At 44.2% G+C, this 72,089-nt stretch overlaps 1 protein-coding gene across 4 annotated transcripts; it reads left to right on the forward strand.

Moving 5' to 3' along the window:
* Positions 1 to 17,587: 17,587 nt before the first annotated feature.
* LOC147105137 (acidic mammalian chitinase-like) lies at positions 17,588 to 46,944 on the forward strand. 4 transcript variants are annotated; one of them, XM_086011233.1, is made up of 12 exons: positions 17,632 to 17,690; positions 25,817 to 25,911; positions 26,529 to 26,561; positions 27,135 to 27,336; positions 27,553 to 27,609; positions 29,703 to 29,868; positions 36,879 to 37,003; positions 38,525 to 38,648; positions 38,785 to 38,967; positions 40,637 to 40,753; positions 44,961 to 45,096; positions 46,186 to 46,944. In XM_086011233.1, the coding sequence occupies exons 2-12, from the start codon at positions 25,887 to 25,889 to the stop codon at positions 46,449 to 46,451; spliced, it is 1,434 nt and encodes a 477-aa protein (XP_085867359.1). In that variant the 5' UTR covers positions 17,632 to 17,690; positions 25,817 to 25,886; the 3' UTR covers positions 46,452 to 46,944. The 4 variants fall into 4 exon arrangements, with proteins under 4 accessions (XP_085867356.1, XP_085867355.1, XP_085867359.1 ...); XM_086011229.1 differs by lacking the exon at positions 25,817 to 25,911 and having other exon boundaries at positions 17,618 to 17,690; XM_086011231.1 differs by lacking the exons at positions 17,632 to 17,690; positions 25,817 to 25,911 and adding an exon at positions 24,322 to 24,472.
* The last annotated feature ends 25,145 nt before the right edge of the window (positions 46,945 to 72,089 follow it).

A 72,089-nucleotide genomic window follows, 5' to 3' on the forward strand; every position in this document is an offset into this window, starting at 1 on the left:
AGAGCTGGGCTTGGTTCCCCAGCCACGACGATCCAGCAACAGACTGGCAACAGGTACAGCGCAGACCCTTCCCGGACAGCGGCGGCTGGAGCCGACCGACGGCATAGAAAAAGCCGAGCAGCGTCGACGGAGTAAGAGAGAGGGTGAAGCGCACAGGGCGCAGCCGGGGGTTGAAAACCGAGCGGCGTCGAGGAAAAACAAAACAGAGGGAGAGGGTAAAGCAGCAGCCGGGTTCAGGACCGAGCGACGGCAACGGGAAAGGCACACAGGAGAACGCGCAGAGCACAGCCAGGGCTCAAGGGCTGAACAGCGTCCGCGGCGAGAAGAAGGGAGAGCGCGGGAGACGCCATTGAGCTGCGGAGAAGAAGGGAGAGTGCAGGAGACGCCATTTTAGAAGCCGCAGCGGAGAAGAAGGGCGAGTGCGGGAAGAAAGGGAAGCGCGGGAGACGCCTTTTAGTGCCAGCGGATGAGAGGGGAGAGCGCGGGAGACGCCATTTTAGACAGTTAAATCACACCCAGGGATGCCGAAGAGTGGCAGTATAAGAACATAAGAACATAAGAAATAGGAGCAGGAGTAGGCCAATCAGCCCCTCGAGCCTGCTCCACCATTCAATAAGATCATGGCTGATCTGATCCTAACCTCAAATCTTCTATCACTGTGCATCCACCCGAACCCATGTGATCTCCCGGGAGAGGCGAAAAACCAGATAAAGACCCAATGGCCAATTTGGGAGAAAAAAATCTGGGAAATTCCTCTCCGACCCATCTAGGCGATCGAAATTCTTCCTGGAGATCACTCTGTCCCTATATTTTCTACAGTACTTACCTTCTGTAAAGGCGATCTCCACCCCAGCCAGGAACAGGAATAAAACCATCTCCTGAAATCTAACACAGAATTAGAACACAGTAGGAGCAGAACCAGGCTACACGGCCCCTGGGCCTGCTCCGCTACCCACAGGGCCATGACCATTCCGAACCTAGACTCATGTCCAATTTCCTGCCCGCTCCCCGTAACCCTTAATTCCCTTTACTTCTAGGAAACTATCTATTTCTGTTATAAATTTATTTAATGATGTAGCTTCCACAGCTTTCTGGGGCAGCAAATTCCACAAACCTACCACCCTCTGAGTGAAGAAGTTTCTCCTCATCTCAGTTTTGAAAGAGCAGCCCCTTATTTTAAGATTATGCCCCCTAGTTCTAGTTTCACCCATCATTGGGAACATCCTCACCGCATCCACCCGATCAAGCCCCTTCACAATCTTATATGTTTCAATAAGATCGCCTCTCATTTTTCTGAACTCCAATGAGTAGAGTCCCAATCTACTCAACCTCTCCTCATATGACCACCCCCTCATCCCCGGGATTAACCGAGTGAACCTTCTTTGTACTGACTCGAGAGCAAGTATGTCTTTTCTTAAGTATGGACACCAAAACTGTATGCAGTATTCCAGGTGCGGTCTCACCAATACCTTGTACAACTGCAGCAATACCTCCCTGTTTTTATATTCCATCCCCCTAGCAATAAAAGCCAACGTTCCATTGGCCTTCTTGATCACTTGCTGCACCTGCATACTAACTTTTTGAGTTTCGTGCACCAGGACCCCCAGATCCCTTTGTACTACAGTACTTTCCAGTTTCCTGCCATTAAGATAATAACTTGCTCTACGATTTTTCCTGCCAAAGTGCATAACCTCACACTTTCCAGTATTGTATTCCATCTGCCAAATCTCTGCCCACTTACTTAGCCTGTCTATGTCCCTTTGCAGGTTTTTTATGTCCTCCTCACTCACTACTTTCCGCCCCATCTTAGTATCATCTGCAAACTTTGATATGTTACACTCGGTCCCCTCCTCCAAATCATTAATATAGATTGTAAAGAGTTGGGGACCCAGCACTGACCCCTGCGGAACACCACTAGTTACTGGTTGCCAATCTGAGAATGAACCATTTATCCCAACTCTCTGCTTTCTGTTAGAGAGCCAATCCTCCACCCACGCCAGAATATTACCCCCAATCCCGTGATTTTTTATCTTGAGCAATAATCTTTTGTGTGGCACCTTGTCAAATGCCTTTTGGAAGTCTAAATACACTACGGCCACTGGTTCCCCTTTATCCACCCTGTATGTTACTTCCTCAAAAAACTCCAGCAAATTTGTCAAACATGACTTCCCCTTCATGAAACCATGCTGAGTTTGTCCTATTAAATTATGTTTATCCAAATGTCCCATTACTGTCTCCTTAATAATGGACTCTAACATTTTACCAACCACAGATGTTAGGCTAACAGGTCTATAGTTTCCAGCCTTCTGCCTACTATCCTTTTTAAATAAGGGTGTTACATTAGCAGTTTTCCAATCTGCCGGGACCTTTGCTGAGTCCAGTGAGTTTGGGAAAATTATTACCAATGCATCCACAATCCCTACCGCTACTTCCCTCAAGACCCTAGGATGCAAGCCATCAGGTCCAGGGGATTTATCCGCCTTGAGTCCCATTATTTTGCCAAGTACCACTTCCTTAGTGATTTTAATCGTATTTAGTTCCTCCCCCGCTAGAGCCCCCTGTTTGTCCAGTGTTGGGATATTCTTAGTGTCCTCTACTGTAAAGACTGATACAAAATAATTGTTCAGTGTTTTTGCCATCTCCATGTTCCCCACCATTAATTTCCCGGTCTCATCCTCAAAGGGACCAACATTTACTTTAGCCACCTTTTTTCTTTTTATATAACTATAGAAACTTTTACTGTCTGTTTTTATATTTTTTGCTAATTTACTTTCATAATCTATCTTCCCTTTCTTAATCAATCTTTTTGTTATTTTTTGCTGTCTTTTAAAGACTTCCCAATCTTCCATCCTCCCACTAGATTTGGCTACCTTATATGCCCTTGTTTTTAGTCGGATACTATCCTTAATTACTTTACTTAGCCACGGATGGCTATCTTTTCTTGTACACCCTTTTTTCCTCAGTGGAATATATTTTTTTTGGAAGTTGTAAAATAACTCCTTAAATGTACACCACTGATCATGTACCGTCTTACTCTTTAATCTATTTTCCCAGTCCACTCTACTCAATTCCGCTCTCATACCTTCATAGTCTCCTTTATTCAAGCTCAGCACGCTTGTTTGAGATCCAACCTTCTCACCCTCTAATTGAATATGGAACTCAACCATGTTATGGTCACTCATTCCAAGGGGATCCTTTACTAGGACATTTTTAATTAATCCTGTCTCATTACACAGGACCAAATCTAAGGTTGCTTGCCCCCTGGTTGGTTCAGTTACATACTGCTCAAGAAACCCATCCCTAATACACTCAATGAACTCATCCTCAAGGCTGCTCTGCCCAATTTGCTTTGTCCAGTTAATATGATAATTAAAATCCCCCATAATTATAGCTGTTCCCTTATTACAAGCCTCAACTATTTCCTGATTAATACTCCGTCCAACAGAGTTGCAACTGTTCGGAGGCCTATAGACTACACCCACTAGTGTTTTTTTCCCCTTATTATTCCTTATCTCCACCCAAACTGTTTCACTATCCTGCTCCTTTGACCCAATATCATTTCTCTGTATTATAGTGATTCCTTCCTTTATTAACATAGCCACCCCACCTCCTCTCCCTTCCTGCCTGTCCTTCCTGATTGTTAAATAACCTGGTATGTTTAATTCCCAGTCATGGTCACCCTGCAGCCATGTTTCTGTAATGGCCACAAGATCATACCCATATGTCGTTATTTGTGCCATTAACTCATTCATTTTGTTACAAATGCTACGTGCATTCAGATAAAGAACTTTCAAATATGTTTTGTAACACTTAGTTCCTGTTTTTTCCCTTTTTAGTACTTTACTTTTTGCTCCATACCTTCTGTCCCTTCCTGACACATTCTGTTTTTTAATTCCCCCACTGCTACCTAAGTCTATGACCTTCTCTGTTGTCATTTCTATTATTTGCTCTCTAGAAACCTCCCCCCCACTAATTAGTTTAAAGCCCTCTCTACAGCCCTAGTTATATGATTCGCCAGGACTCTAGTCCCAGCACTGGCCAAGTGGAGTCCGTCCCAACGGAACAGCTCCCTCCTGTCCCAGTATTGGTGCCAGTGTCCCAAGAAGCAAAACCCATTTCTCCCACACCAGTCTTTGAGCCACGCATTTAAGTCTTTAATTTTATTTATCCTAGCCATATTCGCTCGTGGCTCAGGTAATAACCCAGAGATTATTACCCTTGAGGTTCTGTTTTTTAATTTGACCCCTAGCTGCTCATACTCCTTTAACAGAACCGTCTTCCTTGTCCTATCTACGTCGTTTGTACCAACATGGACCACGACAACTGGATCCTCCCCCTCCCACTCCAAGTTTCTTTCCAGCCCAGAAGAGATGTCCTTAACCCTCGCACCGGGCAGGCAACACAGCCTTCGGGACTCCCGCTCTTGACTGCAGAGAACCCTATCTATCCCCCTAATGATACTATCCCCTACCACTATAACATTTCTTTTTACTCCCTCCACTTGAATGGCCCCCTGTACCACGGTGCTGTGGCCAGGTTGCTCATCCTCCCTGCAGTCCCCGCTCCCGCCCTCACAGGGAGTAAGAACCTCGATCCTGCTGGACAAGAACAAGGGCTGCGTCTCCTTCAACACTACATCCTGGATCCCTGTACCTTCCTCACTCGTAGTCACACCGTCCTGTCCCTGACCACGGACTACATCTGCAGTAATTAACTTCATAGGTGTGACCATCTCCTGAAACATAGAGTCCAGGAACTTCTCCCCCTCCCTGATGTGTTGCAGTGTCCGAAGCTCAGTCTCAAGCTCCATAACATGGAACTTGAGTTCCTCTAGCAGCAAACACTTGTCGCAGATGTAATCACCGTGAGCCTCAATGGGGACCACCGGCTCCCACATCTCGCAACAGTAACACATCACCTGCTCCATTCTATATAGTCAATTAAATTTCTTATTATTAGTTATGAAGACCCTGCCCGGATATAGATGATAATGTCACACCACTATTCAAAGGACTTACCAACTTAAAGGTATAAAAGAGAAGAGAAGGAAGAAAACCAACCAACCAGCTGATCACCAACCTCCTCCTTGAATACTGTCTGTGGGGCCTGTTTGGTTGACTCATCTCGCTGCTCCGCCTCCGCAGTGTTGTCCAAGCCTGGGAGTGGGGAACAAAACAGAGCAAAAAACACACCCTCACCTCCCACTTACCCAAACTCTCCCACTTAGCAAAACTCCAGCTCCACTCAATGCACAAGGCACTCCATGCACTGCACTAGCCCCTCCCCTTTTATACCCGGATTCTACTTCTGGTTTAAACTGCCCAAGAGTTTAAAAAACCCTTAAAAAATTTAACTTACTTCAAATAATTGACTTCTTAACACACTAAAATTCACAAAATACACTTAAATGATTTTTCTCCCACTTAGCAAAACTCCAGCACCACTCAATGCACAAGGCACTCCGTGCACTGCACTAGCCCCTCCCCTTTTATACCCGGATTCTACTTCTGGTTTAAACTGCCCAAGAGTTTAAAAAACCCTTAAAAAATTAAACTTACTTCAAATAATTGACTTCTTAACACACTAAAATTCACAAAATACACTTAAATGATTTTTCTCCCACTTAGCAAAACTCCAGCACCACTCAATGCACAAGGCACTCCGTGCACTGCACTAGCCCCTCCCCTTTTATACCCGGATTCTACTTCCGGTTTAAACTGCCCAAGAGTTTAAAAAACCCTTAAAAAATTAAACTTACTTCAAATAATTGACTTCTTAACACACTAAAATTCACAAAATACACTTAAATGATTTTTCTCCCACTTAGCAAAACTCCAGCACCACTCAATGCACAAGGCACTCGTTCGACAATGAAGTCGAAGATTGGGCGACATATGTGGAACGCATTGAGGTGTACTGCAGGGCGAATGAAGTGCCAGATGCTAAGAAAGCACTGGTTTTGTTAAATTCCATGGGTGCAAAAACTTATGGCTTACTGCGAAACCTAATAACCCCAGAGAAGCCAGTGGATAAGAATTTTGAAAACATAGTGGAAATCCTACAGGACCACTTAAACCCCACACCGCTGCTGATAGCAGAAAGATTTAAGTTCCACAAAAGGAACCAGCATAAAGATGAAAGTAATGCTGAGTACTTAACGGAACTGCGCAAGCTATCGAAACACTGCCAGTTTGGAGTGGGACTCGCAGATACGTTAAGGGACAAGTTTGTGTGTGGGCTTCAAAGTGAAGGAACCCAGAAACGGCTTCTATCAGAAAAGGATCTTACACTGGACAAGGCTTTCAGCATGGCAGTGTCACACGAAGCAGCTGCACGGGGCACTGCAGAGATACAACGGAGACCGCAAGAATATGGCACCAATGAAATGTCATATGGAGCAGGGAAGTGTTATCGCTGCGGCAGAACAACACACGACCAGAAGGATTGTTGGTTCAAGGAGCAAGTGTGCAGACAGTGTGGAAAAGCAGGACTCATAGCAAGAGTCTGCAGGTCAGGGAAGAAAACCAGCAGCAAGAAATCTCCACAGGAGAAGTACAAAAAGGTACATAAGGTGATGGACAGTAGTTCAGACGAACAGAAAAGTGATACAGACTCTGGAAGCAAGGAGCTGGGTTGTCTGAAACTACATAAGGTAACCAAAATGGAGGATCACCAGACTATCTGGGTCACACTCAAGATAGACGGAGTACAAGTGAAAATGGAATTGGACACAGGATCAGCCCTAACAGTCATAAACCAAAGGGACTACAAGCGGCTATTTTCACATATACCCTTGAAAGCTTCAGAGATTGTCTTGAAGACGTACACGGGGCAAAAAGTCTACCCCAAAGGAAAAATAAGGGTGAAAGTGATATACAAAGGCCAGGAAATACCTAAAATGGACCTATATGTATTGCCAGATGGAGGACCACCACTACTAGGACGTGAATGGATCCGGAAGATACAATTAGATTGGCATTCCATACAGGCACTGAAGGTTGAGGCCAAAAAGGATGACGACGTCACGCCTGGACGATTGTCAAAAATGCTAACTGACGCACAAGAAGTGTTCCAGGAGGGACTCGGAACACTAAAAGGCATAACAGCAACGATTAAAATAGAGGAAAATGCAAGCCCAAAGTTTTTTAAGGCCAGACCGGTGCCTTATGCGATCCGACCAGCCGTCGAAGCAGAGCTGGAAGGGTTGGAACGTTCAGGAGTACTGCCCAAAGTAGACTGGAGCGAGTGGGCTACACCCATCGTTCCTGTAATGAAGAGGTCATTGAGTAATACGCCTGGGGAACCAAAGAAGGTCCGCATCTGTGGGGATTTTAAGGTGACTGTGAACCCAGTCCTTCACACGGTACAATATCCGCTTCCACGGATTGAAGATATTTTCGCCTCGCTATCTGGAGGTAAACGCTTCACCAAAATTGATCTGGCCCAGGCGTACTTGCAAATGGAGGTAGAAGAAGCCTCGAAACAATACCTCACGATCAACACTCATAAAGGTCTCTACCAATACAACCGGCTGGTGTTCGGGGTAGCATCAGCTCCGGTTATTTGGCAAAGGGCAATGGATCAAGTCCTGCAAGGGATTCCAGGGACCCAGTGTTATTTGGACGACATCCTGGTCACGGGCGAAAATGACAGTGATCACCTCGCCAACCTGGAGAAGGTGCTCACTAGATTAAAGGAGTATGGGCTACGAGCTAATCGCCACAAGTGCGAGTTTTTCCAGAAGCAGATCTCGTATTGTGGCCACGTTATTGATGAAGAGGGGTTACATAAGTCCCCTGAAAAGATTGAGGCAGTAGTCAAGGCTCCAGCACCGGAAAATGTGTCACAACTGAGGTCGTTCCTCGGGCTGGTGAACTACTACCATAAGTTCTTACCAAATTTGTCTACAGTATTACACCCACTGAACACCCTACTGCAAACGGGGGTACCATGGAAGTGGAATGACGAATGTAAATGAGCTTTCCAGAAGTGCAAAGAATTGATCACTTCAAAAGAGGTGTTGGCCCATTTCAACCCAGCACTATCAATTCGGTTGGCATGTGATGCATCAACCTATGGTATTGGAGCGGTGCTGTCGCACAAATTCCCAGACGGGTTGGAGAGGCCAGTAGCCTTTGCGTCTCGGTCACTAACCTCAGCCGAGCGCAACTACGCCCAGATTGACAGGGAGGCCCTCAGCCTAGTATGGGGAGTAAAAAAATTCAACCACTATCTGCATGGGCAGAAGTTCACCTTGCTGACTGACCACCAACCACTTGTCTCCATCTTTAATCCAAAGAAGGGCGTTCCGGTGATGACTGCACAACGGTTACAAAGATGGTCCCTTTTTCTAGGGGCGAACCAATATGAAATAGAATATAAAGGCATGAAACAGCATGGAAACGCTGATGGGCTATCACGCCTGCCACTGCCTACTGTGGAGGAAGCACCAGCAGTGGACCCTATCGAGATATTTTATTTGTCGATAATTGAACGATTGCCAGTAACTAACGCGGATATAGGGAAGGAGACCCGCAATGATCCGACACTGTCTCAGGTATATGATTTGACGGTGAGGGGATGGCCAACACATGGCGACTCACTGTTGCCAGCATTCTCATCCAGAAGAGAACAGCTGTCAGTATGCCAGGGGACAGTGATGTGTGGATCCCGAGTGGTAATTCCACCCAAGTTAAGGGAGAGAGTGCTCAATGAGCTTCACGGAGGTCATCTGGGAGGGGTGAAAATGAAAAGCCTTGCTAGGGCTTATGTGTGGTGGCCGGGGATTGATCAGCAAATCGAGGACCTAACAAAGAGCTGCTCAGGATGCCAGAAGGTCCAAAACGCACCACCACATGCCCCTCTACACCCATGGGAGTGGCCCTCCTCTCCATGGCAATGGGTGCATATTGATTTTGCTGGTCCATTCATGGACTCAATGTTCTTAATAGCAGTGGATGCTCACTCGAAATGGCCTGAGGTGATAAAAATGTCCTCAACCACTAGAGAAAACGATTGCAGTCCTACGGACCATATTTGCCAGGAACGGCTTGCCAGAGCAGATTTGCTCTGAGAATGGACCACAGTTTGTGTCCGAAGAGTTTCGGAAATTTATGAGAAGGAATGGGGTAAGGCATTATACATCCGCCCCGTATCATCCAGCCACAAATGGATTGGCTGAGAGGTTCATACAAACCTTTAAAAAGGTGATAAAGGCCATGTGCGATGATGAAATTCCACTACAGCATAAGGTGGACAATTTCCTGTTAGCCTACAGAAATGCGACACATGCAGATACCAACCAGACCCCGGCCATGATGTTCTTTAACCAAAGGTTGAGATCTCGTCTGGATTTGCTCAGACCAAATGTGTGAAGAAATGTTGAGGATAAACAATTCCAGCACATCAATGAGAAGCTGACAAGGAGCTTCAATGTAGGACAACCAGTCTTGGCCCGTGACTACCGAACAGAAAAATGGCAACCCGGAATGATATGCACACAGCAGGGGCCATTAATGTACACAGTGGATGTCGGGGAGAACATTGTGAGACGCCACGTCGACCAGATCTTAGCGTCACAGGAACGAGTCAACCCCATGTCTCACGTACCTGGGGATGAACCCGACATACCGATAGCATCTACCTCAGAAACAGTAGCAGCAGAAACTGATGAACTAACCGACGAAAGGGGGCCAGAATCGCCTCCGCACCAAGAACAAGAACCTCAGGAAAGGCGCTATCCAGAAAGGATCAGGAAGCCGCCCCAAAGACTGAATCTGTAAATGGACTATTTCAGTTTAATGTGCATGTTAAAATGTTAATTGTTATTTGAATATTATGGGTACTGCTAATCTAAAAGGGGAGGAATTGTAGTGTATGTACCTTTAAGAGAGAACTACTTTTACAGCTCCTGTATACTGTAGTACCAGCAGTGACCACACCTGTCTATAAGCCTTGAGCATGCCTCTATACTGTCAGTCTTTAGACTACCCTCCTCCAGTAAACACCTGTTGATTGTTAAGTTACAGCCTCCGTGTAGTTATTGGAAAACATCATACTTTAAGAATCACGGATTCAACAGGTTCAGTCCTCGTGGATCCAGCTTGTGTATAGACCTGTTAGGAGTTTCTCCTGCGTTCTTTGTTTTGTAACTGTTTCAGTACATTAGACCACATTTGTTTACTTACCAGTTTCAACCTCAGTATTTTCGTTAGGAGTGTGAAGGCTCCTACAATATAACATGACATTACACGCTGAGACTCATGGGGTCATTTTCTGGGCACTTGCTGACACTGAGGAACCTCACCCACTGGGAGCACATATCAAAATATCACGGGGTGCTGGGTCTGATTTTTCATTCAAACGAACAGAAAATCATGAGCTGCGAGTCAGTTCCTTGCCAATATGTGCTGCCGCTGAGTAAATTGTCCCACCACCAGCGCGTTCTCGGAACATTACTCCCACAAAGTCCAATATCATTCTGAAAGGCGGCTCCACACAAACTATCTTTTCTTTTTCAGCCGGGTTATTCCTGTTACTGTGACTGGGTAAGTCGGCGTATGTTTAATATCTCTGGCATTCCTAATTCAACTAATCGGAGGAGTTTGTCTAATTTCCACTTGAAAATATTCACAGGCTCGTCCTACAAGCCGGTTTGTTATTTTCTGAACTGGGCCCAGTGCAGACCTGGAGTTGGTGGATACACCCACAATGGTCTCGACCCTTTCCTGTGCACGTACCTCGTATACGCCTTCGCAAGTCTGACAAACGGTCACAAATTAAATACCTATGAATGGAACGATGAAACACAATACAAGACTGTTAATGGTCTCAAAGCAAAGCAAGATCATTTCAATGCTGCAATGCTGTGGGAACATGAGTCATAGGCCTAGAAATTGGGTTGGGGCGCCAAAGTGGCGCAAAAGTCGGCGGAGCGCAGGATTTAGCGCAGCGATCGGAGTGACACCGATCGCCAGAAATTCAGTTTCAGTGCCCCTCGAGGGAGACGGGGCGAGGCTCGAGGCGCTCCGCGTCCCTCTTAGGGCGCTGAAACTGATTATCGCAGCGCAACGTGCCGCAGCGCCACACGCTGCGGCACGGCACGCTGCGGTACTGCAGGCCTTCCTCCCACTGTTAAGGGGGAGGTGCCTGCAACAGCACGATCCCTGATCGCGAGTGCCGGCAAATGAGCCCGGCACCAAGGAGAAGTGCCGGGCTCTCGGGAAGCAGCCGGCAATGCCGCGGGGTGGTTAGGAGGCCGGGGACAGAGGTGCTGGCAGGCAGCCGCCGAAAAAGCAGCCGCCCCGCACCTCCACCTTAACTTGCGCCGCTGCTGGCACAGTAAGGCCCCGTGAACCGGGCGCGGGTAGCGAGCGGCGCAACTGCGGCGTTCGCTACCAAATATCACGAACGGGGCACGAATGGGGCGCTGCGCACACCGATGACGTCATCGGTGGCGGCGCAGCGCTAATGCCTAACGCCACCATTAGCGCCCCTACTGAATATCGCCGCAGACGCAGCCAGTGGCGCTACAGCCACTGACTGCCTCTTTAGGCGCTAACAGCTGGCGCTACTCACCCAATTTCTCCCCCAAAGTCATAACGGCACAAAAGGAGGCCATTCAGCCCATCGAGTCCGTGCCGGCTCTCTGCAGAGCAATCCAGTCAGTCCCATTCCCCCGCTCTATCCCCGTCGCCCTGCAAGTTTATTTCCCTCAAGTGACTATCCAGTCTCCCCTTGAAAACATTGAGTGTCTCCACTTCCACCACTTCCGTCGGCAGCGAATTCCAGGTCCTCACCACTCGCTGCGTAAAAAGTTTTCCCTCACATCCCCCCTGTATCTCTTGCCCAAAACCTTAAATTTGTGTCCCCTAGTCCTTGTACCATCAATTAGTGGGAACAGCCTTTTCCCGTCTAGCCTATCCAAACCCATCATCATCTTGTACACCTCTATTAAATCACCCGTCAACCTCCTTTGCTCTAATGAAAACAAATCCAGCTTCTCCAACCTGTCCTTGTAGCTAAGATCCCCCATCCCTGGAACCATTCTGGTAAATCTCCTCTGCACCCTCTCAAGGGCCTTCACATCCTTCCTAAAGTGTGGTGACCAGAACTGGACGCAATACTCCAGTTGTGGCCTAACCAGCACTTTATAAAGGTTCAGCATAACTGCTCTACTTTTGTACTCAATACCTCTGTTTATGAAGCACAAGATCCCATATGCTTTGCTAACCACTCTCTCAATATGTCCCGCCATCTTCAGGATCCTATGCACATTAACTCCTAGGTCCTTCTGTCCCTGCACACTCTTTAAAACTGTGCCATTAAGTGTATATTGCCTCTCCCTGGTCCTTCTACCAAAATGCATCACCTCACACTTCTCTGTATTAAATTCCATCTGCCACTTGTCTGCCCATTCTGCTAGCCTTTCTATGTCCTGTTGCAGTCGATTGACATCATCATCACTGTTTGCCACACCCCCAAGTTTGGTGTCATCGGCAAATTTAGAAATTCTACTCTGTATTCCAATATCCAGGTCATTTATATATATATCAAAAAAAGCAGTGGCCCCAGCGCTGACCCTTGGGGAACACCACTCTCTACCATCCTCCAGTCTATAGAGCACGATAGATTTCTTAGTTTCTATGAGCCGACCTTGGTTTCAATTTCCATTATTCAAGTTGAAATTATGCTATAATTTATAGCTAGAATAGGTTTTGTACATAGCATGCGTTCACCTATTTTCTGTGTCGTGAATTTGTCACACCTGGGTGTTGCTTTTAACTGGCAGATACTGTATGGTTCATGTCTGCCCCATTACACCTGCCTTTCAGCCCTTCCAACACCAGAGGGCACTGCTGCATCACCAAATTCAGCCTCCCAGCTCCACCCACAGCGAGCTCGCCTGTCAGCTCTGGCGGATTTTTTAAAAAGGTAATTTCTTTCAAGTAAGGCTTTTAATTAACTTTTACTCCTTTCAAACTCCCATTGTTTTTACACCAAGCCTGCTTCCCCTCCCACCAAAGGTAAATGTTATTGAATTAATTTACTCTGGCGATGTCCATCTGGCTGCTGAAGCCGAATCAATTTAATTAATTTACTCAATTTAATAAAATACAATTTAATTAAGTTCTGATGAAGGGTCCCAGACCTGAAATGTTAACTCTGTTTCTCTCTCCATGGATGCTGCCTGGCCTGCTGAGTATTTCCAGCATTTTCTGTTGTTATTTTATAACCAATTTACTCCTTGGTCCCCATCTGCACCTCCCCTTCTCCCTCTCACCTCCCTCAGCCCACATATCCTCCTAACCCCCACTCACCACCTCAAGCCCTGTTTGCCCCCATTATTTACCTCCCAATGGCCTGATTCCAAAATTCTACTCTTCCAAACCTCTTCCCCACATCAGCCTAATGCCAAACTCCCACTCCCCTATCGCCCGCCTCCCTACCAGCCTGACGGCAGAGCCGGATTCTTGGCGCCAAGCTGAGATGTTAAACCGAGGCCCAGTCTGACTGTTTAGGTGGATATAAGGAATGCCGGGACACTTTTTGCAGCGGAGCTGGGGAGTTCTTCTAGTTTCCTGCCCAACATTCACCCCTAAATCAACACCACCAAAACATGTCAACTGGCCATTGATCTCATTGCTGTGCACACTAGGCTGTCACGTTTATCTACAAAGCCTGCGCTTTGAAAATAGTGGCAACCATGGCTCAGTGGGCAGCACCCTCACCTCCGAGTCAGAGGGTTGTGGGTTCAAGTCCCACTCCAGAGACTTGAGCACAAAATCTAGGCTGACACTCCAGCACTGAGGGACTGCTGCACTGTCGGAGGTGCCGTCTTTCAGGTGAGGCAATAAACCGAGGCCCTGTATGCTCTCTCATGTGGATGCAAATCATCCCACGGCATTATTTCGAAGAAGAGCAGGGGAGTTATCCCCGGTGTCCTGGTTAACATTCCTCAACCAACAAAACTCAAAAACAGATTATCTGGTCATTATCACACTGCTGTTTGTGGGAGCTTGCTGTGCGCAAATTGGCTGTCGTATTTCTCTACATTACAACATTGACTGTAATTCCAAAGTACTTCATTGGCTGTAAAGCTGGGAGATCCGGAGGTCGTGCAAGGTGCTGTAAAGGTGCAAGTTCCTCCTTTCTTCTTTCTAAGTCCCTGGCTGTGAAGTGCTTCGAGATGTCCTGAAGACAGTGGAATCTGTCTTTTACGATCATGGGGTCAACTTAAATCTGTCCGATTCCGTCAGGCAACATAAGGCCACCGCCCGCAGGATGGAATCGGTCTAAGGCCCAAACCGATTTTGTAACTCTCGGCCCCGCCTCAGCTCATCCGCTGCTGAAACCCTCACCTGTGCCTTTCTTACCTCTAGACTTGACGATTCCAACGCACTCCTGGCCGGCCTCCCATCTTTCGCCTTCCGTAAACCTGAGCTCATCCAAAACTCTGCCCCCTGTATCCTAATTCGCACCAAGATCTGTTGAATTATCATCCCATGTGCTCGCTGACCTACACTGGCTCCCAGTCCGGCAACGCCTCAGTTTTAAAATTCTTTTCCAATCCTTCCATGGCCTTGCCCCTCCCTATCTCGGTCACCTTCTCAAGCCCTACAATCCTCCGAGATCTCTGTGCTCCTCCAATTCTGGCCTTTTGTGCATCCCCAATTTTAATCACTCCTCCATTATCTTCAAACGTTTCTTCAGCTGCCTGGGCCCCAAGCTCTGGAATCCCTCCCTAAACCTCTTCACCTCTCTACCTCCCTCTCCTCCTATAAGACGCTCCTTAAAACCAAGTTTTTGGTCACCTGTCCTAATATCTCCTTATGTGGCTCGGTGTCAAATTTTGTTTGATAATCGCTCCTGTGAAGTGCCTTGGGAGATTTCACTATGTTAGAGGGCGATATAAATCCAAGTCGTCGTTGTTGTGGTCGGGCCTCGCTTAAATAACCTGGGTGAGCTGCCAGCGATGAATCAGGCAGCTTGCTCTCGGGAGATGCTCGCTATCCTACGGCTCCTCCCGGGAACCAAGCCTTAAAGGGAGAGTGGGGGGAGGGGGTGGGCCAGGCTTTCCGCCAATCATCCACTGAAGTTATGGCTGCCGATCGGAGGATCCCTGAAGAAATTTCTACCGGCAGTTAGCTGACGACGCTCCACTTGCAACTTTGCTCTGCCACAAGTTCAGATAAGAATGTACAACGTTGAAATTCTTATCACTTGAACTGTATCAAAATAATCTATAGCATACATCTTTGATTGACCTTGATAATGGAGTTTTAACTCCTTTTTGCCATGAAATCTACATTAGGAATGGAAACCTTGTCACAATTTGGGCTATTGGAGGCCGGAATGCCAGCCCCTCAGTCGGAGCCAAGATAATATTTATGATGTAGATGATATATTGTTGTTTAATGCTAACAGGAGCATGACCTCATTCAGTTGAGCCAATGGCTTGCTATCATTCTGTTCGTGTTCATATGTCAACATGTTTTTTTGATTTCACTTTCCAGGGGACTGTGCTATGAAATATTGGAGAGGCAACGGTGCTCCCGCAGAAAAAAAAGCTTATTGTTGGATTCCCAACATATGGACGCACTGTCAGGCTCAGCTCCTCGAGCACTGGGGTTGGTGCTCCCAGGGCTGGTGAGGCATCAGCTGGTGCGTACACGAGAGAAGCTGGATTCTGGGATTACTCGGAGGTACAAAGTCGTCCGCTCCAGTCGAAAGTGACTGATAGATTTTCCAAAAAAATTAAACACTGGCCACTGCTGTCATTCTGCCATGACTTTAGGCCATAATGTCACAAGTTAGGTTTCGATGAAGAAGGCCCAGCAGCCCATCCACAATAGATCTCCTGCTTCCACAATACCATCTTGCCATTACTGTGCCTAGCAGTTTTTTTAAAATTAAAGTGAGTCCAGAGTCCAGGATTGACAGGGTAGATGCTGAGAGTTTGTTTCCCCTGACTGGAGTGTCTAGAACTAGGGGGCAGTCTCAGGATAAGGGGTCGGCCATTTAAGACTGAGATGAGGAGGAATTTCTTCACTCAGAGGGTTGTGAATCTTTGGAATTCTCTGCCCCAGAGGGCTGTGCATGCTGAGTCTTTGAGTATATTCAAGGCTGAGATCGATAGATTTTTGGACCCTAGGGGAATCAAGGGATATGGAGATCGGGCGGGAAAGTGGAGTTGAGGTCGATGATCAGCCATGATCTTATTGAATCGCGGAGCAGGCTCGAGGGGCCATGTGGCCAACTCCTGCTCTTATTTCTTATGTTCTTATGTCCTGGCCTCAAACACACTTTTCTGTCAACACATTCCAGCTGCTGATCACCATCTGTGTACAGAAATACTTCCCGAGTTCCAAATTTGTCTCTTTACAACCGTTTTCCTGGGCCTAGCAAGCTCTTCCTCATCGTTCTTCACTCTGAGACTGGGGATCAGTCTCATGGCTCCCCTCTACAACACATTAGGGCCCTTCGATCATGGGAAGCAGAGCTACGTGTGGTGCTCCGAGAGGCGCGGGACAAAGGTGTGATTCCACTTCAGCGAGAGATTTGGGGATTTGAGCTGACTGACTGGAGAATATAACCCAGCATCCTGTTTGCTTTCCTTATTGTCAAAACCTGACCTGAATTGGTAACCACTTGTTAGTGTTTTGACCTCACGGCATGTGTATCATCAAGTCATAAAATTACAATGCCCATACACACGACAGTTTGGATAGTTTTGTAGACATGAAAAATATTTTTTTTTGCCATTGTCTCCAAGATGGAAAACCAGTTGGGGAACTATTGGACAGTAATGACTTCCCTCTCTTGCCCTGCTCAACTTTGACCCTTGGGATCCAAACATTAGGAGACCACACTTGCACTGTGGTTTGAGATCTGCAGTTCGGTTCAGAAATCACCAGGTCTTAGGGGTTCCACGGTCTGCCCTGAAGGTCAATTCCAGCTTCCATTGACCTTGTTGACCCGCCATCTTTTCTAAAGACATTGGCCCGTATTTTCCGATGCCTACGGGTGGGTACGCACTGTGTACACACCCGTAGGGACATCGGAAATGCCGGTTTCAGGCATGCGAAGCGCATGTGCTTAAAACCGGCACTTCCGATCTGTCAAGACTTCTCTTGACAGATCGGACGCCTGCCCTGGAGAAGGGCCTCTGCGGGGGGAGAGTTCCGCTTTCTGCAGAACCTCCGCCCGCTGAAAACCTTTAAAAATCTTACGCCTGGTAAAAGCGTGCGTAAGGCCTGCTTTTACCAGCATAAGAGTTTTAAAAAGTTTTAAAAAATTATTTTTCACTCCTTTATAATTTTAAAATACTTTTAAAAAAGGTAAGTTTATTTTTAGCCCTGTAAAAAACTTTAAATATTTTTTTCAAAAAATTTAATTTTTGTTTAAAATATTTAATTTAATGTAATTTTAACTCATTTTAAAAACGTGATGGTTTTTTAAAAAATGTATTTAATGTTTTGATGTCTTTTTTCAGTGATCCCCATTCATATATTTGACAGGTCTATCTGTCAAACGTATGAAGGGGGATTCCCTTCTCCCATTGGCTCGCCTGGCCCACGTGATCCCAGGGATGCTTGTGAACCGCCTGCGCCCCGTGGATATGTGGGCCCTGCGCATTTCAACTGTGGAGAGGCCCAGGATTGGAAGTGTCCGGACCTCGGAGCCCTCAGGTAAGGGCCTAGATTTTTTTCCGATAGGAGGCCTCCACACACAGGGCCTCCTATCGGAAATGACAGAGCAATATGTGACTGCACCCTGTGATCTTTGCCTCCACTAACGTGCACATAAGGCATGTTGATCACAGTCTATGAAGATTTTCCCCCTGATATCAGTCATAATTTGACCTTTCTTCAATTTTAGCCTTTGCTTCTTGTTCTACTTTCTGGGTTGCCTTAAAGCAGTGCTCCTGGTGTTGTTTTTCTGTAACACTTAATTCTTACAGGGCTAGAAATTTACCATCGCCCCAATTGGGGCGATAAATTTTAAAAAGTTGGAGAATTAGCGCCAGCCGCTAATCTTTCTGACCTCCCACTAAATTCATTGTTAGCGCTCCAATAGAAAACTGGAGCACTAAATCAAGCGTTAATCATCTAACTTAGGGTGCTACACACAGAGAGCTAGAACCAATTTCAGGTGCAGTCCAATTGGGACTCATCATTCACACTGGCTCCTTCCAGTTCTTAAACGGGAGGTTGAAGATTCAGTACAACCTCATTCTCAACATTGCTGACTCTGAAGGCGACCTCTAAGCAACTCAACAGCTACACCTCTTATCCTCATGGCTGATCCCAGTCCCAGGGAGAGAGCTCACCGTTTCAGCGACCAGGCATTGGTCTCGGCAGTCGAAAGAAGGAGGGCAGTGCTGTTCCCGGCCACTGGCAGGAGGCCATTTCCCCAGGTCTTCAGGGCAATGTGGAGGGAAGTGGCCCAGGATGTCTTGGCCAGCAGTGTGGTCCTCAGGACCCTCACACAGTGCTGTAAAAAATTCAACAACCTCACTCGGGTGGTCAGGGTGAGTACATGCTTCAACAAGTCCTACATACCAGCATCTGAAGCTCAGTCTGTACACATTGCACAAACCACCACACCCCCACCACTCACCCACCAAGCATCTCCACCTACTCAAACTCACATCCACATCTCACGCCTTGCCTACAATCATAGCTATTCAACTATGGCAGGCACATATCCCAAACACACAGCTGCACACTCACGCACACACTTTCCTTTCTCTTGCAGGCCAAGCTGGCCCACAATAGGAGAGAGAAGCAACGAACAGGCTGGGGTGAAGCGGACATCCAACAGCTTACAGACCTGGAGGAGTGTCGAGATTCATTGGGCACCAGGTGGTGGGTGCCGTGGCCGTCAGCGACGTCGACCCCCTTGGGGGCAACAACGGTGTCATGAATCTTGCCATTCATGTAGAAATGACTCATGAGATAACACTGGGCAGCCAGCTGGTGGCGCCATCCAAGGAAAGTATAAATACTTGGGCGTGGGCCCAGCTTGCTCAGGACGTTTTTGTAACCAGGAACTAGTGATGTGACTAGAACTCATGGTTGTGAAACAGTTGATTAAAGCCTTGTTTTAAACTCAAACCAAGTGCTTAGTAGTTTTCTTACATCAAACGGTATGCTCATCCCCTCTCTTTCGCTCACCCCACCTCCCCCTCACAGCACAAATCTTTCCAACTTTCCAGCTCATTATATTGTCTGCATTCCTTGCACCCTTCCTGCCCCCCTGCCCTCACCTTAACGTGAGTCTTGTGCCTTTATGCTTTCAGGTAACCAGCAACCATTTGACCAGCCTGTCCCTGAGCCTCCCAGTGAGAGTGAGGCGGAAGAAGAGGAGGAAGAAAGCATCGCGTCACTGCATGTCTCACCCACAGGCACCACCTCAGATACTGGCACTACGTGATCTTTAGAGGCAAGTTTAGAAGAGGGGTCTGCACTGGGTGATGCACCGGGAACAAGCGGGCTGCAGCAAGGCCAGGGGGAAAGGGTAGCTCGGGAGCCAGCTCCCCGGAGGGCGAGTTCACGTGAGAGTTCTGCTGCACAGGACTCAGACGACCTCAATGGGAGGCATTCACAAGCAGGGTGATGGGCATGCACACGGAGATCATAGGTGCAATGGCAAGGGTGCCCGAGAGCCTGTCAGCAATGGTAAGGAGCGTGGAGGAGTCCGCCTCGAACATTGCACAGAGCACTGTGCACACCATGGAACCCATCCTTGGCAGTCTGCAAAGGATGGTGGACTCCCTGAGAGACCGTGGGGAGCCAGACCTCGTTGCGTGTTTGTTTTTATTCATTCATGGGATGTGGGTGTCGCTGGCAAGGCCAGAATTTATTGCCCATCCCTAGCTGCCCTTGAGAAGGTGGTGGTGAGCCTCCTTCTTGAACCACTGCAGTCCATGTGGTGATGGTACTCCCACAGTGCTGTTAGGTAGGGAGTTTCAGGATTTTGACCCAGCGACGATGAAAGATCGGCGATATACTTCTAAGTCAGGATGGTGTGTGACTTGGAGGGGAACTTGGAGGTGGTGGTGTTCCCATGCGCCTGCTGCCCTTGTCCTTCTAGGTGGAAGAGATCACGGGTTTGGGAGGTGCTGCCGAAGAAGCCTTGGCGAGCTGCTGCAGTGCATCTTGTAGATGGTACACACTGCAGCCACGGTGGAGGGAGTGAATGTTTAAGGTGGTGGGTGGGGTGCCAATCAAACGGGCTGCTTTGTCCTGGATGGTGTCGAGCTTCTTGGGTGTTGTTGGAGCTGCACTCATCCAGGCAAGTGGAGAGTATTCCATCACACTCCTTACTTGTGCCTTGTAGATGGTGGTAAGGCTTTGGGGAGTCAGGAGGTGAGACACTCACCGCAGAATACCTAGCCTCTGACCTGCTCTTGTTTCCACAGTATTTATGTGGCTGATCCAGTTAAGTTTCTGGTCAATGGTGACCACCAGGATATTGATTTTGGGGGATTTGGCGATGGTAATGCCGTTGAATGTCAAGGGGCGGTGGTTAGACTCTTGCTTGTTGGAGATAGTCATTGCCTGGCACTTCTGTGGCGCGAATGTTACCTGCCACTTATCAACCCAAGCCTGAACGTCGTCCAGGTCTTGTTGCATGCTGGCATGAACTTCTTCATTATCTGAGGAGTTGCGAATGGCAGTGAACATGGTGCAGTCATCAGCAAACATCCCCACTTCTGACCTTATGATGGAGGGAAGGCCATTGATGAAGCAGCTGAAGATGATTCAGATTGAGTAGACTAGGACTATATTCCCTAGCGTTTAGAAGAATGAGCGATGATCTCATTGAAACATATACAATTCTAAGAGGGCTTGACAGGGTAGATGCAGGGAGGATGTTTCCCCTGGCTGGGGAGTCTAGAACTAGGGGTCACAGACTCAGAATAAGGGGTCGGCCATTTTGGACTGAGATAAGGAGACATTTTTTCACTCGAAGGGTTGTGAATCTTTGGACTTCTCTACCCCAGAGGGCTGAAGATGTTCAGTCATTGAGTATATTCAAGACAGAGAGTGATAAATTTTTGGATATTAAGGGAATCAAGGGATATGAATATAGGGCGGGTAGGTGGAGTTGAGGTAGAAGATCTTATTGAATGGGGGAGCAGGCCCAAAGGGCCGAATGGTCTACTCCTTCTCCTATTTCTTATGTGCTTATGAGTGATTAAATAATAAAAGGGATGATGGTGCAGGGCAAAAGGCGGTAGTAATGGGACAAGATATTGGCTGGATGAAGCTAGACTGAGCGGAGCCACAATCAGGATGTGTGTGATGCCTCGTTAATTATTAGATGTCCTTGGATGGCCATAACCTCGTTAATTGTTAACAACTTATATAGTTGCATGCTTTGACAGTCGATTCACAGAATCATCAAAATTTACAGCACAGAAGGCGGCCATTCGGCCCATCGTGTCTGTGCCGGCCAAAAAAGAGCTACCCAGCCTAATCCCACTTTCCAGCTCTTGGTCCGTAGCCCTGTAGGTTACGGCAGTTCAAGTGCATATCCAAGTACTTTGTAAATGTGATGAGGGTTTCTGCCTCTACCATCCTTTTAGGCAGTGAGTTCCAGACCCCCACCACCCTCTGGGCGAACATAAGAACATAGGAAATAGGAGCGGTAGGCCATTCGGTCCTTCGAGCCTGCTCTGCCATTCAATAAGATCACGGCTGATCTGATCTTGGCCTCAACTCCACTTTCCCGCCCGCTCCCCATAACCCTTGACTCCCCTGTAGCTCAAATATCTGTCTATTTCTGCCTTGAATATATTCACTGACTCCGCCTCCACAGCTCTCTGGGGTAGAGAATTCCAAAGATTCATGACCCTCAGAGAAGAAATTCCTCCTCATCTCTGTCTTAAATGGGCGACCCCTTATCCTGAAATTATGCCCCCTAATTCTAGATTCCCCCATGAGAGGAAACATCCTCTCGGCATATACCCTGTCAAGCCCCCTCAGAATCTTATATGTTTCAATAAGATCCCCTCGCATTCTTCTAAACTCCAATGAGTATAGGCCCAACCTGCTCAACCTTTCCAGCTCAGGAATCAACCTCGTGAACTTCGCTGAACACCCTCCAAGTATATCACTCCTTAAATAAGGTGGCCAAAACTGTACACAGTACTCCAGGTGTGGTCTCACCAACGCCCTGTACAGTTGTAGCAAGACTTCCCTACTTTTATACTCCATCCCCCTTGCAATAAAGGCCAACATTCCATTTGCCTTCCTAATTACTTGCTGTACCTGCATGCTAACTTTTTGTGTTTCATGTACAAGGACACCCAGATCCATCTGTTCCGCAACATTCTATAGTCTCTCTCCATTTAAATAATATTTTGCTTTTCTATTCTTCCTACCAAAGTAGATAACCTCAAATTTCCCCACATTATACTCCATCTGCCAAATTTTGCCCATTCACATAACCTACCTATCTCTTTGCAGACTCTGTGTCCTCCACACAACTTGCTTTCCCACCTATCTTTGTATCATCAGCAAACTTGGCTACAGTACACTCAGTCCCTTCATCAAAGTCAGTAATATAGATTGTAAATAGTTGAGGCCCCAGCACTGATCCCTGTGGCACCCCACTAGTTACAGTTTGCCAACCTGAAAATGACCCATTTATCCTGACTCTCTGTTTTCTGTTAGTTAGCCAATCCCCTGTCCATGCTAATATATCACCCCCAACACTGTGAATTCTTATCTTGTGCAGTAACCTTTTATGTGGCACCTTCTCGAATGCCTTTTGGAAATCCAAATACACTACATCTACTGGTTCCCCTTTATCCACCCTGTTTGTTACATCCCCAAAGAACTCTAATAAATTTGCCAAACATGATTTCCCTTTCGTAAAATTATGTTGACTCTGCTTGATTGTATTATGATTTTCTAAATGTCCTGCTACTCCTCCCTTAATAATGGAGTCCAGCATTTTTCAAATGACAGATGTTAAGCTAACCGGCCTATATTTTCCTGCTTTCTGTCTCCCTACTTTCTTCAATAGTGGCATTACATTTGCGGTTTTCAAGTCCGCTGGGACCTTTCCAGAATCTAGGGAATTTTGGAAGATCACAACCAATGCCTCCACTATTTCTGCAGCCACCTCTTTTAAGACCCTAAGATGCAGGCCATCAGGTCCAGGGGACTTGTCAGCCTTTAGTCCCATTAGCTTGCCTTGTGCATTTTCTCTAGTGATAGTGAGAGAGGTGAAAACATTTCTCCTCAACTCCCCTCTAATCCTTCTACCAATTACTTTAAATCTATGTGCCCTGGTTATTGACCTCTCTGCTAAGGGAATTAGGTCATTCCTATCTATATCTAGGCCCCTCAGAATTTTATACACCTCAATCAAGGCTCCCTTCAGCCTCCTCTGTTCCAAAGAAAACAACCCCAGCCTATCCAATCTTTCCTCATAGCTAAAATTCGCTAGTCCTGGCAACATCCTCGTAAATCTCCTCTGTACCCTCTCTAGTGCAATCACATCCTTCCTTTAATGTGATGACCAGAACTGTACGCAGTACTCTAGCTGTGGCCTAACTAGTGTTTTATACAGTTCAAGCATAACCTCCTTGCTCTTATATTCTATGCCTCAGCTAATAAAGGAAAGTATCCTGTATGCCTTCTTAACCACTTTATCTACCTGTCCTGCTACCTTCAGGGATCTGTGGACGTGCACTCCAAGCTCCCTCAGTTCCTCAACACTTCTCAGTGTCCTACCATTTATTGTGTATTCCCTTGCCTTGTTAGCCCTCCCCAAATGCATTACCTCACACTTCTCATGATTGAATTCCATTTACCACTTTTCTTCCCACCTGACCAGTCCATTGATATCTTCCTGCAGTCTACAGCTTTCATCCTCACTATCAATCACACGGCCAATTTCTGTATCATCTTCAAACTTCTTAATCATGCCCCCTACATTGAAGTCTAAATCATTGATATATATCACAAAAATCAAGGGACCCAGTACTGAGCCCTGTGGAACCCCACCAGAAACAACCTTCCAGTCACAATAACATCCATCGACCATTACCCTTTGCTTCCTGCAAACTGAGCCAATTTTGCATCCTGGTAATTTGATTCTGTTAATTGTTGCTTAAATATTGAGTGTATGATTCATTCTGCTAATGGTACATGTGAGCTATGGGGGCGGTTTGTGGTGGATGGACGGTATGTGGCCACTAGATGGAGACAAAGTCCCCCTCTCACTCCAATTCAGGTGAAGGCCACACCCACCTCCAACACACCTGAGGCAAATCTACCCATCAGCTCAGGAGTTCAAAAGGCAAACTAGTGCATCCCTTCAGGGTCAGTGCCTGAGGAGAGGCCCAAAGGTTGTGGCTGCCACAGAGAGGTTTGCTGTTGAACCTGGGTGGAATATTGTTTCGTTCTGAGAGCCTGATGTGATCCCTGGACCGGCTGAGAAAGATCCAGTGGTAAAGTAACCCTGGCTTATTGTTTTTTTTGGAGAAAACTGATTTAAGGACTGCCTTCCTAACCATCCGGGGTGGGTGATGGTTTTGTTCTTCATTTTTCTTTTTGAACGTCGTGTTTTTGGATTTTGCCAGACGTGAACCTTTTTTCCCCGTTTTCTAAAAATAAAACACAGCTAACTGCTGTTTTTCATTTACCAATCTTGTGACTGTGCTTGTGTTCCCCCACCCTGCATCAACACACCCTTCAGTCCAGGTGGTGGTTGATTACATACAATAAAGTCTTGTTATTCCCAATTGAGATTGACAAGCCAAATCATTGACCGTAGCCTAGGGCCAAGTGCCCGCATCATAGCAACCTCTCGGGACTCGAACCTGCAATCTGCGTAAACAAATTAGGACATATTTATTTCAACACTTTAACAGATGCAGTAGATCAATTGTTGTTCTGATGAAATTACATACTTTGTTACTCAACTTGATGTATTGCACATGCAAAAGTTCATCCCACTGCAGTTTGAGTCCCGCGGTACTTCACTGCAATTTGGGTGACAATCGCGCCATTATCATTTAATTTCTTCATCCGCATCGTGTGTATAAATATTATAAAGCACTGGGAATAGCTAGCAGCACAGTCTCAGCCGCAGTGCATTGATAAACTACGTTAGCTCTGCTGTGATGATAGGCCATATGTATCTCGACAAACACTTCTAACTATTTGTTCTGTGAATCTCTCCAAGCCAGCGCCACCAAAGCCCACCAAGGCTGGAAAGACCAGCTGATCTGAATGTTTTATACGCCGCATATCTCTTTTCATTAAACATAAGAGAGCAACTTGCTCACAAAGTTGTGAAAATTCTAAATTATAAATTCCTGTGTGGAGTTTGCACATTCTCCCTGTGTTTGCGTGGGTTTCCTCCGGGTGCTCCGGTTTCCTCCCACAGTCCAAAGATGTGCGGGTTAGGTTGATTGGCTATGATAAATTGACCCTTAGTGTTAGGGGGATTAAATACATGGGGTTACGGGGATAGGGTGGGATATGTGTTGGAGTAGGGGTTACGGGGATCGGGTGGGATATGTGTCGGTGCAGGCTCGATGGGCCGAAATGGCCTCTATCTGCACTGTGGGGTTTCTGTGATTCTGTGATTGTGATTCCTGAACGATTTACATTTGCTGTAAACACATTGCAAAACTGAAGTCAGATGATGTAGCCTTTCAAAACAACTCTTGCTTAATGCACATTTCCCTAAAATGCAAATACTGTATGTCTACGGGAACTATTGCGATACGTGGATCAAATTATAAAAGGCAGTGCCATGCACTAATCAGTACAGATCCTTTTTTAAGTGTCGTACACACACTATCAAAGGCACCACCGCATGCAAAACCAGTGACCGAACTGCTTCAAAGCACTAGGATGGGGAAGGCACTTCTCTTGACTGGTAAGCATTGTATATCTTGTATCAAATTTTCTTTATTTCAAACTAACTGAAATGGTAAATGCGGCCACATAACCGGACGGTAGTTTTCATCGGCAGGCCATCTGTTTCTTGCCATCTGTCTGTTCGTGTGGATGTTGTTCACATAGAGTCATGGATTCCTTTACAGCCACATGAACAGACAGACGACGGCACAGTTTAACATCTCATCCAACAGGCAGCACCACCGTCGATGCGGCATCATCCCTGCGATTGTCCAGTGTGTGCTGGGAGAGGGTGGGTCTTCTTAATCCCAGCACATACTCAGGAAATTATCCTCATATGTCTAGATCGATTAGATTTTTCACAAACTGTCAGCCTACATAAAGTGCTCAAGTCCTGGAGTCACTATGTTAAGAGAAAGTCAACATCAAAGACATAGAAAGTAGATTATACAGTATAGCAATTGACTTAAGACATAGATGTTAGAATATACCTATTTGTCACAGAATAATCAAATTAAAATATTAATTTAAATTAGTTTTTAATGTATCCTTTCAACACTAAATTTCTGCAGGTATTTTATACAATTTTTCTAAATGTGATATGAAATAAAAATATGTATTTATTTTTTATTTCAGTGAGTTTGGTCTTTTTACTCCATGTATCGCTGGGTAAGTCATTGCACATTTATAGTTTATAGAAAGTGGTACAGTCCATTGGCCCAGGGTATGGTAATGTAGTGGTTATTTTACTGGAGTAGTAACCCAGCAGAACGCGAGTTCAAATCCCACCATGGCAGTTTAAGAACTGGAATTTGCTTTAAACACTGAAGATAATGAAAATCGGGAGAGATATACAACAGGCAGCTGAATCGATGCTTTTCCTCTTTCTGCCCGTTGATCGGGTTCCTCTCAACATGGTTGGGGGGTAATTTTTTTGTCTTCAGTGCAAATTAAAATGTGCAAATTAATATTAATTGACAAAATTTGTGTGAGGTTTGATCCCAAATTCCCTTTAATGTGCAGAGCTCTGTGGCAGGAGCTCTGAAGGCAAACAATTTACTTCAATGATCAATGCAAAAGTCTCCCTGTGAACAAAAGTGAAAGTACCCTTCGAACCCCATCAAAGGTTTATTCCCATCAGGGTCAAGGATTCAGTAAAGTGTGTCATGTGTTGTCCTTCAGTTTTGCCACCTTATTGTCTTTAATATTTGAGATAACTGCAACATTTTCTTCACACTTTAGTCTCCTCCTACAAACTGGTTTGTTACTACACAAACTGGTCTCAGTACAGACCAGAAGGTGGTAAATTCTTCCCAGAAAACGTCGACCCCTTCCTGTGCACCCACCTGATTTATGCCTTTGCCAGCATGACCAACTACAAAATCACCACCTTTGAATGGAATGATGAAGCTATGTACAAGAGGTTCAATGATCTGAAAAATAAGTAAGTCATATCATTCCCTCTGAGCTGTGTTGGTTACAAATTGCAGATTCGTTTTACAAATGACAATTATTCTCACGTTCAATTACATAAAAATTCTGATCACTGACATAATTGGTGTGTATTCTTTATATGGCTAGAGAAAGTAAATGTTGATGAAATATGCTCCAAACTTACTGCAATATTGACATTCATGGTTTCGATTCTTTCTCTTAACAGAAATAATAATCTGAAAACACATTTAGCCATTGGAGGTTGGAATTTTGGTACCACCAGGTAAAATTGATAACATTTTCAATTTCACAAAATAGTAAAAGTCCCAAAGTTCAGTGAGCCGAGAGTTGAGAAATATCAGTCAGTGTTTCTCTGTTTATCTAGTAAAATGAAATTGGCAATTTTCAATTATGAAACAGAACCATGGCAACACACACCTAGGCTTCCAGGCTTCCTATTAGATTTCTCATTTAGTTGCTGAGAAATGTAGATTGCCCAGTCAGACAGACAACCCAAGGAATGTGGCCATTTTAGCAGGAATTTAACTCTAAGCCATTGGTTTTCCAACCAGCGTCTGCAGGACCGGGAGGTTTGTGGGTTTGCTCTTCTGATAAATTACAAATTTTCTATCATCGAGGATTGTGTGTGTAGAGTGTGCCACTGACCATGTGGCTGGGATTATTTCCCCCCATACTGTCTTTGTATTTCACAACTGCACAAGACCATTAAAGATGAGGAAGGTCATTCTTGGTACATTCATACAGAAATGCCTTCAAGTCCCCCCATTGCAACATCCGATTGCTTCTTAAATGATTTTAATGTTTCATGTCCACCATGCCTTACTCAACAACAGTAACTCCATTTAAAAAAAAAATACTTTGGGACATCCTGAGAATGTGAAAGGTGCTATATAAATACAAGTTCGTTCTTTTTTTACTCTTCCTGGATGCCTATTCCATACCTTGATTACTCTTTCTCTGAAGAATTTTTTTTTATATTGCCATGACCAATTAAAAAGGCCTTTTCAGTGATTGTAGTTCCTGTCTTTCGGTTTTACTTTGGGGAACTACGACTGTCTTTCGAAGTTAGGACCGGGCTCCGAGGGAATTCTCAGTATTTGCACAGCCTCACACATACAGAAAAACTGTTCCTAGCTGCTCGTGACCAGCATGAATGGATGGTGTTTCTGTTCCTTAATAGTCCTCTGCACCTGCGTGACATTTACAGAACATGTACTGCTTTGAAAATGTACAATTAGACTTTAATATTACATGAAACGAGAAAAACAGGAGTAAAGAGTTCTCCATGACAGAACTTGCATTTATGTAATGCCTTTCACGACCTCAAGACATTGCAAAACGCTTTACAACCAATAAAGTACTTGTGAAGTGTAGTCACTGCTGTAACGTAGGAAATGCAGCAGCTAATTTGTGCACAGCAAATTGACCAGATAATCTGTTTTAACGATGTTGGTTGAGGGATACTGGGGCAAACTCCCCTGCTATTGTTCGAAATAGTGCCATTGAATCTTTTATGTCCACCCGAGAGGTCACACGGGGCTTTGGCTTAACGTCTTATCCGAAAGATGGCACCTCCGACAGTGCAGCACCCCTCAGCACTGCACTGAACTGAAGTGTCAGTCTAGATGAAGCGCATAAGTCTCTAGAGCGGGACTTGAACCCAGAACCTTCTGACTTGGAGGCAAGCCTGTTTTTTTTAAAACTACAGATACAGCTTAATGTAATCCCAGAAAGATGTCAACACTAAATTGTCACCATTTTGAATTTTGCATCAAAAAACCCCTTCTGTACAAATCACCCCATAGCTATAAGTTCCTCTTCTCCCTTCTGCAACATTCACGTGCAGCAAACAAATGACGATAAAATTGGAGAGTAGAAGTCCATTACTGAACCCAATTGAAATTCAACAATGCAGCTCAGAAGCCATTGTATCACTTCTCGTTGGAACTAGACTATCCGAATAAGATTGAGTTTCAATCTGTGCCAGAAATTTAACCCCAAACAAAGGAATGTCAAATAAATCCCAGGTACAGATCTACCATTGCACAACTTCACTTATGTAAAATTCTGCATATTTAGAGAGAAAATTATTCAGGAAGAATTTTTGGGATAATGACGGAAATGTCAGTAGATAGGGACACTGTTCCTGCGTGAAGCTTTAACATACTCATACTAAATTTCTCTGTGCTTTTTTTCTTAAATGCAGGCATTAAACTGTTAAACAGTGGAGTTTAGTATGAGGATGTTAAGTGTTCAAAGGAACAGTACTGGTCAGAAAGAAATACCTAATCGGTTCTCAAAAGGAGATTGATGAATTTAATGCTTTCTCGATTTCCAATCTGTTCCCGTGATTAGATTTACCAACATGGTCGCTACACCGCAAAATCGAGCAACATTCATCAGTTCCGTAGTCACCTTTCTGCGGAAGCACGGATTTGATGGTTTAGACCTGGACTGGGAGTACCCTGGCTCTCGAGGCAGTCCAGCTGAAGATAAACAACGTTTCACAGTCTTGGTCAAGGTGAAAGGTCCACGGCTAATCTTTAATGCAACATCTTGTAGGAGCATTACAGAAAAACAGCTTTGTGCCTACTTCAGTAACAAAGGGGGTGAAATTCCCCTTGTTTGCTCCTCCAGTGGGAGGCACTAACGGGACACAAATGGCTTTTCGCCCCGCCCCCCCGAGGCGATAAGCGCACCTCCCACAAAAATCTGCAGGAGGTTAGCGGCGGCGCTACTGGGTATCGCCACGATATTCTGCGCCCAGAGATCATGATGTCATCTCTGGGTGCAGCGCCCCAGTCGCGCCTCGGGAGAAAGATTCCCCCTCGCGCCCCGCTGCAGTGCCGGGTGATGTTACCGACTGCTGCCGGGATCGTGAACAATGAGGCCGGCCGCTTGTGGGGCGCCATCTAAAGGTGCGGTAGGCAGCCGACATGAAAAAAAAATCGCCAATTTAAAAATATTTTTTAAAAATTCTGAGCATTGGACGCAGGCTGAGTGCCGCGTTCAGTCAGCTTGGCACTCAGCTTGATTCAGTGCTCCACTTCCCTCTTGGGGCAAAAAATGGGAATTTCTCAAATGTTTGAAAAGGTTAATGCCTGGCGCTAACTTTTCAAACATTTTTGACTTAGCGCCCCAAATGGCCCTCTAGGGGAATTTCTCCCCCAAAATCTCTTACATCTCTTTCCTTTTATACAAGATTTTATTTCTGCTAAAAGCTTTAGACAGTGTGGAACAACAAAACAAGTGCAAATGAGGAGTGCTATAGAAACCCAAAAACCAATAATGCACCCCAATGTCAGTAAGGCCACATCTTCATGAAAATAAGAATGTAAGACTCAGGAGCAGGAGTAGGCCTTTCAGCCCCTCGAGCCTGCTCCCCCATTCAACAAGATCATGGCTGATCTTCTACCTCCACCTTCCCGCACTATCCCCATATCGCTTGATTCCCTTAGTATCCAAAAATCTATCGATCTCAGCCTTGAATATACTCAACGACTGAGCATCCACAGCCCTCCGGGGTAGAGAATTCCAAAGATTCTCAACCCTTTGAGTGAAGAGATTTCTCCTCATCTCAGTCCTAAATGGCCGACACTTATTCTGAGACCGTGACCCCTAGTTCTAGTCTCCCCAGCCAGGGGAAACTTCCTCCCAGCATCTACCCTGACAAGCCCTTTAAGAATTTTATATGATCAATGAGATCATCTCTCATTCTTATAAACTCTAGGGAATATGTAGGAAAATCCTGTCATCCTATGTAATATGTAGCAAGCAGCAAGACCTGGACGACACTCAGGCCTGGGCTGATAAGTGGCAGGTAACATTCGTGCCACACAAGTGCCAGGCAATGACCATCTCCAACAAGAAAGAGTCTAACCACCGCCCCTTGACATTCAATGGCATTACCATCGCCGAATTCCCCTCCAACAATATCCTGGGGTCACCATTGACCAGGAACTTAACTGGACCATGCACATAAATACTGTGGCAACAAGAGCAGGTCAGAGGCTGGGTATTCTGCGGTGAGTGTCTCACCTCCTGACTCCCCATATACAAGACACATCTTTCCACCATCTACAAGGCACAAGTCAGGAGTGTGATGGAATACTCTCCACTTGCCTGGATGAGTGCAGCTCCAACAATACTCAAGAAGCTCGACACCATCCAGGACAAAGCAGTCCGCTTGATTGGCACCCCATCCACCACCTTAAACATTCACTCCATCCAACACCAGCGCACCATGGATGCAGTGTGTACCATCTATAAGATGCACTGCAGCAACTTGCCAAGGCTTCTTTGACAGCACCTCCCAAACCCGCGACCTCTTCCACCTAGAAGGACAAGGGCTGCAGGCGCATGGGGACACCATCACCTGCAAGTTCCCTTCCAAGTCACACACCATCATGACTTAAAAGTATATCGCTGATCCTTCATCGTCACTGGGTCAAAATCCTGGAACTCCCTCCCTAATAACACTATGGGAGTACCTTCACCACACAGACTGCAGTGGTTCAAGAAGATGGCCCACCACCACCTTCTCAAGGGCAATTAGGGATGGGCAATAAATGTTGGCCTAGCTAGCAATGTCCACATCCCATGAAGGAATTTTTTTTTTAATTAGTCCAGTGAACCTTCGTTGCATTCCCTCTAAGGCAAGTATATCCTTTCTTAGGTAAGGAGACCAAAATCATAGAGTACTCCAGGTGTGGTCTCACCAGGGCCCTATATAATTGTAGTAAGACTTCTTTACTCTTAGCCTTTATTACAAAGGAATAGGAGTATAATATACCATTTGCTTTCCTAAATGCTTGCTGTACCTGCATGTTAATTTACTTTGAACTGTGTACAAGCTCCCTCTGAATTGGCTAACTAACAGAAAGCAGAGAGTCGGGTTAAATGGGTCATTTTCCGGTTGGCAAACGGTAACTAGTGGGGTGCCACAGGGGTCAGTGCTCGGGCCTCAACTATTTACAATCTACATTAATGGCTTGGATGAAGGGACTGAGTGTACTGTAGCCAAGTTTGTGGATAATACAAAGATGGGTGGAAAAGCAAGTTGTGCAGAGGATTCAAAGAACCTGCAAAGGGATATAAACAGGCTAATTAAGTGAGCAGACATTTGGCAGATGGAGTATGTGCGAGGTTATACACTTTGACAGGAAAAATAAAAAAGCAAATTATTATTTAAATGGAGAGTACAAAATGCTACAGTTCAGAGGGCCCTGGGGGTCCTTGAGCATGAAACACAAAAAGTTAGCATGCAGGTGCAGCAAGTAATCATAAAGGCAAATGGAATGTTGGCCTTTATTTCAAAGGGGTTGGAGTATAAAAGCAGGGAAGTTCTGCTACAACTGTACAGGGTATTGGTGAGACCACACCTTGAGTACTGCATACAGTTTTGGTCTCCTTATTTAAGGAATGATATACCTGCATTGGAGGCAGTTCAGAGATGATTCACTAGGTTAATTCCAGAGATGAGGGGGTTGACTTATGAGGGAAGGTTGAGCAGGCTGGGCCTATACTCATTGGAATTTAGAAGAACGAGAGGTGATCTTATTGAAACATATAAGATACTGAGGGGGCTTGACAAGGTAGATGCAGAGAGGAAGTTTCCCCTCATGGGGAAATCTAGAATGCGGGGGCACAGTTTCAGAAAAAAGTGTCGCCCAATTAGAACTGAGATGAGGAGGAATTTCTTCTCTCAGAGGGTCGTAAATCTGTGGAATTCTCTGCCCCAGAGAGCCGTGGAGGCTGGGTCATTAAATACATTTAAGATGGAGATAGACAGATTTTTGCAAGATAAGGGAGTGAAGGGTTATGGGGAGTGGGTGGGGAAGTGGCTTTGAGCCCAAGATCAGCCATGATCTTATTGAATGGCGGAGCAGGCTCGAGTGGCCAAGTGGCCTATTCCTGCTCCTATTTCTTATGTTCTTATAGGCAGCAGAGGAGTGCATGATAAGAGAGAATACAAAGTGATTAGAAGAGAAGTCAAAAAAACAATTAGGAAGGCAAAGAGGAACTATGAAATTAAATTATCAAGGAACATAAAACAAAATAGTAAAATATTTTACAGGCACATCAATAAAAAAAAGGAAGGTTGGGATGGGAATAGGGCCATTAAGGGATGGATAAGACAATACCACAGATAATGAGAGGGAGATGGCAGAAATATTAAATAATTATTTCACTTCGGTATTTACCAGGGAGATTGAACAGGTGGACATGACATTGGATGATGAGTTGAGTAATGCGATAAGTGCATTTAAAATTAAAAAAGGGGATATATTAAATAAACTAATCAAATTCAAAGAGGATAAAACCCCTGGTCTGGATGGATTGCATCCACGCATTTTAACAGAATCTAGGGAAGAGATAGCAGAGACATTAATACACATATTTAATAATTTGTTAGAAAAAGGTGTAGTGCCAGAGGACTGGCGGATAGCTAACGTAATATCTATATTTAAGAAGGGAGATAGAACATTTCCAGGAAATTATAAACCAGTCAGCTTAACATCGGTGGTAGGAAAAATAATGGAATCCCTACTAAAGGAGAGAATAGAACATCTAGAAATGAAACATATAATAATGATGAATAGTCAGCATGGATTTCAAACGGGAAAATTTTGCTTGACCAACCTTCTTGATTTTTTTGAAGAGGTAACAGAGAATAGACAATGGTAATGCAGTAGATGTCATTTATCTAGATTTTCAAAAGGTCTTCCATAAGATACCCCATAATAGACTAATGAATAAGGTCAGAGAATGTGGAGTCAGGGGACAAGTAGCAGAATGGATTGCTGGCTGGCTTCAATACAGAAAGCAGAGAGTGGGAGTAAAGGGTAGCTATTCACAGTGGCAGAAGGTAGGTAGTGGTGTTCCACAAGGATCAGTGCTGGGGCCACTGCTGTTCACAATTTACATTAACAATTTAGACTTTGAATCAAAAACACAATTTCTAAATTTGTGGATGATACCAAATTGGGGGGGGGTGTCAATACTGAGGAGGGCTGCAACAAATTACAGGAGGACATTAATAAACTTGCAGAATGGGCAAATAATTGGCAAATGAAGTTCAACACAGACAAATGTGAGATATTACATTTTGGTAGGAAGAATAAGGAGGTCACTTATCACTTGGAGGGTGCGAGTCTAGCTGGGGTAAAAAAACAAAGGGATCTCGGAGTACAAATACACAAATCACTAAAAGTTGCACCACAGGTTAGCAAGGCCATTAAAAATGCAAAGCAAGCACTAGGGTTTATTTCTAGAGGGATAGAATTGAAAAGTAGGGAAGTTATGCTAAAACTGTATTGAACCTTGGTTAGACCACACTCGGAGTACTGCATGCTGTTCTGGTCCCCATATTATAAAAATGATAGAGACACTGGAGAGGGTGCAGAGAAGATTTACAAGGATAATACCAGAAACGCGAGGGTATACATATCAGAAAAGGATGAATATGCTGGGTCACTTTTCTCTTGAAAAAAGAAGGCTGAGGGGTGACCTAATAGAGATCTATAAAATTATGAAAGGTTTTGATAGAGTGGATACAGAGAGAATGTTTCCACTTCTGGCGAAGAGCATAACTAGAGGCCATCAATATAAGACAGTCACCAAGAAAGCCAATAGGGAATTCAGAAGAAACTTCTTTGCCCAAAGAGTGGTGAGAATGTGGAACTCGCTACCACAGGGAGTGGTTGAAGCGAATAGTATTGATGCATTTAAGGGGAGGCTGGACAAACATCTGAGGGAGAAGGGAATAGAGGGTTATGCTGATAGATTTAGAGGAGGAAAGACGGGAGGAGGCTCGAGTGGAGCATAAAAGCGGCATGGACTGGTTGGGCCAAATGGCCTGTTTCTGTGCCGTATATCCTATGTAATCCTATGTCTTCCACTGTGAAGATAGAAACAAAGTATTCATTTAGTCTCTCTGCCGTTTCCTTATTCCCCATTATAATTTCTTGTCTTTGCCTTTAAGGGACCCACATTTACTTTTGCTAATCTCTTCCTTGTTACATATACAGGAAACTTTGTGCTATTCGGCACCGACGGGACCGAGCTGCTGCTGTTCCCTCAAAACTGCCGTACACTCCAGAGCTAATGTTGAAACATACGGAGATTTTCATCTCTGTATGAATCAACAAACCCTGTTGCTTAGCAACAGCCTCTAAACAGTCGGCATGCATCTCTGTAGCATCTCTAGCTGAAGCTGTTGCTTAGCTACAGACGTTGCAGAGCTTGACTGTTCAAAAAAAGCAAAGAAAAGAAACGAAAAGAATAAAAAACGGCTCCTGATTTTTGCCGGTGGCTCGAGCTTGCCGGACGGTTCGCCTCCGGACAACACAAAGTTTCCTGTATATTGAAGCTTTTACAATCTGTTTTTATGTCTCTTGCTAATTTACTCTCCTATTCTCTTTTCTCTTTCTTTATCAATTTCTTGGTCATCCTTTTACTTAATTCTAAAATTCTCCCAATCCTCAGGCTCAATACTCTTTTTGGCATCATTATAAGCCTCTTCCTTTAATCTAATACTATCTTTAACTTCTCTTGTTAGCCACAGTTGGGCTAATAATCCCATGGGGTTTTTACTCCTTAAGGGAATGTATATTCATTGTGAATTATGAATTAATTCTTTAAATATTTGCCATTATCTACCATCATATCTTTTAATCTAGTTTCCCAACCTACCTTAGTCAACTTGCCGCTCATACCTATGTAGTTTGCTTTGTTCAGATTTAAGACATTAGTTTCGTACTTAACTAAATCACTCAAACTCAATATAAAATTATATCATATTATGCTCACTCTTCCCCAAAGACTCTTTTACTATAAGGTTATTAATTAACCCCTTCTCATTGCACAATACTAGATCTAAAATAGCCTATTCACTAGTTGGATCCTCGACATACTGATCTAGAAAACCATCTTGAATACATTCCATTAAATCCTCCTCCACACTATTACTGCAAATTTGGTTTGCCCAGTCTCTATGAAGATTAAACTCCTCCATGATTACTGTATTACCCTTGATACATATATCTCTAATTTCCTAATTTCTCTGCCCGACACTACAACTGCTGTTTGGGGGTCTATGGAGTACACCCACCAGTGTTTTCTGCCCCTTGTTGTTGATTAGCTCCACCCAAAGTAAGTCTACATCTTAATTTTCTGAGCTAAGATCCTTTCTCTCTAGTGTCTTTATCCATCCTTTATTATCAGGGCTACCCCCTGCTTCCTTATCCATTTTGCCTATCTCTTCTAAAAATCAAGTGTCCTGGAATATTTAGGCTGAAATGGCTGCAAGACAAGCACTGAAAATGACCCAAACAAATTTAGTTTAACCAAGATCTCAGAGAAGTACATACAGTATCATAAAATAAGTCCAATGCTTATCCAATGACAGCAGTTTAAGAGAGACAGAATGCCCATGAATGGTACACTATCAACAGGAGCTGTGACTACAGTAATTATGTTCTGAAATATGTTTATCATCATTAAAATTGAAAATATACTCATCTTTTGAAGGAATTGCTAGCAGCCTTTAATACAGAGGCACAGGCTACTGGGAAAAGCAGACTCCTGCTTACAGCTGCGGTTTCTGCTGGGAAAGAGACCATTGATGCTGGATATGATATACCGGAGATTTCAAAGTAAGTACGACTTATAGAAAGATTAAAACTTACAACCTTTGGGGAAAAAACTTTCATTATGGATCATTTAAAATATTATAAATACTATAAATTTAAGGACTTTCATTAGCCTTGCGAAGAGCAGCTAAAGATTTTGAACATGTTAATTTTGCATATTGTGGGATAGAACTCTTCCTTACTCCCAATCATGGTGCAAACAGCCTTTTTAACTCACTTTCTTCCTCTTTTAATGCTCCTCGCCACACACTATTTTTACGATTGAGGGTTCAAGCAAGTGGCCTGTTTCAATGATACTTCCATTACTGCTGGCAACAAGCAGCACCAGAGACACATCCCTAACTGAAGTTTAACACAAACCACCTATAGAAATAACACAACATTCTGTCTACTACAAGGAATAATATTTGTTATTTTTATTTTGGTTCTGATTTATTCTTTCTGCTCAGCTTCCTAATTTCACGGACCTCTTTGACTTTGTGGAACATGAGGCCGTTTGACCTTTCCCATTGTCCGAGATATTATTCTCCAAACTAGTGAGCACTGCCATCTAGTGGCTTGGCTGAGAAATAAAGAAACTCAGTCATCAAGAGTTGCCCCAGGCATAATAGTCAAAGATAGGATGCAAACCTTTCCACCATCAGTACTTACAATGTAGGCTGACCAGACACACCGTTTTCCAGGGACTGTCCCCGAATTTGGGAATGAGTCCCCAGGTAAACAAGAGCCCCCTGTTTAAAAATCTCATCCTGATACTGAGTTTTTGATTTTTTTCCCAATGCTAATGCACAGAAAACAGTTTCTCAGAGATTCTCGGCCTGTTTGAGGTCAGGAACGCATTCCTGGAGCGGGTTGAATAGAGGCATCAATGGCGGTCTGGCCTTCCCATGATGCAGTGGGGCTGAGAAAGGGCCCTATCTATAGCTCTGGCCACACTGCACTGTAGGGGGTTGAGTTACCTGATCAGTGTTTCATCCAATGGTGACTGGGCGGAGGGCGGGACCTTTAAATACACGGGAGAAGACAAAGGGGTGGCGGGTGAGTGGGTTTGATTTACTTTACCAGTTTACTGCATCGTGGTTTTTTTTATTGAATAGGCAAGGCAAGATCTAAATTCTCCCACTGGGAAGAGGTTTGTGAATCTTCTGAGACAGAGGGTGTTTCATGGAAAATCTCAGAGTCTTGGGAACAGATTTAAAATTGAGAAATTAAAATTGAGGGTATTCGGGGACCAGTAGCTGGTACAGCAGTATTGCCAGAACACACACACAATTTGTGATTCAGTGTATCTAATCTCGGGACCGGCTTTTCCAAAGTGAAATTTTGCGCATGCGCGAAACTGTGAATGGGCCGCGCAGCTTGTTAAAGGGGCCGCGCACCCAAAAAAAATTGCGGGGGAATATTGCCCGTGTGTTCCCAGATTTGGTTTCGAAAATATGCTCACACTATTACAATGACTATTATAAATCGCTATTAAAATGAAGTTTGTATTGTAATGCTACATGTAGTAACTTTTTTTAACAGATATCTAGACTTTATCTCTGTGATGACATATGATTTTCATGGATCTTGGGAGCAGGTTACTGGACACAATAGCCCTCTGTATCGTGGCTCTCACGACCAAGGCGTATTTATTTACTTCAATGTTGTAAGTACGTTTGTAAAACGTGACTTCTATGTTTTATCTTTTTCATTACAGCTGTAATATTTTACCAATATGTTTTAATAACAGGTCTTTAGTTTGTAAAAGCTCAATAAAAATATCAAGCTAAATTATCTTGCAGGACTCTGCTGTAAAATACTGGAGAGACAATGGTGCCCCAGCAGAGAAACTCATTGTTGGATTCCCAACATATGGACGTAGCTTCACCCTCCGCACCTCCGCAACAGGTGTTGGTGCTCCAATCTCTGGTCCTGGCCAAGCTGGCCAATTCACCAGGGAGCCTGGATTCTGGGCCTACTATGAGGTGATTATGCTGAAAATGTTATTAATTTATCACATGATATATCTCTAAAGTTTATCTTAAATAGAAAGTGATCAGGATTAAATTCTTTAAAAACATAGGGGTAGAATTTCCTTGGTGGTTCCCCGACCTCCCACCGTACCTTCCATGGAAACCCCAGCGAAATGGCATAAACGGCCATTTATACGGGTGCGAATGCATCTGTAGCGTCTCCCAGATGGCAGGAGGGCGAACAGACTGTGGCTGGGGTGGGTAGGGTCTTTGATGATGGACCGTGACCTCCGTAAACAGCGTTTCTGGTATATGTGCTCTATGGTCGGTAGCCGAGTGCCGGTAATGCGTTGGGCAGTTTTGACTACCCGCTGCAGGGCTTTCCGGTCATAGTAGCTACAGCTGCCATACCATACTGTGATACAGTTTGTCAGGATGCTCTCTATAGTGCAGCGGTAAAAGTTAGAGAGGATCAGGGGTGACAGGTTACATCCCTTCAGCCTCCTTAGGAAATATAGGCGCTGCTGGGCCTTCTTCACCAGAGAGGAGGTGTTGAGGGACCAGGAGAGGTCTTCCGTGATGTGGACTCCGAGGAACTTAAAGCTGTCCACCCTTTCCACCACAGCCCCATGGATGTGGATGGGGGTGTGACTTCCGCCTTTGGACTTCCTGAAGTCCACAATGATTTCTCATTTAGCATACAGCAGGATCCCACAAAAAGCAATGACGTGAATGCCCAGTTAATCGGTTTCAGTGAGGAATGTTGGGCCATGACATGACAGTAACTCCCTGCTCTTTTTCAAACTATGCCAAATGATCTTTACCAACAGAACAGGCAGCTGGGAATTTAGTTTAACATCTCATTAAAGGGCAGCATTTCCAACAACAGGGCACTCTCTCAGGAATGCCCGAGAGTTTCAGCCTTCATTATGTGCTTAGGTCCTGACATGGAACCCACAGCCTGCTGACTCTGGGCTGAGAGTGTCACCAACGGAGACAAGCAGACACCCAAAGGGCTATAGATGTTAAAAAAAAGTACTGCATGAAATTTTTTAAACTTTGGCTGATTTTCCAAAATTAATTGACAGACCATTAAGGGGAGCAAGGCCACAGTTTCCCCATCTGCTGATGGTCTCCGCCAGATGTGTGCAATCAGAAAATTAGCCCTCGTATCTCCATACAAACCAATAAACAGCACAGGTCACATTTCGGTCCTTCCCATCTCATTCCACTTATGTTTTCATATTCTACAGAGCACATGATAATAAAGTAAATATCATATCTGTGTGTATGATATTTATTACAAAAGGAGAAAAATTATATTTTTTCTATCATACAGAGCTACGATCATTCAAAAACTGCACTATTTCCCCTTTAAAAAAACTTGCTGAGATGATAAATCCCCCATCCCTTTGTGATTGATCCTCACTGTTAGCATTAAAAAGACAATCCCACACCCATTAAATATTCATATCCCTTTAATGTAAAATGTAATCTCTTTTTTTGAGACAGAATCTCATTCCTGATAAAATTTCAACATTCTTTTTCTGTTAGTTAAATATCTTTTATTGATTAACAATGGGAGTTGACTTAATACTGATTATAAATGGGACTGCAACTATGGGACAACGAGATTAATTTGTCTGAGATGTTAACAATACTTATTGATTTTGATTGACAGATCTGTACATTTTTGAAAACTGCGACCAAACAATTAATTGAAGACCAGAAGGTTCCTTATGCATTCAAGGGTAATCAATGGGTTGGATATGACGATCGGCAGAGCTTTACGCTCAAAGTATGTGCTATAAATTTATTTCCATAATTTCACACACATGCCAGAAGTATTCATAAGAACATAAGAAATAGGAGCAGGAGTAGGCCATTTGGCCCTTCGAGCCTGCTCTGCCATTCAGTAAGATCATGGCTGATCTTCTCTACCTTGTCTCCACTTTCCTGCACTATCCCCATATCCCTTGATTCCCTTAATATTCAAAAATCTATCGATCTCTATCTTGAATATACTCAACGACTGAGCCTCCACAGCCCTCTGGGGTAGAGAATTCCAAAGATTCATCACCCCCTGAGTGAAGAAATTTCTCCTCATCTCAGTCCTAAATGACCGACCCCTTATTCTGAGACGGTGACCCCTGGTTCTAGACTCCCCAGCCAGGGAAACATCCTCCCTGCATCTACCCTGTCAAGCCCTGTAAGAATTTTGTATGTTTCAATGAGATCACCTCTCATTCTTCTAAATTCTAGAGAATATAGGCCTAGTCCACTCAATCTCTCCTCAAAGGACAATCCCCCCATCCCAGGAACCAGTCTGGTGAACCTTTGTTGCACTCCCTCTATGGCAAGTATATCCTTCCTTAGGTATTGAGACCAAAACTGTACACAATACTCCAGGTGTGGTCTCACCAGGGCCCTATATAATTGCAGTAAGATGTCTTTACTCTTATACTCAAATCCTCTTGTAATAAAGGCCAACACACCATTTACTTTCCTAATTGCTTGCTGTACCTGCATGTTAACTTTCAGTGATTCGTATACAAGGACACCCAGGTCCCTCTGAACACCAACATTTCCCAATCTCTCACCATTTAAAAAATACTCTGCTTTTCTATTTATCCTACCAAAGTGGATAACTTCACATTTCTCCACATTCTATTCCATTTGCCATGTTCTTGCCCACTCACTTAGCCTGTCTATATCCCCTTGAAGCCACCTTGCATCCTCCTCACAACTTACATTCCCACCCAGCTTTGAATCATCAGCAAAGTTGGATATATTAGATTTGGTCCCCTCATCCAAATCATTGATGTAGATTGTGAACAGCTGAGGCCCAAGCACTGATCCTTGCAGTACCCCACTAATTACAGCCTGCCAACCCGAAAATGACCCGCTTATTCCTACTTTCTGTTTTTTGTCCGTTAACCAATCCTCAATCCATGCTAGTATATTAACCCCAATCCCATGAGCCCTAATTTTGTTTAATTACCTCTTGTGTGGTACCTTATCGAATGCCTTCTGAAAATCCAATACAACACTTCCACTGGCTGCCCTTTATCTATTCTGCTAGTTGCAACCTCAAAGAACTCTAACAGATTCATCAAACATGATTTCCCTTTCATAAATCTGTGTTGACTGCCCAATCCTATTATTATATTTTAACAGCCCTATTACCATGTCCTTAATAATAGATTCTAGCATTTTCCGTGCTACTGATGTCAGGCTAACTGGTCTGTTGTTCCCCGTTTTCTCTCTCCCTCCTTTCTTAAATAGTGGGGTTACATTTGCTACCTTCCAATCCACGGGAACCGTTCTAGAATCTATGGAATTTTAGAAAATGAAACCAATGCATCCACTATCTCTGTAGCCAACTCTTTCAAAACCCTAGGATGTAGGCCATCAGGTCCAGGGGATTTATGGGCTTTCAGTCCCATTAATTTCTCCAGCACTATGTTTTTACTAATACTAATTTCTTTCAGTTTCTCATTCTCGCTAGACCCTTGGTTCTCCACTATTTCCGGGAAATTTTTTGCGTCTTCTTCTGTGAAGATAGACACAGTATTTGTTTAATTTCTCTGCCATTTCCTTATTCCCCGTTATAATTTCTCCTGTCTCAGCCTGTAAGGGACCCACATTTACTTTCGCTAATCTTTTCCTTTTTATATACCTATAGAAGCTTTTACAGTCTGTCTTTATGTCTCTCGCTAGTTTACTCTCATTCTATTTTCCATTTCTTTATCAATTTCTTGGTCCTCCTTTGCTGAATTCTAAAATACTCACAATCCTCAGGCTTATTACTCTTTTTGGCAGCAGTAAGCCTCTACCTTTAATGTAATACTATCTTTAACTTTAAATTCTCTTGTTAGCATCGGTTGGACCAATTTTCCTGTGGGGTTTTGAGCCTTAATGAATGTATATTTGTTGTTAATTATGTATTAATTCTTTAAATGCTAGCTATTGCTTGTCCACTGTCATACCTTTTAATGTAGTTTCCCAATCTACTATAGCCAACTCGCCCCTCATACCTACGTAGTTTGCTTTGTTTAGATTTAAGACCCTAGTTTCAGATTTAACTAAGTCACTTTCAAACTCAATATAAAGTTCTATCATATTATGGTCACTCTTCCCTAAAGGCCCGTTTCTCATTGCACAATACTACATCTAAAATAGTCTGTTCCCTAGTTGGATCCTCAACATACTGATCTAGAAAACTATCTTGCATAAATTCCATGAATTCACCCTCCACACCATTACTGCAAATTTGGTTAGCCCAGTCTATATGTAGATTAAAGTCCCCCATGATTACTGTATTACCCTTGTTACATGTGCCTCTAATTTCCTGATTTATACTCTGCCCTACATTACAACTACTGTTTGGGGGCCTATAAACAACTCCCACCAATGTTTTCTGCCCCTTGCTGTTTCTTAGCTCCACCCAAACTGATTCTAGTTTGCAGTTCAATAACAGCACAGATCTACACAGACCACAATAAGATAATTTTATTAATAAAAGTAAATCACTGGAGGTTTTTTCAATCATCAGCTTGGAAACTGTTTGTAATTTTGTTCATATTTTTTAAAAATCACTGATTGTGTAGTATCATTTAGGCACTGCAAAATAGGGAGCAAAGATACTATTCCTAGGTTATAGTAGATGTTGAATGAAATAGGTTTCACCTGGTGAAAGGGATTACCCACACAATTCTGAATGTTGTCCAATTCTGACAGGTCTCACTCTGTATGGGATCATGTGCCACAGTATGTTATGATAGTATTTCTCCTAACATAGGACATGCTCAAATATTTTAAACATGACCTAAATATGAAAACTGCTGCCTTTAACTTAGTCAGTGTAACTTACAGCTAACGATCTGTTCTGATCACGGCAATAAAAGTAAATTCAAATTAAAGTTGCAACACCAGCAGATAGGCACATAAGAGGGGTCACTTTAGCATCAACACTACAAGTAAGGAACATCCAGGAGTTGCTAACTCTTGCAGTTATACACGTTCATTCCATGCTCCATGATAGATCCATTCCACACCCCAGGTGATGTGACAGACCCATTCCATAATCCATGTTCTCAGATGAATCCATTCCATATTTTGAATTGGATACAAATACAGGTTTTGCAGACCATCATTGTGATAGGCTATGAGCAACAGGATAGCATCCTGGATGATTAACAGAAACACTGAGGATGTAAGAGCTGGAGCACATGTGTAAAGAAGACTATGTAACTGAGATTAAGCACAATATAATGGATTTGTTTTGAACAGAAGAATGCCCTATGCCATTATTCACTGGAGTAACAATAAATATAGTCAAGTGGGAAAAACCTTATTTCAAGGTATTATAAGAGTTCTGATAGAAAAAAAATAGTACAATACAAACAGGCTGCAATAATCTTGGAAAAACATGCTGATGTAAAAGAATAAGTCTGGAAACGATGGCAACGATATTCCTCTCCTCGCTGCAATCCTGACCACAACACACCCAAAATGCACTCTGCCCCACCTGACCTGAATCCAGCCTGACCTGAATCAACAGTTCAATGGACCCATGTTAGAAAGAAAGGCATCGTACCTTCTTAGGCTTTCCTTGCCTCACTGCCTGCCCTCTCAGACCCTCCAATCTGAGGGGGACCAGATGTGAGGGCTCGTGACAGTTTCTACAGGCATCCCACTAATGATGCTGTGTTTAGAGGCATTGCTTGTCCCCAACGCCTCATTTCCATGGCATTACGATGCCTGCACCTGTTCCTCTTCCCCAGAAAGCTCAAAGCAATGTAAATGTCCCATGGGTCTCCTTCCTTTTACCTCTCCTGTATGTTTGGGAACTGAGTATTCCTCAGAGGTGTAGGAGAGGGATATCATAGACAATATATCTAGTAGAACATTTTTTAGAAGAAAAAGCATTAGGTTTTCAATAAAATGCCAATTTCATTTAACAAAATGCACTTTTTAATTTTTTTTCTATTTTTTCACTGTAGGTTCAGTGGCTGAAGGATAACAACTTTGGAGGTGCCATGGTGTGGGCTTTGGATCTGGATGATTTCAGTGGAAGTAAATGTAACAAAGGAGTTTACCCTTTGATCAACACATTGAAGTCCCTCCTTCAGAATAATGGTTTGGATGAATTATTATATGTAATCCAACAAATTAAACTGCATCCTATTGCTACAATCTATAATATGTTAACAAACCTTATGTCTGCATGCACTTCCTGTGTACGAAGCCTCACTTCTTGTTGTCACGCTTGTGCCTACATTTTCCATTCTAAATTCCTCTGTCCACATTTCTGATGGAAACTGCCTCGATAAACTTTTCGGGCTGTAATTACACACTCCCATCAGTGGTGGCGCTGTCACGCCTCAGTTCTGCATCTCAGTGCCTGGCCTACACTGTGGAGAAACTCCTGTGCACCAACAAACTCTACTTCTCTGCTTCCCAATTTGCCATACGTTTTGCTATTTTACTATAATTAATAATATAAAACAAAAGTATTTTATGAAAATGATGAAATTTTTTGACATTCCATGTGAGATTGAGTAGTATTATAAAGTTAAATGTTACACAAATAATGGCAATGTCAAGTTCTCTAAATATGTAAGATTTAAAATTACAAATGATGGTTTAAGTTACCTTGGGAGGAGGTGCTCGTAGGTCAAATGCAAAAGCAAAGTTCTCAACCTGATTTACAAATCCCTCCACGGCCTCAACCCATTCTTCCTCTGCAACCTCCTTCAGGCCTACGTGCTAACATGCTTGCTGTAATCTTCCAGCTCTAGTCTCTGTTTTATCCCTTCCTCCACTCCACCTACAATGCCAGAGTCTTCAACTGTCTTGGCCCTACACTCTGGAGCTCTGTTCCTATAACCTTCTTCACCTCGTCCCCCGACAGAACCTCCTCAAATCCTTCCTCTTCGGTCATGGCTTCAGTCACCTCCACAATTTTTATCCTACTGCTGCTCAATATCCTTTTCCACCTCTGTGCAGCGCGTTTTGCATTCAAGGTGCTATGTAAGTGTGAGTTGTTGTGAAGGAGAACTTCCTGATATCAGGCCTAAATTTGCATTCTCATACTTTGTGCCCACTGGTCCTGTTGTCACAATGTAATTATGTGTGGAGGCAACTGAGTATAACCAGAGAATGAAAATCTTAATCAACTTAATCAAATCCAAAGCATTAAAATACTATTCACATTTTGTTTGACAGAAACTGGGCCATCAACAACTGCAGCATCACCAAGTATGACCAGCACTGTGAATACCATTACTCCAATCACCTTTACTGCAACCACCTTTCCTACAACCAGTGATTCTGATTTGAACAAATGGTGCCAAGGCAAGCCTAATGGGTTATATGTTGACCCAAATGATCGTAGTAAATTTTACAATTGTGTTGGCGGACAAACTTACCATATGAGTTGTCCTGATAATTTGATCTTTGATGAAAATTGTCATTGTTGCAATTGGCCTTAATTAATGTAAAGTTAATAAATAGATTTGATTGCAAAATCTTGCCTCAAAATATAAATGAAAAATTAGAGCACGTAAAATGAAAATGAATTTGATAATGTGTTAGTCTGTCATTATATTTACCAGAATTCAATGTGGTAGTGTAAGATTGTGCTGTTAGTAACCACGGCTGTATTTTCATTTTATTAAACTGATTGTTGTGATAAATAACTTGTTTATGAGGAAAGATGTTCTAAAAGGTAAATAGCAGAGAATCACAGAGAAGTGAATAGTTTGACTATTTGTCAATGGAAACAGGTGCAATGGCGTCAACAAAGAACGTGAGCATGATATTGTGTGATTTTATAATCAGCCTCTGGACACAGTAAACAATGACCCTGCTTGATTTGTTAACGCTGTCTTATTTTCCCTGTATTCCTTTGCTCTCTCTATAACATTTCGCTTTCGTTCAGCACAAAACAACATAAAATGAGAAGAGATCTTGGATTGAACATTTTCTGCTATTCTGTTTTGGATTTTTAATTCCCTTTGTCTCATATTTACTTGCACCCACACAGAAACTTTCAGGTGGAGGGGTGGATGAATACACAAGCACAACACTCTGTACCTTGTGCCCATGTCCGACACAGACAAGAGGAAGCAGCATCAACATAATGTAGCCGCATTTTGCCACAGGCAGGTTCTAATCTAACTGAAACTTGCTGGCAATTAAAATCCTCCCCCCCCCCCCCCCACAACCCTCCACTATCAGTGCCTGTGCCCCAAATACGTAATCAGTCCACTATATAAATGATTTATATCATTTTTAATTGTGGAAACAGGATTAAAGTTGGTAGAAAGCAGGATACCAAAACTCAGTTACTTCCTGTGGCTAACCCAAAAATATTTTCCCTGTGAAGTGCAGGAATCGCTGTAGATATCAGAGTGCTGTGATTTGAGTTTGTGTAAAGGTTTGAAATGCATGTTTCTGTTAGAATTTGCTTCATGCCAAGTGTCCCATCAAAATTAATCACGTCTTGGTCAGATAAGGATATGTGTTAATATCGGAGGTTAGCTGGAACAATGGAGGGGCAGAAAACTGATGAATAGACCAGCCTGTAATCACCTTAACTATGTGGGATGGTCCAGGGCTTCTCCTGTTCCTTTGTAATGTCAAGCAAGAAACATCAGGTGAAATTGATCAGCAGTTAAACTATCAAGATGGCCATTATATCAAAGTCTGGAGGTTTGGTGAGAAGGAACCTCAATTCAATATACATTTTGGGCATTATGTGATATTAAAGGGGAGGGTCATTTAAGGATGCATGGAAGGTCTGTGGACATGTGACAGATGGGTAAAGAGGGATACATAAGAACCGGGACCAGCCAACCTGTAGTTGGAGCTCACGGGACACTAGCAAGTCCAACACCTATGGAAGCCAAGCTTGATCACCTCGGGTCTGCAGGAAACCAGGTTGTGTTAGTCCATTGTGTAAACATAATGGTTATTATACCATTGAAGTCTGAGTAATAAACTGGCATTTGGACCATATGCTCGAGCCTGAACCATGAGGAATCATTTAATTGAGTTTCGAGGATGGTCTCTCAGTCAAAATTTGAGTACAGGAGGTAGGCACCATGGTGGAAGAGTTACTCAGTGTTATTTAGAAATATGTGAACAAGTTAGGTGCATGCAAATCATTAGTATCTGAAGTAGACAGTCTGGGACAGATGTGGAATTACACTAGAGGTTACGAAAAAACAGAAATTAAACAGTGCGATTGGAAAGCCATGTGGCAAACGCATATAATAGCCAAATTAAAAGAAGAACTGGAAGGACAAAAAGAAGTGACGGAGATAAGAAGAGTAGGTTGAGCAAGGTTGAGAAGAAGTTGGAGGACAAAGAACTGCATTGCGAGTCTCTGTCCGGGTCACTATCTTATTTACGGATTGTGTTTAGTGATAAGATAAGAAAATTGATGCAGTGTGAGGCAGAGCTGGGAGAAAAGAAAGGGCTGGTAGAACAATCTCAAAGGAAAATCGATGGACTGGGTGCCGGCCGAAAGGATGTTCTTAAGCAACAAGTGGAGGACCAGAAAATTGCTGGAAAGGGAAACAATCATGAGTTGTGTCAAAAACAGATTCGGAAATTGAAAGATCAGTTGAAGCAACAACGGGGTCTTATGTTCGCTGTATTAGGGCGACGGTTTGGGGAACGGGAAGGTTCAGTAGGTGGAATAGAGTGCACCAAACTCACAGGGGCTGAGTGGGAATATGAACATAGAAGGGAAGAACAGGGCAACCTGGATGAGGGGAGTGGAGGCTTGGGCTTCGGGAGAGAAGGGGTGATGATGCCCCTGAAGCTAACAATGGAAGATGTAAGCAGCTGACCTACAAAATTGCGATGAGGCGGATCAGGTGAATTGGTACTCTACGTACGTCATCCAGACATGTATAAGACTCTTCCCGCCTCAGTTAAGAAAGGCACTGAGACCTTGAGTGGGGTGAAAGAGGCGGTACAGAAAGCTACTGGCCAGGGATCGGTGTCCGATCGAAATGTCCTAAAAGGCCTGTTGGAATGCAAGCAGGAGGCCAGTGAGCCCCTGAATGTGTTTGCAGACCGATTATGGAATCACTGTTAGGCAGCCTTTCCTGGACGCAGTCGTGATGGTGACGATCGGTTCGAAGTAAAGCAGTGGATTCAATACCTGATCGGGGCCGTGCATGAAAAGTAGAATGCAATTAATGATATTTACGATCCCTCCGATGAAAACCACAATGGAGAGTGGGCAAGGGGGTGCCTGAACTGGAAGTGGGTTACGAGAGGTGCCTACAGTATAGGCCCCCTATCCAGCATTCCCCTAAAACCCAGACTCATTCAGCTCCAGGGTGTTGGGTCTGGGGGAAAAGGGGCCATTTTTCAAAGGAATGCCCAAAAGGGTGATCTAGCTGGTCCAACCGGAAGGGCCCGCTAGATACGGGCGGGTGTACGCCAGAGGGCCCGAACCAAGTAATGACCCAAGTCCATCATGACGGTCAGTGGCCACGCCGGTACGGGGGTCTGTGAGTGAGTTGCATTCGGACCCCTGAGGCAGGCCCCATGTAACCGCAAGAATGGAGAGTATTTCCCGAAAGCTATTGACCAACACTGGAGCAATCCACATGTGCGTGTGGATATTCTTCAGACATTCGACTATATAGAACTGGAGGCTTTGGGGGAGGGATGGACCAAGGCCAGTTAGTAGAAAGCAGTCTGACCAAGGGCACCTTGACCAGCCGTCACCTGGTGGTTTGGACAAAGGGACACAGCGAGGTGTCAGATGGCATATTAGAGGTGGATTGGCTCCAGAACCATGATACTGTGTTAGACATGATTAATCAATGTCTGTGGCGGGGGAATACGGACACTGGAGGGAATGTAGTTGATGTGCCTCAATAATTCCGAGACTCGAAGTTAGCAGAACAAAAACAAGGCTTTTATTAACTTAGAAAGTAACATGTGAGAGAGAGAGATGTCTTCCTTCTGGAGACTGAGGCCAGACTGAAGCTAGCTTACAAACGGGGCCAGGTATGGGCGGAGCCCTACACACAGCACATTCCAGTATACAATACAGCACATTCCAGTACACAATACAATGAGGTCTGGGGGAAGGGAAATGACACTGAAACCGATCTCAGTCACAGGCAGTGGTGAATGGAATATTTCATCACAGTAGTCACCCGACCCGAAGGGTCAATCTGGTCCATGAGGGTGCGGGCACCGGCTCAACCAACTGCTCAGGAATAACTTGCTTGAGGTTGAGAGGGGGGATCAAACAGGCTACATGTTGGGCCAGAAGGAAGCAGAGGGACCGGTGGCACAGGTCCTTGAGTCCTTGGTAACACAGGTAGTGTTGTGTAAGATAGCCAGAACCTGCAATCCCCCCGTCTGGCCGGTCCGGAAACCTGATGGGTCCTGGCATTTGACAATTGATTACAGAGAATTCAATCGTCATTCCTCAGCTGTGGCACCAATGGTCGCCTCTTCCCCAAAAAGACACAGATAGCACAACTCACTGTAACCTATCTGGGCATTATCCAATCGCACAGGTGTAGAAAAATTGCTGAGGGTAAGATAGACGGTGTAAAGTGTACCTCGATATCTCTCAATGTCCCATCGTTACAACGATTCCTCGGGTTGGTAGGATATCATAGGATGTTTATTGAGGACCTTGTGGACAGAACGGCCCCCTTGTATGCATTACTTAGGAAAGGAGCTCTCTGGGAATGGGGACCCTTGCAGGAACAAGCACTGGTACAGGTTAAACAGGCCATCGCTGGCGCACCAGCATAAAAAACTCCGGAGGCAGGGAAGTCCTTCTCCATGGAGGTAGCTACCAACAATGTATCCCTGTCAGCGGTCCTTTTGCAGGAAAGACATGGGAGACTGGTTCCTGCAGCATGCGCATCCCACGGCCTATCACCTGTGGAGCAGACATACAGTGCATGTGAGCGACACCTACTGCCCGTCTACTGGACTACTAACAAGTTTGCATACATTACTGGTTTGCAGGAGGTGGTCCTCCTCACTGCTCATACTCCCACTGAACTGTTGCTCTCCGGGATGTTGCGGGACGGAACGGTATCCAGTAACAGGATTGCGCGATGGACATCAGGTTTGCAGATACGTAACCTGACAGTCAAACATATGGCCACCAATGTTTCCTTTAAGCTGCGTGGGTTTTCGCGAGTTAGCCAATTTCCCCCCCATAGAATCATACAGCACGGAAGGACGCCATTCGGCCCATCAGCCTATGCCAGCTCTTTGAAAGAGCTATCCAAATAGTCCGATTCCCCTGCCATTGCCCCATACCCCTGCAAAATTTTCTTTCAAGTGTTTATACAATTCCCTTTTGAATGTTATTATTGAATCAGCTTCCTCCACCATTTCAGGCTGTGCATTCCAGATCATAACAACTGGCTGTGTAAAGAAAAATTCACCTAATCTCACATCTGGTTCTTTTGCCAATTATCTTAAATTGTGTCCTTTGGTTACTGACCCTACTGCCACTGGAAATAGTTTCTGCTTATTTCATTCATGATTTTGAACAGCTCTATCAAATCTCCCCTTAACCTTCTCTGCTCTAAGCAGAACAATCCAAGCTTCTCTAGTCTCTCCACACAACTGCAGTCGTACATCCCTAGTACTATTCTAGTAAATCCTCTCTGCACCCTCTCTAAGGCCTTGACATCCTTCCTAAAGAGGAGATTGGACACAATACTCCAGCTGTGGCCTAACCAATGCTCTATAAAGGTTTAGCATAACTTTTGTTCTTTTGTACTCTATTCCTCTATTAATGAAGCCAAGGATCCTATATACTTTTTCAACAGCCTTCTCAACTTGTCCTGCCACCTTCAAAGATTTGTGTATGTGAACCGCCAGGTCTCTCTGTTCCTTTAAAATTGTACCATTTAGTTAATATTGCCTCTCCGCATTCCTCCTACCAAAATGCATTATTTCACACCGTGTTAAATTTCATCTGCCATGTGTCTGCCCATTTCCCCAGTCTGTCCATTTCCTCATGAAGTCTATTACTATCCTCTTCACTGTTAACTACACTTCTGAGTTTCGTGTCATCTGCAATTATGCCCTGTATACCCAAGAATGTGTAAATGATTCACTTCACTGGGCTGAACACACTTAAATCTATTTAATGATGCCAATCTGTTGACCTGAGGGTTTGTGATGGGAGACAGTGAATTCATGCATCAACATACGTAATCTAGTTTCACACCGTACATCATATGGTTGTGGGATGCTAACGTGCATTTTTTTCTGGGGCATTGTGACAACATCAAACATTACACTGATCCTCACACAGCATAACTCCAACATAGAGGAAATTATATGGTGGGCCTCACCGATACAACTTGAGTGCACGGAATTCAAATTATTCAGTGCTGCACTATGAACCTGCTGCCAAATTTATGGCAAAATCAGCTTGAATCAGTAAAAAAAATGTCACAACATAAAGCCTTATCATTTTGCTTAACACCCAATTCTTTGCAATTCAAATTACAGGAAACTTTCTAGTATCTGGCACAGACGGGACCGAGCTGGTGCCGGTCTATCAACATTGCCGGAGAATTGAGCGCTATAGTTAAAACATACGGAGCTTCTGAGCTCCGCATCTAGCAACAAACCCTGTTGCTTAGCAACAGCTTCAAAACAATAAGCACAGCTTGCAAGCGTCTCTGTAGCTTAGCAACAGCTTCAGTTAGACGCTTGCACAGCCAGAAATGAGTAAAAAAAAGTAACTAAAAGTAAAAAAAAGTTATCTGAACCGACTCCTGAATTTTGCCGGTTAACCGACATTTCCGGTTATTTAGTGGCCGGTTAATCGAAAGTTTCCTGTAGATTGTTATCTTTCACTGTAAACCAGTGAGTGTTTTTGGAGACAAAGGGCAGGATTTTCATTGGGCCGTGGAGGCGGGATTGGAAGCATGTGGGGGGTTAAAATCATGAAATCAGGGAGCACGAACCCATCCCGCCCCCAACCCGCCTCCATGCCAGTTTCAAAGGAGGCGGATACCTGACCTGTGCTGGGAGCCGCCTCCCCGAGGCGGGAAGGGGATTAGTGCCAATTAACTGCCTGTTAACAGGTAGTTAACAGCCAGTTTTTAGCCTAATCCCTATTTTTATTCCTGAAATGTGGCATTCCCGACGGCTCCAAACCACACCAAGTTAGCGAGGCGGACCGTCGGGCTGAAGGGCTTGGAGGGTTCGAGATGTCCGGTGTTCAGGTGAGTGATGGGCGCATGAGTGCAGAGGTAAGTGTGTTTGGTGTGTGTAAAATGTTTAAAGAAGTTTAATTACCTTTACTTACCTTTACAGCCTTCCTTCCTTCAGGTCTCGGGAGTCCCTCATCTCACCGGCACAGAAAGCAAAATGGCCGCGAGCTGTCAAAAGTTGCAGCATTCAGCTTTCTGTTCTGGAGAGATCTCTAAATCAGCCTGAGAGGAAGGAATTAACTTAGTGTACAGATTGTCAGTATTTGACAGCTTCAAAGAGCTGTCAAACGCTGATATTTCATCTGTCAAAAGCTCTTGACAGATGAAATGTCAATCTGTGACGTCACCTGTTGCCGGGCGGCCCTTAATTGGCCTGCTGGGCGGGCTCAACAAGGTCAATCAAGTGAAAATCGCGTGGGTTGGCCACAACTTGATGGAGGCGGGACTACAACCCCAAAAGTTGTAGTCCCGCCTCCTACACGCCTCCAGTATCAAAATCCAGCCCAAAGAGTGTTCTTAAAAGAGGGGGGTCTCGAGATGAAACTTTACGTGGGCAGACTCCAAATGAAGACAGAAAGTGTTTTTTCCCTCCTGTTCTCGATTCATACACTCGCACAAAACATAGTTACACGAGAGCACCAGAAAGGTGCAAAGCAAACATTAGGCCCTTAAAAGATGAGGTCCAGGTAAGCGCGGCTACAGTGAGTCTCACATGGCAATTAATGTGCTGGGTAAACGTAAAGTAGCGTGCCAGAGAAGCACCAAGGCAACATGCTAGATAAATACAGATCAGAGTGTTGGGAAATAATCGAGAGGAGACCATTTCAGTCCTGAGCAAAGGTGGTGGTACCAGATAAGCTCCTAGTAATGATATATATCCCAGTGATGTATCACATTAGGGCAAGGTTACCCCTACGTTAGGGTAACAATACCAAGGGGAACACCAGGTGAAGTTAGGCAAGCATGAAGCAAAACATTCTTTTGCCATGAGCATGAAGACCAAGTAGAGAGGGGAGACTGTAGTTAGCATGAAGAAGACCAGCCCAGAGAACCAGGATGGCAGCTATATCAAAGAGGAGGCCTACCAACAAACCTGCTGGTAGGCCTCCAACAAGTGTGTCTTTGCTATATTAGAGTTTCACTGGCTTTACCTAACTTGCTTCTGCTGATACCAGCTACCATCGACTGGTGCCTGATACCTACTTGCTGGCAGAATTGAACTTGCTTACACTTGAGTGGAACAAACTAAGCGGGGAAATTCCTGCTGTTTAAAGCAGTAAATGGCACAGATAACGTTGATGCAAGAACAATATTTACATTCATAAAATGTGATGAATTGAATTGAAAATAAGTATCATGCACTGTTACAATGTGGAATCATCTGATATTATAGCAACTCCGACCTAACACCAGCGCGAGAACCCCATCACCACACGGACTGCAGCAGTTTAAGGAGTAAGTCCAGTTTCACCTTCTGAGGGCGACGAGGGAGGGGCAATAAATGTGACTTCACCAGTGTCACCGCATCCCAAGAACGGATTTTCAAAAAACATCACGCTATTGAAATGATAAGGAAAGCTTTAATCTATAAAATTAATGTTAAAAACAGCTTATTTCCTCCAACTCCATGTCTTTTCTTCCCTTTTCTCTCTACTTTCCTTATTCTGTTCTTTATTTTAATGTTCATATTATCTATATTCTCAATTTTACTCCTTTTGTGTATTTCTGATTTCGCTCTGTATTTCTCTCCCTTTCTCTGTAATCTCCTTCAGCCCCACAACTGCCTGAGATATCTGCGCTCCTCTAATTCTGCCCTCCTGAGCATCCCTGATTATAATCGCTCAACCATTGACGGCCGTGCCTTCTGTTGCCTGGGCCCTAAGCTCCGGAATTCCCTCTCTAAATCTCTCTGCCTCTCTACCTCTCTTTCCTCCTTTAAGACTGTGGGACCTCCTTGGAAGACCCTCTCCCTGCTTGGACTGAGCGCTTCCTCAACAGGTATCTGCCAGCAGCATGGGATCCATTTATTTCCTTTCGCCATGGACCTCAGTTTCAGATGAGGAGCAGCCACGGCAGCAGCAGAACCAGGCAGCTCAGCAGCAGCAGCAGCAGGAGCGCCAACCTCCTGCTCACCCACCTGAAGCTGCACAGGCCAGAAGGCGCCAGCGCAGGGTTGCACCGCGCCGCAGGAGATACCCCCAAGACAGGGTTTACAGACAGAGGCTGAGCTACTTCAACATGACTGAACAGCAGTGCCAAAGGAGGCTGGGAGTTTCGCGACAGGTTGTCGGAGACATCTGCGCACTGCTGCACCAACACCTGGAGCCCAGAGGAGCGGGTGGATACCCCTTACCAGTGGCGGTCAAAGTCACCACCTCCCTCAACTTTTTTGCCTCAGGCTCCTTCCAGGGATCGTCAGCAGACATCAGTGGCATCTCCCAGTCGGCTGCCCACAGTTGCATCATGCAGGTTACCAATGCCCTTTTCACAAAGGTGCACAATTACATCCACTCCTCAAGGGATCAAGCAAGTGTAACCGCACGTTCAGTTGGCTTTGCAAATATGGCAGGCTTGCCAATGGTGCAGGGCATCATAGACTGCACACATGTGGCCCTTAGGGCACCCCATCAAAATCCAGTTATCTTTGTCAACCGCAAGGGCTTCCACTCCCTCAATGTACAGCTGGTGTGTAACCACAAGAAGGAGATTTTGCATGTTTGCGCCAAGTTCTGTGGTAGTTGCCATGACCCTTTTATCCTGTGGAACTCTAGTGTTCTTCTGCTCTTCAATCCGCCAAACCAACTTAACGGATGGCTCCTTGGTGATAAGGGCTACCCCCTGAAGAAGTGGCTAATAACGCCCATCAGGAGGCCAGCTAATGAGGCTGAGGAGCGCAACAACGCCAGTCACATTTTGACCAGGTCCATCATCGAGCAAACCATTGGCTTGCTGAAGATGCGATTCCGATGCCTTGACAGATCAGGCGGAGCTCTGCAGTATTCAGCAGCCAGGGTCTCTAGAATGGTCGTGGTCTGCTGTGCACTGCACAACATGGCACAGCATCGTGGCTTGCAGCTTCCTGATAAGCAAGTGGCTCAGTTCATAGCCTCCTGAGATGAGGAGGAGGACCGAGTGGTGGCGTATCGACCAGCAGCAGCGGCAGTACGCGAGCCTGTGATGCAAAGGACGGCTGATTAGTTGACAGCTTGAAATGAACTATAAAAGCTCCCACATCACAGCTGTTCACTTTCCAAGTATATTGCTATTGCTTACACCATTTGGAACACAGATTGAGCTTTATGCAAGCTGCAAGTGTTTGGAGCAAACTCTCCATCCAGTGTCACCTCATTGGAACAACCTCTCTCACCAGTGACAGATCGCTTCTGTCATCTCAACTTCACCTACCATCTATTCCATCAGCATGGGTACCGTTTATACTGTTTCACCTTGGTCCTCAGAATCTCACCACGATCAGCCCCAACACCAGCAGCACCAAGCAAACCAGCAGCACTATCAACAACACCAACCTTCTCCGCAATCACCTGGTGCTGCACAGGACACAAGGCCTGAGTACATTGCTGCCCGGGAGGCCAGGGATAGCCTCTCCATGGCCACATTTACTTCACTTGACACTGTACACCCTGGCTGCCACATGATGCACCAGGTTGGCACCACCCCACACCAACACCGTAAAGCATCCCTACAATGTCCAAGCCATTCCTTTCACATTCATCGCCACTGGTGGGGGGAGGGGGGGGGCTATCGTTATGTCTCACCATTCACTGTAACTCACTAAGCCACTTCCAAAGGTACACACAAATCTGTCCAAGAACACAAAGTGTTGAAAATAAAGGTTTCAGTGTTTAATAGCACATTAACAGAAACTTTACATGAACATTGCATAAAACACCCAAGTGGCTACCCTTGGTATGATTGCACTAGAATGAGGGTGAGTGTGAGGGGTGGCTAGTGAGATGGAGATGAGATAATGTAGATAGAGAGGGATGGGTGGAGGTGCAAGGTAAGTTGGTGTGAGTAAGGATGGGCATGAGTAGGGTAAGGAATGTAGAGTGATGGGGATATGAGAGGCACAGCAGGCTGAAGGTGAGTGTGGCTTTGTACTAATGTTCCCCGATCTAATGAGGAAATTGAAAGGTTTGCGGCACTGCACCCAAGAACTCCTGACGACATCCATGCTTGTAACCTCCTGTGCAGTGTGCAACCAGGCTATGTTGGTCTCCTGGGGAGGTCTCTTCCGCCCATCAGAATGGAAGAGGACCTCCCTGCATGCTCTGCCTCCCTCCATAAGCATCTGTGATTGGGTGGAAGGCAGGAGAGATTAAATGACAAAAGGGATGATGGGGCAAGGCAAAAGGAGGTGGTAATGGGACAAGTAAGGAAACAAAAGATGGGTCTAGAGGAGGTGTAAATGGCAATAGCAGAATCATTACCAACAGCTGTTGACAGAAATAATGGGAGCAGTGGTTATGATCTGAAATTGTTGAACTCAATGTTGAATCCGGAAGGCTGTAAAGTGCCTAATGAAAAGATGAGGTGCTGTTCCTTGAGCTTCTGTTGAGCTTCATTAGAACAGTGTAGGAGGCTGAAGACAGAGAGGTCAGAGTGGGATTGGAGCAGACAATTAAAATGACAAGCCCCACTCCCACTCTGACCTCTCTGTTGTACAAGTATATTTAGTTCTTCAGGGTAAACATTAGAGGCACCAGTATGACCGTAACACAGAAGGACAAGTAGCTGACCTTGGAAAACATCAGTGTGTAACTCTAAAATATTAAAAGACATCTTACAAACCAAACTTTTATAAACAACCAAATAAACCGAGTACTGTGTCAGGAATAAGTTAAAGGATCATAGGTTAGAGGAAGGAAGAGGATATTGCTGAAAGGGAAATGAGTGATTTGGGCTCTCATAGATCATGTAGACAATTCTGTTAACTTCATTGTCCAGAGATCAACATCTCTTTCCCTCATGAACGATATATTGGCCTTGGATGATACCAGGGCTAAAAGTGCTGCATTACGAGGATAGGTTGCATAGACTAGGCTTGTATTCCCTTGAATAAAGAAGATTAAGGGATGATCTTATTGAGGTGATTAAGATTATTAAAGGAGTTGATCGGGTTGATAGAGAGAAACTATTTCCTCTGGTGGGGGAGTCCAGAACAAGGGGGCATAAACTTAAAATTAGAGCTAGGCTGTTCAGGGGTGATGTCATAAAACACTTCTTCACACAAAGTGTAGTGTAAATCTGGAACTCTCCCCCCCAAAAAGCTGGTGAGGCTGGGACGCAATTGAAAATTTCAGAACTGAGATTGATAGATTTTTGTTAGGCAAGGGTAGTAAGGTTACAGAACCAAGGCGGGTAGATCGAGTTAAGATACAGATCAGACATGATCTAATTGAATGATGGAACAGGATCAAGGAACTGAATGGCCAATTCCTATGCTCCATTTGTTTTATAAAAACTTGAAAGATTAAAGGGCCCTGGGCCAGCTGAATCACATCCTAGAACTGTCAAATAAATGAAAGAGGAAATTAGTGATATAGTGGTTGATAATTTGGGGAGCTGGAGTAGAATCTGAGGAATGAATGATAGCAGATGTATTCCAATTTTGACAAATTAACACAAGCAGGCTTCTGAGATGGGAAGGTTTGATAACACAAGCTGTAAAACCACACAAGCTTTGAAATGGGAATTGATTGTTAATGCTAAAACAATGGCCCTATTGAAATAGCAGTTTGGCACTTCCAGAAGTTCTGGAGTTTGGGAGAAACACAATGGAATGATCCAAGTAAAGTGTTAAAAACTAACACTCAGGGAAACAGAAACTTAGAATATTAAAAAACCATGTGCCTGTGTAAAAGTAACATCAAATGAAAGACAAGAGACATAAGATTAAATATGCAACCAATTGAGATAGCTAGAAATGCATGAAACACCCTGGTTAAGGTGGTTTTGATTTACATATTGTAAATATGATAGCAACAGAACACTTTGAAGATATGACTTCAATAGATGCACCAAGCAATTACGTTGTTTTTGGATTGAACTTGGAACACCACGGAGTCACAATGTCTGCTAATAAACAGTTAAGCCAATATTAAGAATTGAATGGAAGCCCTTCGATAAGAATGGCATCAAAGAGATAAATCTGTTGTAGCCATTTTTTGATAAGTTTTTGGAACACCTAAAGGTAGAGACATAATTATGCATGCAGCAGCTAAATTGACAGTAAGAATAGAAAAAAGTCAACAGAGAGATGACTAGAGATAATCAGCTTACATCAGCAGAAAACTTCAAAAGATAAACCACTAAAAAAAGGATATAAAAATAGAGCTTTTTCAGACAGACAGTCAGAAGTCGCTGTAAGGGCAAGCATTTCTCAACTTCACAGGCACGCTCTGTAAGTTTTTAACTTTGAGTCTTGGGTAATCAAGGTATTTGATTTTGGTGGATATTCTGAATTAAGAATAAGTAGAAGAGTGGAAATGTAACGAAGTTAAGATTTGAGAATAATGATCACTGAGAATAAGATTGTGTCAGCTAATTGTATTTTGAACTGTAAAAGTTGCAATTGAATCAACAGCTGTTAACTGTATGTCGGCTCTTAAATAAATCTATATATTTTTAGAATTGTCTCAAGTAGTATTTCTGTATTAATCTCGCGAACTCAATTTCTGTACACTCTTTTGTGAGGAGTTGCAGAATTCTGGGGGGTATTTCGGACCCTCATAATATCCGGAAGGTTACAGTCTAGTTAAACTTATTAAAAGTGCTATGCGGAGGATGGTAACATCTTCACGACGTTCCTTTCCTTTAGGGAGAGATAGCATGAACCTTTAGACCCAATTAAGCGTCTTATAGAATTCGGCTATCTTTAACTTCAGTTGAAGGTGAACGTCTGGGGAATACGCCTGATCTGGGGTAGCCCGAAAAGGGCTAGGACTTGTAATTATCCCTTCAGGCACACCTGTCCCCCCGCCGGTTAGCTCCTGCTGGATCCGGTTATGTGCCACCTTGTCCTGCAAGAGAGATAGAAGTCCGTCAGTGAGTGTGGTGAAATCTGTTTGGGTGATGTGGCTGTCATAATTGAATAGCTAGCAGTGTGTGCAAGCTGTGAGATGTGGATGTGAGTCTCACAGCAGTGCTAATTGTGTGAAGGTGAGGTGATGCTATGAATATTAGGTATGAGTCCTGATTGATAAAGATGGTTGGTAGTTGAGTGATGGGGGTGTGGTACTTTGAGCACTTGCTGAGGCTAATGGTACAGTTGGTAGGGTTTGGCATTTGAAGATGCATTCACTGACCTTGACCTGAAACATTAACTCTCTCCACAGATGCTGCCTGATTGCTGAGTATTACCAGCATTTTCTGTTTTAATTTCTTGCTTAATGTATATTTCCATAAAGTGCAAAATAAGCTGCTGCACATTTAGGTGAACTTAAGTTACTTTACATTTAGTCTTGCGTATAATGCATAATAATTCTGAAAAGTATTCATCTGAATTACGTAGATTTCATTGATCTGAGATACTATTTCCTTGAGAATTACTTATTTACCTATGATTTATTCTACAGGTCCTTTTTTAAGTGTCATACATGTACAATCACAGATACCACTGCATGCAAAACCAGTGGCATGCAAAACCAGTGACAGAACTGCTTTAAACCACTAGGATGGGGAAGACACTACTTTTGACTGGTAAGCATTGTATATCTTATATCAAATTTTCTTTATTTCAAACTAACTGAAATGGCAAATGCAGCCACATAACCAGACGGTAGTTTTCATCAGCAGGCCATCTGTTTCTCACCATCTGTCTGTTCATGTGGATGTTGTTCTCATAGAGCCATGGGGTCCTTTGGGCTGGATTTTGTGAATGAAGACGTACTAGAGGCGGGACTGCTGCTTGTCAGGTCTCAGTCCTGCCTCCATCACCCTCTGGCCAACCAGCGGGATTTTTCCTTAATTGGCCTTGTTAAGCCCGCCCTGCGGCCTCAGCAGGCCAATTAGGGGGAAGTCACTGAGAGAGCACGTCAATGTCTGACGTGCCATCTGTCAAGACTTCTTGAAAGAAGAAATGTCAGCTTTTGACAGCTCTGTGAAGCTGTCAAACATTACATTCTGTGTAGTTTGATGAGCCCTTGTGTTCAGGACTCATCAAACCTTTCTACTTTGTAGAAATCAGATGACTGTTGGTTCGGAGGATCCAACAGCCAGTCTGTGAAATCTACAATGAAGATGTCGGGACTACGGAACCACCGCGGCTGAAGGCTATAGGCAGAAGCAAAGGTAAGTGAACATTTTATAACACTTTACATTCACCTCACATACTTACCACTCCACACTTGCACCCATCACTCACCTCTACATTGCACTTTCAGAAACCTCCGACCCCCGCAGACCTCCTACTCACCTCTTACACCTCGGCGGGGTTCTCCGAGGTCGGGAAGCCTGCACTTGAAAAGGTAAAATGGGACTAATCCTTTTTTTCGCCTGTTAACTACCTGTTAACAGGCAGTTAATAGGGTTTAATCCCTTTCCCGCCTCGAGGAGATGGGACCCGGGGCAGGATGGCTTTCCGCCTCCTGGCAAAAGGGCACGGAGGCAGGATGGGGGCGGGTTTGCCAGCCGCCCCCCCATTCTGCAACTTTACCGGCAGTCCCACCTCCATACCCGCCTCCTCGGGGCTGACAAAATCCAGTCCTTTAAATCCACATGAACAGACAGACGACGGCACAGTTTAACATCTCAAATCAAATCAAATCAAATCAACTTTTATTGTCATTGTTAGTGCACAAGTGCAGTACAACGAAATGTAGGCTTGCGGCTCCCGAGAGTGTACAATTTGGATTAGGACACTTAAACATTTCAACATACATTTGTACATATATATTAGCATAAATATGACCATAATAAAGTGCATCGGCAGATGTGCAGGCTTTAGTGTTTATTTGTGGAGTTCAGTAGGATGACAGCCCTGGGAAAGAAGCTGTTCCTAAATCTGGTCGTACGGGTGCGAATGCATCTGTAGCGTCTTCCAGATGGTAGGAGGGCGAACAGACTGTGGCTGGGGTGGGTAGGGTCTTTGATGATGGACCGTGCCCTCCGTAGGCAGCGTTTCTGATATATATGTTCTATGGTCGGTAGCCGGGTGCCGGTAATGCGTTGGGCAGTTTTGACTACCCGCTGCAGGGCTTTCCGGTCATGGGAGCTACAGCTGCCGTACCATACCGTGATACAGTTTGTCAGGATGCTCTCTATAGTGCAGTGGTAGAAGTTAGAGAGGATCGGGGGTGACAGATTACATCCCTTCAGCCTCCTCATCCAACAGGCGGCACCACCGTGGATGCGGCATCATCCCTGCGATTGTCCAGTGTGTGCTGGGAGAGGGTGGGTCTTCTCAATCCCAGCACGTACTTAGGAAATTATCCTCATATGTCTAGAGCGATTAGATTTTTCACAAACTGTCAGCCTACATAAAGTGCTCAAGTCCCGGAGTCGCTTTATCTTAAAAGAAAGTCAACATCAAAGACATAGAAAGTAGATTACACAGTATAGCAATTGATGGTAGAATGTATTTTTACATCACAGAATAATCAAATTAAAATATTAATTTAAAGTAGTTTGTAATGTATCCTTTTAACACTAAAGTTCTGCAGTTATTTAATACAATTTTTACAAATGTGATATGAAATAAAAATATATTTTTTATTTTAGTGAATTTGGTTTTCTTACTCCAGGTATCACTGGGTAAGTCATTGCACACTTATAGTTTATAGAAAGTGGTACAGTTCATTGGCCCAGGGTATGGTAATGTAGTGTTTATTTTACTGGAGTAGTAACCCAGCAGAACGACAGTTCAAATCCCACCATGGCAGAGAATCACCTGCAACAGTTTCTCTTCCCACTCCCGCATCGTTACCTCTGGTGTCCCCCAAGGATCAGTCCTTGGCCCCCTCCTATTTCTCATCTACATGTTGACCCTTGGCGACATCATCTGAAAACACAGTGTCAGTTTCCACATGTACGCTGACGACACCCAGCTCTACCTCACCACCTCTTCTCTCGACCCCTCCACGGTGCCTAAATTGTCAGACTGCTTATCCGACATCCAGTTCTGGATGAGCAAAAATTTTCTCCAATTAAATAGTGGGAAAACCGAAGCCTTTGTTTTCGGTTCCCGCCACAAACTCCGTTCCATAGCCACTGACTCCATCCCTCTCCCTAACATCTGTCTGAGACTGAACCACACTGCTCGCAACCTTGGTGTCATATTTGACCCTGAAAGGAGCTTCCGACCACATATCCGCAGCATAACTAAGACCACCTACTTCCACCTCCATAACATTGCCCATCTCCGCCCTTTCCTCAGCTCATCCGCTGCTGAAACCCTCATCCATGCCTTTTTTACCTCTAGACTTGACTATTCCAACACACTCCTGGCTGGCCTCCCACATTCACGCAGCGCCTCGATTTCAAAATTCTCATTCTTGTTTTCAAATCCCCCTTCCTATCTCTGTAATCTCCTTCAGCCCCACAACTCCCCCCCCCACCCCAGATATCTGCGCTCCTCTAATTCTGCCCTCTTGAGGATCCCTGATTATAATCGCTCAACCTTTGGTGCCCGTGCCTTCTGTTGCCTAGGCCCTAAGCTCTGGAATTCCCTGCCGAAACCTGTCCACCTCGCTACCTCTCTTTCCTCCTTTAAGACGCTCCTTAAAACCTACCTCTTTGACCAAGCATTTGGTCACCGATCCACATAAGGATAAATTAGGGCAGGTGTCAAATTTTGTGTCTTAAAATACTCCTGTGCAGCGCCTTGGGAAGTTTTACTACGTTAAAGGTGCTATATAAATACAAGTTGTTGTTGTTGTTTAAGAATTTGAATTTGGTTTAAACATTGAAGATAATGAAAATCGGGAGAGATATATACCGGGCGGGCTGAATCGATATCGCTCACTTTATACTAACCCCCAAAGTCAAAGTTACCACCTTAGGTCTCCTAAGCAGCATTAAAACAGGTAGACTCAATGTTAACTTTAAGACCTTGGATGAACGGGATTTCCTGATAGCCTGGAGTTTCTGTTTGTGGTGCTGGTTTTTTTTCAATGGAATTCAGCCGAAATGGACACAACCAACGGAAAAGATGGCAGAATTTTAAGCGCAAATTATGTTCAGCGAAACTCGAGTATCCGCGGTCTTTTGCGCTGGTTTAAAAAACATCGCGCTAGAAAAGGCTCCTCCCACAAAACTGGCCATGTCCCCAGAATAAATTAATCACCATTGGGAGTTTACGCTAATTGTGCTCGTTTGCGGGCTTTCGAGGAGGCTCTTAAAATTAAGCATTCATTTGGGCACAAGGATACTAATAGGAGCATATTAAAAGCTGGTTAATGCAATTTTTTTTTAATTTATGAAGAAACTGACAGTGGCAGTGGTTAGACTCTCGCTTGTTGGAGATAATTATTGCCTGGCACTTGTGTGGCGCAAATGTTACCTGAGGAGTTGCGACTGGCGCTGAACACAGTGCAGTCATCAGCGAACATCCCCATTTCTGACCTTATGATGGAGGGAAGGTCATTGATGAAGCAGCTGAAGATGGTTGGCCCTGAGGAACTCCTGCAGGTATGACTCCAGCTGGTGGAGCGTTTCCCCCCCAATTCCCATTGACTTCAGTTTTACTAGGGCTCCTTGATGCCACACTCGGTCAAATGCTGCCTTGATGTCAAGGGCAGTCACTCTCACCTCACCTCTGGAATTCAGCTCCTTTGTCCATGTTTGGACCAAGGCTGTAATGAGGTCAGGAGCCGAGTGGTCCTGATGGAACCCAAACTGGGCATCAGTGAGCAGGTTATTGGTGAGTAAGTGCCGCTTTATAGTACTATCGATGACACCTTCCATCACATTGCTGATGATTGAGAGTAGTCTGATGGGGCGGTAATTTGCCGGATTGGATTTGTCTTGCTTTTTGTGGACAGGACATACCTGGGCAGTTTTCCACATTGTCACCATACAACATTTTTATGATCGAAGGTTCAAGCAAGTGACCTGTTTCAATTATACTTCCATTACTACTGGCTAGCTGGTAACAAGCAGCACCAGAGACACATCCCTAAATGAAGTTTAACACAAAGCAGCTATAGAAATAACACAACATTCTGTCCACTACGAGGAATAATATTTCCTATTTTTATTTTGGTTCTGTTTTATTCTTTCTGTTCAGCTTCCTAATTTCACGGCCCTCTGCTGCAGCTGTAACTGCTGGGCAGTTTTCCAGTGCTGCTCTGTATTAAGCAGCATGGGATTGACTTTGTGGAGCATGAGGCCACTTGACCTTTCCCATTGTCCGAGATACTATTCTCCAACCTAGTGAGCACTGCCATCTAGTGGCTTGGCTAAGAAATAAAGAAACTCAGTCACCAGGAGTTGCCCCCGTCATAACAGTCAAAGATAGGATGCAAACCTGGAGCTGGGAATCAGTATTACCTAATACTAGAACCACTGGCCTACCAGTAATATGTATGAGTATTATAATTAACTATTAAAAAGAACTTTGAATTGTAATACTTCATGTAGTAACTTTTTTTTAACAGAGATCTAGACTTTGCGTGATGTCATATGATTTTCATGGGTCCTGGGAGACTGTCACTGGACACAATAGCCCTCTGCATCGTGGCTCTCAGGACAAAGGCACAGTTATTTACTATAATGTTATAAGTATGTTTGTAAAAAGTGACATCTATATTTTATCTTTTTCATTACCACTGTAATATTTTACTAATATGTTCTAACAAAACATTTTTAGTTTGTAAAAGCTCAATAAAGATATCAAGCAAAATTATCTTGCAGGACTCTACTGTAAAATACTGGAGAGACAATGGTACCCCAGCAGAGAAACTCATTGTTGGATTCCCAACATATGGACGTAGCTTCACCCTCAGCACCTCCGCAACAGGTGTTGGTGCTCCAGTATCGGGTCCTGGCCAAGCTGGCCCATTAATGAAGGAGTCGGCATTCTGGGCCTACTATGAGGTAATGATTCTGAAAATGTTATTAATTTATCACATGATGAATTCGCTGAAGTTTATCTTAAATAGAAAGTGATCAGGGCTAAATTCTTTAAAAACATAGGGATAGAATTTCCTTGGTGGTTCCCCGACCTCCCACCGTACCTTCCATGGAAACCCCAGTGAAATGGCATAAACAGCCATTTATCCTGTTTCTCCAGGATTTCTGTAAATCTTCCACCAAAACTATGATCGGAGATCAGAAGAACCTTCAGGGAAATTCCAGGCTTTTATAGCACCTTCTAACAGCGCTCAGAGACATCTCAATGTGCTTCATATACAGTGAAGAATCACAACAGTCATTTAGCATACAGAAAGATCCCACAAAAAGCAATGACGTGAATGCCCAGTTAATCACTTTCAGTGATGTTGTTCACAGGAATGTTGGGCCATGACATGACAGTAACTCCCTGCTCATTTTCAAACTTTGCCAAATGATCTTTACCAACAGAACAGGCAGCTGGGAATTTAATTTAACATCTCATTAAAGGGCAGCATTTCCAACAACAGGGCATTCTCTCAGGAATGCCCGAGAGTTTCAGCCTTCATTATGTGCTTAAGTCCTGACATGGAACCCACAGCCTGCTGACTCTGGGCTGAGAGTGTCACCAATGGAGGCAAGCTGACACCCGAAGGGTTACGCATATTATGAAGAGCTATGCATGAAAATTAAAAAAATTCTTTAACTACACTATACGGCTGATTTTCCAAAATTAATTGACAGACCATTAAGGGGAGCAAGGCCACGGTTTCCCCAACTGGTGATGGTCTCCGCCAGATGTGTGCAATCATCCTGTATGCCTCAGAGACATGGACCATGTACAGCAGGCACCTCAAAGCACTGGAGAGGTACCACCAACGCTGCCGCCGCAAGATCCTGCAAATTCATTGGCAGGTTAGGCGCATCAACGTCAGTGTTCTCGCTCAGGCCAACATCTCCAGCATCAAAGCTTTGACCATGCTCAATCAGCTCCGATGGACGAGCCACATCGTCCGCATGCCCGATACGAGACTCCCAAAACAAGCGTTCCACTCAGCAAGAGAGCTCCAGGTGGGCAGAGGAAACGCTTCAAGGACGCCCTCAAAGCCTCCTTGAAAAAGTGCAACATCCCCACCGACACCTGGGAATCCCTGGCCCAAGACCGCACAAAGTGGAGGAGAAGCATCTGGGAAGGCGCCAAACACCTCGAGTCTCTTCGCCAGGAGCAAGTGGAAGCCAAGTGCAAACAGCAGAAGGAGCGCACGTCAACCCAAGCACCCCACCCACCCGCCCCTTCAACCACTGTCTGCCCCACCTGTGACAGAGACTGTAGGTCCGCATTGGACTCATCAGTCACCTGCAAACTCATTTTTAATGTGGAAGCAAGTCATCCTCGGTTCCGAGGGACTGCCTAAGAAGAAGAAGCCCTCGTATCTCCATACAATCCAATAAACAGCACGTCACATTTCAGTCCTTCCCATCTCATGCCACTTATTTATTCATACTCTACAGAACATAGAAACATAGAAACATAGAAGATAGGAGCAGGAGTAGGCCATTCGGCCCTTCGAGCCTGCTCCGCCATTCAACGAGATCATGGCTGATCATCCAAACCCTAGCACCCGGTCCCTACACCGACAGCCATCCCACCCAAGCCCTATCCCAGTAACCCCGTAACCCCACATATTTAATCCCCCCTAACACTAAGGGCCAATTTTTATCATGGCCAATCAACCTAACCCGCACATCTTTGGACTGTGGGAGGGAACCGGAGCACCCGGAGAAAACCCACGCAAACACGGGGAGAATGTGCAAACTCCACACAGACAGTCACCCGAGGCCGAATTTGAACCCGGGTCCCTGGCACTGTGAGGCAACAGTGCTAACCACTATGCCACCGTGCTGCCACACACATGATAATAAAGTAAATATCATATCTGTGTGTATGATATTTATTACAAAAGGAGAAAACATATTTTTTGTATCATACAGAGCTACGATCATTCAAAAACTCTGCACTATTTCCCCTTGAAATAGACTTGCTGAGATGATAAATCCCCCATCCCTTTGTGATTGATCCTCACTGTTAGCATTAAAAAGATAATCCCTCACCCATTAAATATTAATATCCCTTTAAAACGTTTTTTGTAATACCTGTTTTTTTGAGACGGAATCTTTCATTCTGATAAAATGTCAACATTCTTCTTCTGTTACAGTTAAATATCTTTTATTGATTAACAATGGGAGTTGACTTAATACTGATTATAAATGGGACTGCAACTATGGGACGACGAGATTAATTTGTCTGGGATGTTAACAATACTTATTGATTTTGATTGACAGATCTGTACATTTGTGAAAACTGCGACCACACAATTGATTGAAGACCAGCAGGTTCCTTATGCATTCAAGGGTAATCAATGGGTTGGATATGACGATCGGCAGAGCTTTACGTGCAAAGTATGTGCTATAAATTTATTTCCATAATTTCACACACATGCCATAAGTATTCAGTTTACAGTTCCACAACAGCAGAGATCTACACATGTCACAATAAGATAATTTATTAATACAGGTAAATCAATGGAACCTTTTTCAATCATCAGCTTGGTGAAGTAATATTGTTCATTTTTTTATAGTAGAAGTTAAAAGAAAAAAGACTTGCATTTATACAGAGCCTTTCACGACCACCGGACGTCTCAAAGTGCTTTACAGCCAATGAAGTACTTTTGAAGTGGAGTCACTGTTGTAATGTGGGAAACGCGGCAGCCAATTTGTGCACAGCAAGCTCCCACAAACAGCAATGTGATAATGACCAGATAATCTGTTTTGTTTTTTTGATTGAGGGCTAAATATTGGGCAGGACGCCAGGGATAACTCCTCTACTCTTCCTCGAAATAATGCCATGGGATCTTTTACATCCACCTGAGAAAGCAGATGGGGCTTCAGTTTAACGTCTCATCTGAAAGACAGCAGCTCGCTCAGCACTGCACTGGAAGTGTCAGCTTGGATTTAAGTGCTCAAGTCTGTGGAGTGGGACTTTGAACCCACAACCTTCTGACTCAGAGGCGATTGTGCTACCCACTGAGCCACAGTTGATAGTTGAAGAAAGTCGGTCTGGTCTGGTGAAAGGGATTATCCGGTGATTACCCACACAACTCTGAATGTTGTCCAATTCTGACAGGTCTCACTCTGTACGGGATCATGTGCCACAGTATGTTATGATAGTATTTCTCCTAACATAGGACGTGCTCACATATTTTAAACATGATTTAAATATGAAAACAGTTGTCTTTAACTTAGTCAGTGTAACTTATAGCTGACGATCTCTTCTGATCACGGCAAGAAAAGTAAATTCAAATTAAAGTTGCAACACCAGCAGAAAGGCACATAAGAGGGGTCACTGTAGCATCAACACTACAAGGAACATCAAGGAGTTGGTAACTCTTGTAGTTATACACGTTCATTTCATGCTCCATGATAGATCCATTCCACACCCCATATGATGTGACAGACCCATTCCATAATTCATGTTCTAAGATGAATCCATTCCATATTTTGAATTGGATACAAAAATAGGTTTGTTTAAAACATAATTTACAACAAATATACATTCCTTTAAGGCACAAAAACCCCACAGGAAAAGTGGTCCAAACGTGGCTAACAAGAGAAGTTAAAGATAGCATTAGATCAAAGGAAGAGGCTTATAATGTTGTCAAAAAGATTAGTAAGCCTGAGAATTGTGAGAATTTTAGAATTCAGCATAGGAGGACCAAGAAATTGATAAAGAAAGGGGAAATAGAATGAGAGTAAACTAGCGAGAGACATAAAAACAGACTGTAAAAGCTTCTATAGGTATGTAAAAACGAAAAGATTAGTGAAAGTAAATGTGGGTCCCTTACAGGCTGAGACAGGAGAAATTATAATGGGGAATAAGGAAATGACAGAGAAATTAAACAAATGCTTTGGGCTGGATTTTGCCAGCGCTCAGTGGGCGAGTTTGGAGGCGGGTCCACTGTCAAAATAGCAAAGGTTGACAGCGGGTAGGAAACCCGCTGTCAACCCGTCTCCAAACAACTTTCCCATGTGTCGGGTCCCCGATTTGCTAAAGGACCCGACACCTAGCAGCGGGACGAGGATTAAAGGCAATTACCTGCCTATTAACAGGCAGTTGCCAGTAGTTGACAACCTATTTTTGAATTGTGCCGCTTCTGGCTCGGGTTTCCCGACGTCCGGACACCACGCCAGGTAAGTATGGCGTGTTATGAGTCTGCTGTAATGTTTCTGGATTGATGACAGCTGCAGAAGTGATGTGAAGGATCCAATGTTGCACATGGTGAGTCTCAGAAGAAGGAAAATGCTGGGTATTGCATTTTTAATACATTTACGCATTTCTTTAGGTTACAAGTTTTTAAATCCATGTCCAGTGCCACCTCATTGGGAGAACCTCTCTCACCAGTGACAGATCACTTCTGTCACCTCACCTGCAGCTGCCATCTATTCCAGCCTATGGAGGGAGTCATTGGCGAGACTGGGTGCAAGAGGTCACCTTTGTTCAGTGATTGTCAATGTTTGCAGCACCTCAATGCTGTCAAACACTGAGAAATCAACTGTCAAAATAAAATTGTGCGTGGTCCCTTTAAGAAAACCAGCAGATGGTACGTCATCAATTGATGTCATCTGACCGGCTTCCTGTTAATTGGCCGGCAAGCCCACAGGGCAGGCTTAACAAGGTCAATTAAGGCAAAATCACATCTGTGGACCGGATGCAGCTGGGGGCGGGACTGGAAGCTGGAAACCACATGACCTGCACCCAACCCGCCTCCATTAATAAAATCGCAGCCTTTGTGTCTATCTTCACAGAAGAAGATGCAAAAAACTTCCTGGAAATAGTGGAGAACTGAGGATCTAGCGAGAATGGGAACTGAAAGAAATTAGTATTAGTGAAAAAAGTAGTGCTGGAGAAATGATGGGGACTGAAAGCCAATAAATCTCCTGGGCCTGATGGCCAACATCCTAAGGTTTGGAAAGAGGTAGCTATTGAGATAGTGGATGCATTGGTTATCATCCAAAATTCCACAGATTATAGAACAGTTCCTGTGGATTGGAAGGTAGCAAATGTAACCTGACTATTTAAGAAAAGAGGGAAAGAGAAAACAGGAAACTACAGACCAGTTAGCCTGACATCAGTAGTGGTAAAAATGCTAGAATCTATTATTAAGGATGTGGTAACAGGGCACTTAGAAAATAATAATAGGATTGGGCAGAATCAACACGGACCTATGAAAGGGAAATAGTGTTTGACAAATCAGTTAGAGTTCTTTGAGGTTGTAACTAGCAGAATAGATAAAGGGCAGCCAGTGGCAGTGTTGTATTGGATTTTCAGAAGGCATTCGATAAGGTGCCACACATGAGGTTATTAAACAAAATTAGGGCTCATGGGATTGGGGGTAATATACTAGCATGGATTGAGGATTGGTTAATGGACAGAAAACAGAGAGTAGGAATAAACGGGTCATTTTCGGGTTGACCGGCTGTAACTAGTGGGGTACCACAAGGATCAGTGCTTGGGCCTCAGCTGTTCACAATCTATATCAATGATTTGGATGAGGGGACCAAATCTAATATATCCAAGTTTGCTGATGATACATTCCCACCTAGCTTTGTAAGCTGTGAGGGGATGCAAAGAGGCTTCAAGGGGATATAGACAAGCTAAGTGAGTGGGCAAAAACATTGCAAATGGAATATAATGTGGAGAAATGTGAAGTTATCCACTTTGGTAGGAAAAATAGAAAAGCAGAGTATTTTTTAAATGGTGAG

Source organism: Somniosus microcephalus, chromosome 18 (assembly GCF_052327205.1).
Source record: "Somniosus microcephalus isolate GS21.2 chromosome 18, FLI_Smic_1.0, whole genome shotgun sequence".
NCBI classification, from domain to species: Eukaryota; Metazoa; Chordata; class Chondrichthyes; order Squaliformes; family Somniosidae; genus Somniosus; species Somniosus microcephalus.

What these genes read in the sequence shown, in the direction of transcription:
- LOC147105137 (XM_086011229.1), top strand. Translation starts at nt 17,621, where the DNA reads ATGTGGGCCCTGCGCATTTCAACTGTGGAGAGGCCCAGGATTGGAAGT. An exon ending in TTTACTCCATGTATCGCTGG is followed by an intron (nt 26,562 to 27,134) that starts GTAAGTCATTGC and finishes TTCACACTTTAG; the next exon opens with TCTCCTCCTACAAACTGGTT. An exon ending in TTCAATGATCTGAAAAATAA is followed by an intron (nt 27,337 to 27,552) that starts GTAAGTCATATC and finishes TTCTCTTAACAG; the next exon opens with AAATAATAATCTGAAAACAC.